A 70,468-nucleotide genomic window follows, 5' to 3' on the forward strand; every position below is an offset into this window, starting at 1 on the left:
CTCAAAATTACGCTCTGGAATAGCTGTGAATGATCCGAAACTACCCGTAAAACTGGAATTTTTTTGGTCCCGGAAGTCGGCCTTGAGCGCTCTCGATAGAAGCTTGGCTTCTGAAGTTTTAGAATTCCGGTGTTTGGCGCTGAATTGGCGCTTCGGCTTGAAGCTGGGCGCTCTAGGTCCGATAGATGAGGGCTGGTGGCGCTCGATGATGATGCGGTCGGCGCTCTGAATAAATTTTCAAAAATGTGAAGAAGGCGCAGCGCTCGATGATGGCTGGCGCCTTCTGGCGGCTGAAACCGGAGTTTAGATGAAAAAGAAAGTAAAACTTGGAGTGGATGGTGCGGGATGATGGTGGAATGTATTGTGGTTTGTTAGTGTAGAAAGAATGGAGTTTTTATAGGTTTTAATTGTTAAAAGCGAATCGGTAAGTTGCCAAAAGTTTTAAGGCAATTTTAGGAAACAATAAAATTTCCAAACCGAAAATGGAAACAACTCATATTCTTGATTCTAAAACAACCCTAGTATCTTTTATCTTTGGATTTAGACTAGTAACTTCTAAACTCTCTTATATTTCATCCTACCACCACATCTAATTATAGGTATGCCAATTCGACAATATTCTCAACCTTCACTCCAAAACAAACTCTAAAATGGAGGATCTTCTACAAATCATGATAGAATAAATAATACCACCCCCAAACAATTGGGAAGGTGGGATTAACAATAAAATCTATGCACAATTTGAAAAGAACCACATTATATTAAAATTGAAATTCAAACAACATTTAACTACCAAATTCAAAGTTAACTCACGAGATTTAACAGCGTAACATCCTATCTACTAAAAATAATAAAAAACAACATCAAAGCGACAAACAATAAGAAATCTAACTACTCTTCAAGGAGTGAGGTGGGGGTAAGAATAGGAATTTGAGTGATCAAGAATGGAAAAAACCAAACACCCACCCCCAAACAAATTTTTGAAAACAGGTTTGTAAAATTTGTTTTAAAAATAGGTCTTTTAAAGTCGGATTCCCTAGACTTAAAGTGATATATATGTATTTACATGCGGTTTCCCATATATCAATAATCTAAAAAGTTGTGGGTCTTTCCACAAATAATTAACATGGAATGCACCATCAAACGAATTAAGCACCAAGATTTCCTATGATGTAGCTTAGTGGAATGAGAGTAAAGCCTTATAGATCTAAAACCTAATCGAGAGCATGGTTTCTTCTTTGTCCTCCTACTGAAGGGAATGCCAAGTAAATGAACATGAGAAAATTGATGGTTGTGGAAGATCGTAGGATGTGGATAATTTTGAGAAGGGAAAAATGGAAAAAATGAAAAAGTGTCAGGTGGCTTGTCCTTGGGTGTTACTTCTTCACTAGTTGGTTTTAGATAGTTATGAAGCATAGGAGAAACACCAAGGTCAAGTACAAACTCAATGGTTCTTTGAAAAGGTAGAGAGATGCAGGAACATTCGTGATGGAAGGTGAATGAGTGACATGAGGATGTGAGGTGGGTGAATGGTGTTCAACTAGTGTTCTTAGGTCTATATCATGAGGAGGCCTTGAGATATGCAAGACATTCCTCAATAGGTGGGTAAGAAGAATCAACTTTGGGATAAAGGGCAAAAATTCTTCTTCCGTCATGGCGTCAAAGAGATGAATGGATGTCAATAGGAGAGAACTTCGCTTGGCGGCAAAGAAGGGTTGCAAAAGAGTCGAAGGAAATCCTCCTTGATGTTATCTACGTCTAGGGAGTAGAAATTGTGATCCTTGTCTTCTTCCATAAGAGGGGTATCTACTAGTGTGGGGACTAAAGTGTGGCCCACACTAATGTGAGGTACAAAACTCTCAATGGACTTCACTTCTCCTTCTATAGGCAAACCTAGTTGTCCCCTTTTTGTCTAAACATGTTAACTTCTACGAGAAAGATTTCCAAAAGAAAGAGTCATTGAGCCATCCCGACAATTGATTTGGGCATTGGCGGTTGCCAAGAAAAGGGCATACTAAGATGATGGGAATGAAATCATGAGCAACTTCCGTGTCAAGAATAACAAAGTCAATTTGGATAGTAAAATCCTGAACTTTAACGAGAATATTTTCAACTACACCCTTGGGATACTTAATAGAGCGATCGATAATTTAGCTGCAAAGTCATTTTGGTTGGTTGAAGTTTTGTTAGACCTAATTGTTTATATAAATAAAAAGGGAGTAAGTTAACACTTCGCCCCGAGGTCTAATAAAGCGGTTGTTATGAAGGTATCACCTAAGGTGCATTATCTGATAGGGACGACGGGGTCCTTGTACTTAACAATTCCGTTATGTTAGGATAAAAGGGATATTGTTATTGGATTAAGAATGCTTGCGTGGGGTATGTTGGTTTTCCTCTTCTTGGTGCACAACTCTTTTAGAAACTTAAGCGTGTCTAGGTAGACTTTTTATAGCTTCTAGAAAAGGTAGGTTTATAGTCAAATTTTTAAACACTTCCCTAATCTCATCAAAATTCTCGTCATTTTTAAACCAACTAGTCTTTGGGGATATGGTGCTTTATCGCTATTTTTTATGAAGGGATAAAAGTATTATTAGGCTTTGCTTTATCTCTATCCGTTTTCCATCTAGGTATCCATATTGGAACCTCTAAGGTGTAGGGTCTTCACTTTCTATTATTGGATCTTGTAATGTTTTCCCTTTTGGTTGTGGTTTAAGCTGGTACTTCTACGGTTGTAGGGTCTTGAGTTTCTATTATAGTATTTGGTATGACATCATTTTTAGTTTTGGGTAATCTTTAGGCATAGTCACTTGGTTATCAACTACTGCATACGAGCGAAGGGTAGTAACTGCCTGTAGGTCCCCTTGGTTTATATTACCATTACATTGAATACTTTTTATTTCAAAGCGGTGTTTGTTGACTTAGGATTAGGCATTGCTTGACTTGGAAACACACCGGTTTTGGTTATTATTTTGGTTAGAAGACATGTCAATAACCTTTTGGCACAAAAGACGCATCATTTGCATCGTTTGTTTCATCATATTAGAGTTTTGATCATCGATCTTTCATCAAGTTGGAGTTTTGTTGCATAATTTGATTTTGTTTCTCCAACAAGGTCACTACTACTTTGTGCGTAGATGGTTGTATTGGAATTAAAGCTTGTTGGCGTTCATGTCTTGATGTTGATAGTTACGGGTTATGGGTACTAAACCTCTATTACGGTCACCTAAGTTCCCTTGTCCTTGATGTTGAGTTAAGCGGGTTGAAGTGTGGTGGTTGTGGTGGTGTTTGTGCATAGACAAGAGGACAATAGAAGTCGGAATGCTCAAGACTACAAATGAGACATTACAACGAAAGTAGAGTTAATGTTCATGGCTGGAGTGGGTTGTTGTTGAGCAGAGATGGCATCTACCTTTTTAGTGAGGGCATCGATAAGAGTTTTAAGCTTCGGGATCATGTTTAACCTCAAGAGAAGGAGAGGGCCGGGAGGAATCGTTACCTCCCGATTGTTGTTCCTCTTAGATTGATCTTCTAAGAATGTATAAGCCTCCAAGGCTCCTTTACTAAGAAAACTACCCCGGACATGATATCTAGAACCTCCTTATGATAATGTGAAAGCCCCTTGAATAAAGAGCGAACAAAGCGTGTCTTTTCGCGAAGATTATGATCGCGGGCATTCAATGAGAAGATCGATTGAAACGATTCGAGTGCCTCTGAAAAGGATTCATGAGGATTTAAATTTGAAGAAATGAATCTTGTGAAGCATTTCATCTGTCTTTAGTGGTGGGTAAAATTGTTCCATGAACAATTGAACAAGTTGAGCCCATGAGTCCACGAGTTTGGCGTTTGGGCAGTTAACCAAGACGCTAGCCTTGTAAATTTAGGGTGAAAGGAAACACCCTAAGTTTAACTTGATCCGGACTTACGCTAGGATGATGGAATGTAGTGAGAACTTGGTCTATCCTACGATCTTTGGTAAGGCTTCTCGTGGTCTAAACCATGAAAAACCGGTAACAAGTTAAATATATTAGGGGGATTTGAAAATCCCCCACTGGGTCTACAAGAACGATGCGACTTAGGGCCATCGTTTAGGGCTTTATAAAAATCAGAGAGAGGAGTCTCTTGTTCTTTAGCCATTGATGCAGGTGTAGTGTGTGAAATTCTAGATAGGCGTGTTATATTTATTTCTACGAAAAACAAGCCTGATTATACTAGAATTAAAACTCCTCTGACAGAAGAGGCGAGGGAGTGGAAGAAGGAGTACTGAATGCCTCCTTTCTACAGCGTTTGAATAGCGTCTTGTATCTGCAGCGATTTCGGTGTATTTAACAAGTTAGAAACACTAAATAACTTTAAGGAATAAAAATTTGCATTTTTCTGTGAAAATTGGGCTGTTCACACTGAATTTTCCCTTGAGGGCGCGAGTGGGCGCGAGTTGGGCGCGAAGTGCCCCTGTTTTTGTCGAATGTCCGGTGTTTTGGGCGGGTCGCGCTCGGTTTGGGCGCGGGTCGCGCTCCAGGGTTTTCAAGTTTTAGGCCTTTTATCGTACTCCAAAAAATCTGAAATTTTTACAGTAATTTGCTAAGACGTCTATCAAGTAGCCTGTAAAATTTCAGATCAATCGGAGCTGTGAAAGTCCCTCTACAGCCCTTCAAAGTTTGCGAAACGGTTTTCGGACACAATACAAACAACCGAATGGTTAACCCATCAAAAAAAATCCAAAAATTGCCAAATTTTTACTGGAGACTCCTGACAGATCCTACTTGTTCCTGTAAAAAATTTAGAGCAATTGGAGTTCTACAACCTCTCCTTATTGGATGGTGTTTCAGATATTAAGTGTTTGCAACACTGCAGAAACACACTGGAAACACTCTACTATTTAGGAGGTCAAAACAAATCAAAACTCATCAAATTTTTTTACTACAAACTCCTTAGTTAGGATAGATACTCCTGTAAAAATTATAGAATTTTTTAGAACTCCTAAGTAACCTTACTCGTCTGTTTTTCAAGAACATACGGTGTGAAAACTGAAATGCAGCACTGTAAAGATCGTATTTTTTTCACAAGGTAAAACAACTTTGAAAAATCTGAAAATATTCCAGTAAATCAACAACACATTAAATAATATGTATGAAAATTTTCAGAATTTTCGAAAATTTAGAAATACCTTCACCGCAGTGTTTTTCTCTGTGAATCCGCAGCCCCTATGCGAAGCGATTGAGCGGTTCGAAAATTCAAGAAACAAGAATGAAAAATTAAAAGGGTGGGTGGGTAGAGAATGGGGGATTGCCCCTTGGATTCAAGCAATTGAATTCTTGTCTTGAGCGAGATTAAGATGGCAAGCCATTTGATAACCCGTAAAAACAGTCAAATCCTAAATATTAATGCTACAAGAACACTAATACGTAATCCTACCGTTCTTACGTTTAAATCAATTATTCTTACTCTCAAAACATAATCATGAAATATAATGAGTAAGGAATTCGTTCCACTCTTAATTCTCAAGACTTAAACAAATTCAATTGATCCAACCCAAAAAGAACAATGGTGAGAGTGATGTGTTTGGTGTTTAAACTAAAACTAATTATAAATTTAAGACAACTAAATCTAAAGATTCTAACTTTATGAAATTTAACAAACAATAATTAAAATCTAACATCAATAACTACGAAAATGACTAACAACCAAGAAATGAAATTAGATCTAAGCAATAGATAAATGACAAAATCGAATTTGATCAATAATAAACTACTTGATTTATCTAATGAAGCAATAACAATATTTTAATACTTTAAATTAAAACAAGGGAAATGAAAACTAATAAAATGGAGATTCAAAACTAGATCTAGATCTAAAACTAATCTAGATCTATCTTTTCTAACCCTAAACTCCATTAACATTAGCTTCCTAACCTAACCTGCCATTAACAAAGAGTCAAGCTTTTGTTTTATACTTCGGATCCAAAATCGTGCATGGGCTTGGAGCCATGTTTTTGGGCGGAAAATCGGGCCCAAAACCCAATTTCTTTAGTCCAAAATGGGCTCTTCATCTGCAGTTGGCTTCGACAGATGTTTCGTCTATTTCTGCTCCTCTGATTGGGCCAAGGCTTCGACCATTGGAAATCTCTTTTCGAGGCGGTCGTTTTGACATAAGGTAGGCCCAATTCGGAGTCCGAGTCCAAAAGATATGGCATTAGGAAGTTCTCACTGACTTTTGCTCATTTATCTCGCTAAAGTGGCACATTTCGCACATAATGGACTTTGAAGCCACGAAATGTATAAAAACACGTAATCGAAGATTAACTCTTACTTATTATTCACATAATTGGTCTAATAGTATGATTATTAAGGGGTTAAAACTACAATTTTGGGCTCTTATCAGCCCTCTCACGGCTGATTGAAGTATGTATCGATCAATTTCAGCTCAAGTTTGCAAGTCCGGATGTCATACAAGAGAACTTCCACGACGTGATGGTTCGTAGATAAAGCGGCAAATGCCTCCCTTGAGTTCTTTGAACCTAGCAGATTTGCACCCTTCAAAAGAATGTGTCGAACCACGATATTGAAGACGATTCCACAACCGCACCTCATGGGACCTAGAAGAGAGCAAATGGGCCGGACCACCGAAGATTTGAATGAACAAATGTGATTTGGTGACTCCCATTACTTTCCAACATATTACCACTATTCGAAAGTCGAAAATCTTGAGGTCGCCGAATGGTTGCCAATTGCAATTTGAGAGGAGTCCCCAGGAAAGTTAAGCATGTCAAAAGGGCATCATCCCAAGTATGCGAGGCACGAATCTGGTAGTAGACAATAAACCGACGATCTACGGCTTCCATGAATGCCACCATACCGGTTTCGAACTCACGTGTGCTCAGCCTAGCCGATAAATTTGCAGGTGCATCAAAGCTATGCCTTGATTCAGTACATGTGTGTGGGTGTAATAATGATAACGGAGGTAAAGTGGTAATAGGAGTTGGACATTGGTGATGCTGATGTTTCAGATACTGCACGAACAACATATTATGCGTCATTTATATGACAATTATGATGGAATTTCTAGTGAGTTGTGACGGTAGAAATAACTTTTACAAAGGCAAAGACAACATATCCGTGGATTGGAACTAAAACTTGGAATTTCAACTTGACCATGTTTAAATCAAAGGCGTATTAATAAAACTCCGCAATTGGGAGAATAGAGTTGCAAATAAGGAGTTTGATATTCACACTCACAAAATAAGATATTGGTGCAAACACCACCCTCCAAAGAGTCCTAACAACCCACCAAAGAAAGGGATGCACATTCCAACAAATCTTTGTGGAAAAGCTGTAATATATATCATCATGAAGATAGCTTAGTACCAATCCAATGCCATATACTAAATTTTAGTTTAGGCCGGTTCAATGAGTCAAAATTCATATGTACTTGCTGTGTGGTGTGGATGACGGATGACCACTAACCTTGGCGACTTCTCTTAATTCTCGAGGGGTCTCTCTTGGACTACAACTGGCCGAGAGCTCCCACCGGAGGTATGGGCCCGTCGAGATTTGTAGTCGTTGAGGATAAGAATCATGTTCGTTGGTGCTCGGATTCAACTTGGGAGACTGGTGCTTTGAAATGCTATCTTGGTGGTTCTTGCTCCCCGACCGTAGTTGGTGCATCAATGAATCTAACTGGCAAAAACTTAGAAATAGCAACTTTTTGGGCCGGGAAGAATAGGGCATAGATGTTTTGTTTGAAGATATGAGGAAATAAGATCCAGTAGATCCGTGTGTTAGAGCGTAAGGAAGCATACTTTTTTTGGATTGGTTTATTTTGCCATGTCACAACTTAGAAAAGACAATAACAACCATTGGATGGAGTCCATACGGCCCCACACCATTGCTTTTTATTAGATAGATATATAGCGGCACGGGAGGCAGATGCAACTTTTCAGTTAGAATTCTACTACCAAAAGAGTTAACTCAATTTGTTTTTACCGGAGTTTATTGAAATCCGGTCTTTTTTAGGGGTAGACTGGAGATTTCATCTTCCCGGTCTTTCTAGTTAATCTGGTTCCCTTTAATATATTTTTTTGTTATTTCATATTTTTCCTACTTTATTATGGCGTGCCGCTTTAATTTACCTTTACAAATTGTCCCGAAAAATCCGGCTATAATATCTCGACAAGAAAAATACAACCCTCCTCCTCGTACATTATTATTCCACACCAAAAAAAAAATGTCTCAGCCGCAGCTATCTACCACTTCTAACGGTAACAGGTGCAGCAGTAGTTTTACCGTTAAAGCAGCCCAAACTACTAGTGCCACTGAAAAGAAAACAGCAGATGAGGACAGAATGCTTGTGGGTCCCACTTTCTGTTATTAATTCCATTTTCTTTATCTTTTTTATTTGGTTAAATAATTAATTTGTTTATATATATATATAAAGGTTTATGTGCCGCCGCATCCGTTGATAAAGCATTGGGTTTCTGTTTTGAGAAATGAGCAAACTCCTTGTCCCATTTTCAGTAAGTTTTTTTTACGTAATAGTAAAATGTTGGTATTGTTATTATTTTAATTGTTTTATGTTATTATTTGTTGAATTAGAGAATGCTATGGCGGAATTAGGGAGGCTACTTATATATGAAGCTTGCAGGGATTGGCTGGTGAGTTGATAAATTTTTGGTCATGGCGTGTTTTATATTGTTATTTGTTTGGACTTTGGACTTACATTTTTAATGTTTGATTGTTTCTAGCCTACTGTAACTGGGGAAATTCAGTCACCTATGGGGGTGGCTTCAGTTGAGTTTATTGATCCAAGAGAGCCTGTGACGGTTAGTGCCTAGAAATTTTTATACTTTGTACTATATAGTTTTGGTGTTGACTTCTCAAGCCTTGATTTGGTTCTTGGCATTATTGCTTTGCAGATTGTTCCAATCTTGAGAGCTGGTCTTGCTCTTGTTGAGCATGCATCATCAATCTTGCCGGCAACAAAAACATATCATTTGGGTATGGAGTAATATGCGTATGGTTGAATTGTTGGATTTTAGGGTATGCAACTTGTATTGTATGGGCACAATAAAATGGAAGGCGTACCTGTGTTGGTCTCAGAGTTCTGTGTACAGTGTACTTAAGTTTTGCTTATCTAGTGTAGTGTAACTTGCTAACTTTGAGTCAGATGCTAGGTACCCAGGTCATTGTGGAGTTGTCTTTTGGGATATATATATGAAAAGAATGGGGTTTACAAATATCTGGAGTGGTATCAGTGCCCAGCATTTATTATTTTTACAACTTAAAAGGTCTTTAACTTTTGAACTCAAATTTCAGAATTTTCTTAATGTTCCATGGGCCATGTTACCCCTCTCCATCCCCACCCCAGCCCCACCTTTCTCCTTTTAATGGATTCTCAGATTCCTTTTGCATTCACTCATTTATTAATTTCTTTCTCTTTTATGGTTTCGTTATAGTTTATAATGGCAATTCCTTTTTCTTTTTCTTATATAAAGGTATAAGTAGGAACGAGGAGACTCTGCAACCATTTATATATCTCAACAAGTAAGTATTCTAGCTTCAATTGCCTTACGTTATTTTCCTATCACATTTGCTATTTTCTGTTTATCCTTGTGCTCCCAGAGCATATAGATAATGATGCTCTCCACAATTTGTGTGTGTGTTTTTTTAAAAATAATTTAGAATTTGTTAGAACGCTGATCAGAAAGAAAAAGGTGTCGCAGTACACATTTTATTTGACTAACTAACCTAAAATCTTACTCAAGCCTTTCTCATTCATGATGAGTCATCTCAATTCTTAGATCTATTATGGATATTCTTTACATTTGAAAGGAAGTGACACTTACTCGGCCTTTTGGCTAAGATCAAGTGTAAGGAAGTGCGCTTCAATCTAACAAAGAAAGTACCCTTGAACCCCTGAATCTCACAAAGAAAGTATGTATGAAACTCCAGCAGAGAAAAGTTTGAAGAGCGTTGGAAGATTGCCCAAAAAATTTAGGATGTTTTGTTCTCACTCAACTTGTTTCAATGCCAACAAAGAGGTGATAAACTCCATTTTTCAGGGGTGGTGGGTGAAGACTGAAAAGTGATAAACACCAAAAAGTACCGCGTTGCAGATACTTGATGTCTCATTTTAGATAGCATGATTTAAATAGCCAAAAACATGTGTTCAGGACACTTGCTGTGTTGCACGGGCACGGCTGAGACACAACATTTTCAGTTAAAATACGGAGTGTCCGAGAAGGGTACGGCTTCCATTTTGAAGTACCTGCGCAACGCAGGGCACACATGTTAGACAAAGAGTAGATAGGGTGATAAACGCCAAAAAGTATCATGTTGCACTTCTATGCCGTGTCCAGTGTCTGTGGACACATGACTCAGATATGACACCGACACTTCTAGATGAAGAGGTGCAGGATGGTGTACCTTAAATAAGATAGGACCCAAAGAAACATAAAACATTAGATTTGAAATCCTATATCTACCAAATGTTACTTATCTTTTCTATAATCTTCTTGTCAATTAGTTTTTGTAATAAAAGAAATTAAATTGAAGTTAAATATTAACTGTGTCCGCAAATCTGATTTCTTAGACCATGCCACGTCTGGATCTCCAGACCGGTGTCTAAATGGATACCCGTACTCCTACCCGTACCCATGCATCAACGTCTTTTTTCCTTGTTAAAATGGACCATACGTTGTTTGAAAACATTAGTGCCTCATATTCCTATTTCCTAATTTCTTCCTTAGTTTCCCCTAAGAAATGTCTTAATGCGTTCTCCTTGTGTGTGTTACAACCTGACGTCTTTACCATTGATAATCTATGGAAGCTGTTTTTTTTTTGTTTTTTTTTGGGGGGGGATCGTTGTTTGCTTTTCTTTATATCTCTAGCAAGTTAGTAATCCATACTGCTATTTTTGTCAATATAGATTATGGTACATTGTGGGGTTGGCTGGCTTCGCTTGGGTCGCCTCAGATTAATTGTCGTTTCCTCTAACAGCTATGCCTGCTTTAGGGCCTCCTTTTTATTTCCCGCAGAAGTTGTGCTGAGCTTCATTCTTTAGTCTTTGCACCATTGTTGGGGAATATGGCTTGAGCATATAAGCTTCAGCTTTTTATATAAGCAGTGGAGTGAGTTTATTAAAGGGTGTTGCATTTAAGATATTAGCATATAGTTAATCGTCATTTTGGTACCAGACTTTCTTGTAAATCCTTTTCCTTTTTGATATATGCCCCCTTGTGTTACTTTATTCGTACTTTTTCATGTTTTCTATCAATAAAAATTGCTAGTTTTTCATAAGAAACTAGATTGTACTGGTATTTTGATGAGCAACCTTTCTGTTCAACTTGTTTATCCGTAATCTGCAGAATCTGTTGTCATATCTGAGTATTAATCTTGATTTAAATTAACTATGGTAGATATGTACGAGACTACGAGTTGACAGCTATCTGAATATAAGGAGGATATTGGCACCACCACATGTTTATGTTTTCCTCTAGACCAAACATAGTTAGCAATTTAATGGGCCTCATTTGTCACTGAGAAACTGGACTTCAAAAGTGCAAAAAATAAAATAAAATAATAAAAAGATGGAAAATAAAAAACACTCGGATTTCATCTACCTATCTTTAGTAACAGAGGGCACTTGCAGTTTCGGCTTTGTCCGAATATTGTTGTCAGCTTGTCAATCTCCTTGCAAAGTTGCCCATGACTTCTGAAAACCTTGTTCTTCCACTAAATGTTTGTAAATAGTTTTGGTAAGGTTATAGTAGAACTCTTAATATATTGAAAATAACAAAAGTATTTCTTATATAGGGTCTTAGTCTCTTAATATAAGGAGAGTAGACATACTACTAGTGCAGTAGTGCTACCTACTCGATGTGGGACTAAAATCCATATTCTAATATGCTACTTCTCCAACAGTTACATTTGTCATGTCATAATTATGCCCTTCATCCATAGAGCTATGTTTTAAAGGCAGCACCAAGGTGGCCCAAGGCGGCAATCTTTAATGTAAAAATGTATGGTTGTTGTCAAAGTCGTTGCTAAGGCGACCCAAGGCATTAGTTGGGTAACCTAGCAAGCTGCCAAGCCGCACATCATAGCTATAAAGCTAGCAACTGAGTGGACAGAGCTAGCTTGCTGGAATATCCCATATGTTTTTACACTTGCTGTCAGTTTCTAGATCAACACGGTAACACAACACCCCCAAACACGCACACACTTTAAAGGTTGATGTTTAAAATGCTTCTGCTTCTGAAGCATTCCCAATGCAAGGTGGCCATGTTAGGGGAGTGAGTGAAACTCATCCAGTTGGTGCTGATGTGGCGCTGAAGTATAGGCAAATATAGTTACCTTGCATTGGTAATTCCCTGAAGCATTGATGTGAGGGGTTGCTTAGGTGGATCCATATTAAAAGAAGTTTGATTGATCCTTAAATTGTTCATTGGAAAAAGTATCATTTCGATAGGAGTCGATGAATCATAGTTTTTAATAGAAAAAAATAGATTCTGAATCACATAATTTTATTTATTGTCATACACCCTCGTAGAGTTAAATATCAATCAACATTTCTTTTGTGTAACCATCTAATCGAGGAGCACGTACCTTGGGGTTTCATGATCCGAAAATCTTACAAAATTGATTTGAAAAGAAGTCCTCAATTTATACGTGGAATGTGCATACATGCCGCTACTCCAAATTAGTCTTAGGTGGGAGAGAGCTGAAGCTCCAAAGTCCAAACAACAAATGGTCAGCTAGGCTTTTTGAGTCAATTTCAAAAGCTAAGTTTACTGTCTGGCAGCCACCGCCCAGTAGTCAGTCCTGTGGGAAAAGCTTAACGGAGTTATTCTCCTTCGATCTCCTCTTGTGGTGTTTTTACTCCATTTTCTGTTCATTGCTTACTAAAGAGTTCATCTATCGTATTAGTATATGAGGGCGTCCGAGCGTGTGTTTTCTTTTACTTCAGTTGATCATGTGAAGTTTTCAATTAGTTTATCTACATTTGCAGATTACCAGAAAAGCTTCCTGAAGGATCTCGTGTACTTGTTGTAGATCCAATGCTGGCAACAGGTATTTTAGTTTATTTAAGTGTCATCGAAGCTTGCAGCAAGTCTATCTTGTACAGTTGTTCAGTATACTTGATGTTTGCTTTATAGATGAAAATCCCAAAACAGATCATAGCAACAAAAAGAAAAACTCGATTTCGGAATTTAATAGTATTCATGATTGTCCTCTGAAATTATTTCCAGGTGGCACAATAGTCGCAGCACTTGACCTGTTGGGTGCTTGTGGAGTTGCCCACAAGCAGATAAAAGTGGTAAGTCATTGTTTTTACCAATGATGTGTTAGCTTCTTTCATTATGAAGTGGTAAAACTTTTTAACGTCTGGAACGACTAGTGTAGTAGTTCACCTTATTATTCCTGCCGATTATGCCTCTTGAATTGAAGAAGAATGTTACTATGTCAAAATAGCGAGTGGCTAGACACGTGAGAGTCAAGGTGAGGACTTAAGTAAAACTTAGGCCTTCAATTACCAAGTAACTGCTCACTTTATTAGTTTATTTAAAAAGTGTTACTTCAGATCCCAGAATCGACAATAAATTAATGTCTCCCTGATGAGTTGAACTTGGAGACTTGATGCATTTGTTATATGCAGATATCTGCTGTAGCTGCTCCACCGGCTCTTCAGAAGCTCAGTGAGAAATTCCCTGGGTAAGTTATTGCCAGTTTAGTTCAGATGTCATAACCAATGCGATTTCATGTTTTGCAAATTAGCATTTGATGGATACTTTCTGAATTACAGGCTTCAAGTATACACAGGAACAATTGATCCCACTGTTAATGAGAAAGGGTAATATTTTTTTGTACTGATTTGCATGCTATGGGTTGCTGGAATCGCCTGTCACTGAATAAAATAGGGCAATACTTGAGTTTATTCCAACTGAGACCTAAAGTTTAATATATTTTTCAGGTTTATCATACCTGGACTGGGGGACGCAGGAGACCGCAGTTTTGCCACCTGAAGCACTGCAAGCATGCTTTGAGCTGATGATTCTTCTCCACTCCGGAAAATCACATTTTTGAGATTTTGAGCTTTTGTAATGGTAGTTGACTTTTCACTGGCGAGCCCGCTTAACAGGCGTTATCCCCTTTAGGAAAATAAAAAGTATTATTTGAAAAAATATGTTGTTTTGATCATATTTGCTTAGTGGATTTCTTGAGGCAAGCACTGAAATCTACCCGAGACGATTTATATTCAACTTATCAGTGTGAATTCACGAAGAAAGAAAAAAGAACTAGCTGTGTGATAAACAGAGTGAGATGAATTTATAAAACAGAGTTTCCTAACATCTTTAGCTGTTGTTGTTAGTTGTTGTTGTTTATTCTTACTTTCTCGCTATTCTCGCATCAAGCTATAGGTATATTCAAACATTTTGGTTCTCTGTGACCATTAAAAAATTATTCATCAAATTTAACATAACGACAGCTGAATTGGCAAGCCAACTTTAGTGCAATCTCCAAAGCAAAACCTACGATTTCCACACTGCAAATTTTCTGTAGCTGCTCCACCGTTCTCCGTTGTTTTTGTGTGCATTTGCAGCTCCACAACCAAATGCACCACAATCTAAGTTAATCATCACACGTTATTGTTTAGAAAACACTTTCCATCAACCAAATGCTTTTTTTTTTTTTTTCGATAAACAATCCATCAACCAAATGCACCACAAGTATTAGAAAACAATGTAGTTGAATCACTGTATTTTATGAGGATCCCACTTATCATTTGATTCCAAATTTCCAACACTCTAGTTATATATTAGGGGCAATGTGCAAAATCAGATCATCTCGTGCTAACCAACTAGTGTATAGGATTAAACATCTCATACTTGAAAATAATGGTTGTAAAGGTGTGATTTGATATTCCCTTACAAACAGTCTCTGGGGGACTGGTATGGATGGATGGGTGAGACCGAGTTCGGCTTTGAGAGCGAACTGCCTACGTATCTCACTCTGGGTTCTTGGGGTCAAAGTGGAATCAGGTCTGGCGTAGTTCATAGGAGAGGTATTTATAGAGATTGAAAGTGTATCCTAACCCTCCATGTGTAAAGGATGTCACCAACGTGGGGTGTGGATCATGGGAGCTCGTGAGAAATATCTACATAGGTCTGCTGTGATGATGAGGAGTGGCAGTCTGGGCAAGTAGCTTTGCGTCGCGGACCCGATGGATCGATCGGGATGAGATGATGAAAGCAAGTACACCTTCACCATGATTGCTTATGGATAGGGGGTCCGTGGTCATCGCCGGGCGAAGTTCGCATGATGTTGCGACCGTCCCGGCGGGGCGATGTTGGCTCTCATGGATGCGAGACGAGACCATAGGTCGGTGTATTAGTTCCACCATGTTAAGCGTCTTTGGATAGAGAATATCACTCCCCTATTACCCCCTCGGTAGGGTTGTGATAACGACCGACCGAGAGAGAGAACGGTGGCACGCGCGTACTATGTGATAGGTGGGAATCTGCCACGATCAGTGTAGAACAGCTAGTGTTAACCGCGTGAGCTAGTTGGTGCGATCGTGACGCGCAAAGACGCGATGATCCGAAAGCGATTGCGAGAAGAAAACGCGGGCGACCGCTTTTTTGGGATGTGAAAAGACAAGACAGTTGTTTGGAAGTCAGGTAGGCTAGGGCTAGGTGTAATCATAATGCCTTGGAAACTGGAGGGGCGGTTGTTCAAAAATTTTACTTGCTTGACTGAGACTTCATTTGGCTGCTTCGTCTGGTAGAGAGAACTTCATTAGCGCATCAATCTTCAGGTTAGTTCTCTGCCATTTTTGAACCCGTTTCCCTTGTTTGGTGCTAAGCTTCTGTGCTAGAGTTGTTAGGGTACTCTGTTAGATACTAGTAGCTAGATTTGTTAAGCTTAGAGGAGAAAGATGTCGGATTCCGATGACACTCGTTCGAACGAGGTTCGTGAAGTTTCCCTCGGTTGGGAAGATGAGGAGGAGACAGACGAATCAGTTGGTATGCTGGGTGAGGGTGATGGGGATGAGGCTGTGAGTGAGGAAGGCGATGCTCGATCTGCTCCTGTGGTTGCTGACGTTAGCACTTCAGGACGCGGTGAGAGGTCGTATTCGAGCGAGCTGCCGCCTAGGGCTGTGGATAAACATGCTTTGAGGGCGTTTCCATATCTAAGGAAGAGATATGGTATAAACGTGGACGGTCTGGAGATCCACGAGCCTGAGCGAGGCGATTTGGTCTTTGGCGAGAGGTACGTCCCACCGCACCACGGGGTGATCGTCTGTGAGGGGCAGCTGAGGGCGCATATGACGATACCATTTTCGAAGTTGGTTTGCGAATTTTTGAACCGTTGTGGGCAAAAAGCGCAATGCGGTTCGTGGGTAACACATGGCGGTTGTTGAAGGTGTTCGACGACGTTGAACGCCACCGTGAATACCGGATCGGGTCGCCGATATTATTGAGCACTTCACTTTGAAGCGATCTAGGGCATATAACTTTAGCTTGCAAACCCGAAGCTACTCGCCCGCCTCGCTCGATGGAGTGAGTAACGAAGTCTTGGGATAAAAGACCGTTCCTGTTAGTCGGTAACTACTGTGCGAGCGGGTTTAGTGTGGACAGGAAAACGTGTGATTTTACTGGTGGGTACCAGTACGTTTTCTTAGGTTTCACGCTGATATCGACTGATCCTGTATTGATCTAACATTTGTTATTTTGTCTTTTGTACGCGGATACCCGCCCCCGCGCAGAGACGAACCGAAAGCGTTGATCGAGAGCTTCGCTTAGTCGACTTCGGGTGAAAAAAAGTTGTTGCCGAGGTCGCCGGATTCTTTAAGGAGCGTGGAGGGCCTGCCGTTCGGAAGAGAAGGGAAGCTCAGAAAACAAGGGCTCGTGGTAAGGGAGCGTCCAAGGAACGTGTTATGGAGAAGCGTGGGAGTGATCTGGTGACCAGAGAGGATAGAAACCGGGGCCGTACTGGGGTGAAGCGACCCCTCGGGGGTGCTGGGGCCTCCGGGTCTGGATCGGGGAAGGGTCGGGAGGATGCTCCTTTTGATGTGGAGGACGCTCCCTCCGACATTCCGGAGTACCGACCTGCTAAGACTGCGAGGGTGGCCCAGACCGCACAGGGTGGTGAGGTGCGAACGGGTGGGAGGGCAGCTCGCAACCCGAGGTCGAGGCCGATGCCCGACTTCAGCGTCCTAGTTGAGGACGGCCCGGAGGTTGCCCCGGAGGTTGCCCCGGAGGTCGCTCGACCCCGGGTTGTTGGAGATGCCTCAGGCAAGATGAAGGGGAAGGTTGGCTCAAGAGATGCTGGTAAGGGGCAGTCCAGTACTGGCAAGGACGATCTGGAGCGCAACCTGATGTACATTGATGAGGTAACTGGGAAGAAGCGCTATGTGAAGAGGTCGGACTGCAGCTACAAGTCCGCACCCATAGCTGCTTGCTTGTTGGAGGGGATGACGCTTGATGGTGATAGGAAGGACCTTGATGCCAAGGAGCTGGAGTCGAATCTGAGAGGGGTGGATAAGGCGATTTGTCTGGTAAGTGGTCACGTTGTTACTGTTTGTGCTATTACTTATTGTACACTGTTGCTTATCGTTTGTTTGTGGTACTATGTGCGAGCTGCTGCAGCTGGTTGCTGGGTATCAGAAATTGAAGACAGCTGCACTGTTCGCTGAAATGGAGAAGTCGGAGGTCGAGTCCTTGAGGCTCGAGGTCTCTGATCTCCGAGCGATAGCTCAAACGGAGAAGGTGGAGCTGGATACTCTGAAGGCGCAACTGGTCACGCTATCTCTGGAGAGGACGTCAGCTGTGAACGAGGCGATTGGGCTGAGGCATGAGGTCGCTGATCTGAAGAAAAAGGCTGTTGCTGCTAATGCGTTCGCTGAACGTTGTAAAGCTACTGCGATGGAGGCGAGAGAGGCCTATCTTGCTATCCGTGCTGAAATAGAAGAACTGGAGGCGAGATACGGCGACCTGCCCGAGGAGCCAGCTCATGGACCTACAATAGACCGACAGGTCGATTCACTCGAGGTCGGTAGTCGGGTCCCCCGTCGTCGCTCTCCCCTGAAGGTGAGGTGGTTGCTGATCAGCCTCCTGTTGTTGGTGGTCTGGGTGGGACGCTAACTGAAGGAGTGGTGGCGTCTCCTGGTGATCCGAGCTGTTCCCAAGTGCTGACCGTCCCTCTTGTTGAAGGCTTCGATGATGTTATTTGAGCGGTCAATGTCTGGTTTTTGTGTTTGTACGCGGCCTCTGGCCTAAAACAATAGAGCTGTTTTCCTGGGGTTGCCCGGGCAGCTCGTCTTTTCCTTTACTTGTTTTATGATACTGATGTTTAGCTGGGCTGGATTTCCTGGGTAGACCCAGCAGCTACCGGGCTATCCGCTTAACCGAGGCTTAACCGTGGTCTTCAATTTTTGCCAATCGCTTTATATTAAGGACGTACTATTGGCTTTTGTCTCTCTTCCCTGCGTATCGTATGCCTGTTTGGTTTGTGTGCCTTTGGGCTTGCTATTGTGGTAGGTTATTAGAGCGTTCTAGGTTGGTGGACCTGTGCCACTCTTGAACTGTTATGCGTGCAGTTGGTCACAGCGTTCTCTAGTTACCCGGTATTGGTACGGCCGAACGCCCTGCGGAGCGATGGTCACCTCCATTCTGATGCGGCTTTGGCACGTGCAGCGGATATGACCGGTCTGTGAAATATGAAATGATGGTTGCCAGTTGGATTGGCGTTTGGCGTCTCGATGCCATAATGAGTTGCCTCGGGAAGAGACGTTTCACTTGCATAAATATAAACTGTTCGGGGAGAGCGACGACATTTGGACTTCCTGTTGCTGCTGTCTTTTCTCCTCTGAACTTGCTTGCTTTCTTTGGTCATCTTCTCAGGTATATTTTTCTTTCATTTTTATTTTTTTTTTTTTTTTTTTAATCGTGATGTTGGATGCTATCTCTCCCTCATTGGCTTTGTTTTGTTCCTTGTGCTTTAGTTTTTCCTATGGCTCGGTGTGACCCTTTTGTTAGGGGAGAAGGCAGTCTACGAGAGAGTTCTCCTCTACTGATGGAGGAAATGGAGTTTCATCCTCATGTGCACGGAGGACCGTGGGCAAGAGGAAGGCAAGAGCGCGTGGGCCCAAAAGCTAAACGCCCCCGAGGTCGTGGGTTTTAATCGAGGTATTTGATGGATCGTCGCCCCACCGGGAGGACGGGCCCTCGGGCTGCCGAAAGGGTAGATGACCTGGAGCAGGGGGGCCACGTCGCTAGTGGGAGCTCGAGCTCTCACGTTGGGGACGTGGGAAGTGAGTTCTTCTACGTCGGGAAGACGGGGAAGAGGCGTCTTTCAGAAAAGCGCCCGATCGCAGGCTTCCACTCGCGCTATAGCGACTAGTCCCCGAGGGGTATCGTGCTGGACGGGACAAAGCTGAGGTCGAGGACGAAGATATGGATACGCTCCTGGGGACCATGGACATGGCGAGCTGTTTGGTGAGTACGTTGTTTGTTAACTTTTTAGTCGTCCGCTTTGATTGATTTTCATTGTCTTTCCGTTCTTGTAGTTTCTTGCTGGTTATGATAAGTTGAAGAGTGTCAGGCAACGCCCGACATCGATGTTGATGCCCGAAGTCGAAATGGGATGTCCGCGAGCCGCTTTCGGGTGGTCGACAAGAAAAGGTTGGAGACTATGTCGGAGAGATGTCGGCCGTTGTCGATGAAAAATGCGAAACTTGTCGCGTCTCGTGGGCGATCGCAAGTGGAGATCGCGGAAGTCACCGAAAGTACGCCGGGCAATGCCGCAGGGTTGCCCGTGAAGGCTCGTAACGCGTATACCACCGCTCGTAGTGAGTACGCCTGCTGACGAAAGAATCGTCGCCTAAAAAGAAGGCAGATGGGGCTCAAGAGGCCGGTATGCGTGTTGTTGCTCATGAGCCGCCGTGCATGTTCCCTCAACAACCGCTCCCCGAGGATAAACATGTGGTCGCTGCTCCGTGATGCCGATTCTGTCGCTTCTGGTGAGAATTTGTTTTTGTGTTTGATAAGAACGTGTGTCTTCTTTGCCCCTACGAGGGTTAAACACTAGAGCTGCGCGCGGGCTTGCCCGAAAGATTCGCTTTTTGAATTTGAGAACCGGGTTTCCCAAAAGTGGCGGTTCGTTAACTTTGGTTTTTGTAATTTGGTAGCCGACCTGGATTTTCTGGGTAGACCCAGCAGGTCGGTGCTTTAGAGCTGATTTCACTGGATCCGAAATGTGTGTTCCTTTTGGTGAGTACTTGATTAATGCTATATACTTTTTGGTCTGATTGTTCATGGCTTTGATTCTGTCTATGGATTTTGCTTCTGAGATGTATTCTCGTTATATGTTAAGCTGGTATGATAATGCGCGGGAACGCGACATGTAAGTGTTTGATCTTTTTGGACGAAAGGGGACCGTGCCCCTGCGAGTTCGTGGGTTATGTTGCTCACTGGGAGCGTTCTTCTTTGGTTAACCCTAGGAGTGTCGGTCCTCGTCTAGTGAGGATCAAAGAGGCTATGAGCCTGTAAGCTCCTGAGAACGTCCTGCTCGTATGAGAGTTCGTTTTAGCCGCTGAGGGCGTAATGCTCCTGAGAGCGTTCTCGCTTAGTTGATCCTAGAAGTATAGGTGCCCAACTTAGCGAGACTCGGAGAGGCGATAAGCCTGTAAGCTCCTGAGAGCGTCCTGCTCGCATGAGAGCGTGTTTAGCCCCTGAGGGCGTTTCGCCTGAGAGCGCTCGCCGCCAGATGAGAGCGGCGGTCTAGCCCCCGAGGGCGTTTTGCTCGAGAGCCGCGTTCGCTGAGTTGATCCTAGAAGTATAGGTCCTCAACTTAGCGACTCCGGAGAGGCGATAAGCTGTAAGCTCTCGAGTCCGCCCCGCCGCTGAAGGCCCCGCCGCATGAGAGCGTGTTTAGCCTCTGAGGGCGTGGTGCTCCTGAGAGCGTTCTCGCTGAGCTGATCCTAGAAGTATAGGTCCTCAACTTAGCGAGACTCGAGAGGCGATAAGCCCGTAAGCTCCCCGAGAGCCCCGCCGCATGAGCGTGTTTAGCCTTTGAGGCGTGGTGCTCTCGAGCGTTTCGGCCGAGCTGATCCTAGAAGTATAGGTCCTCAACTTAGCGAGACTTCGGAGAGGCGATAAGCCCAGTAAGCTCCCCGAGAGGCGCCCCCGCCGCGATGAGAGCGTGTTTAGCCCTCCGGAGGGCGTGGTGCTCTCGGAGGCGCTCTCGCCGAGCTGATCCTAGAAGTATAGGTCCTCAACTTAGCGAGACTCGAGAGGCGATAAGCCTGTAAGCTCCTCAGAGCGTCCTGCCGCATGAGAGCGTGTTTAGCCTCTGAGGGCGTGGTGCTCCTGAGAGCGTTCTCGCTGAGCTGATCCTAGAAGTATAGGTCCTCAACTTAGCGAGACTCGGAGAGGCGATAAGCCTGTAAGCTCCTGAGAGCGTCCTGCTCGCATGAGAGCGTGTTTAGCCTCTGAGGGCGTGGTGCTCATCTGAGGCGTTCTCGCTGAGCTGATCCTAGAAGTATAGGTCCTCAACTTAGCGAGACTCGGAGAGGCGATAAGCCTGTAAGCTCCTGAGAGCGTCCTGCTCGCATGAGAGCGTGTTTAGCCTCTCGGTGGCGTGGAGTGCTCTCGAGCGTTCTCGCCGAGTGATCCTAGAAGTATAGGTCCTCAACTTAGCGAGACTTCGAGAGGCGATAAGCCCCTGTAAGCTCCCGAGCGCCCCCGCCGCATGAGAGCGTGTTTAGCCCCTGAGGGCGTGGTGCTCCTGAGAGCGTTCTCGCTGAGCTGATCCTAGAAGTATAGGTCCTCAACTTAGCGAGACTCGGAGAGGCGATAAGCCTGTAAGCTCCTGAGAGCGTCCTGCTCGCATGAGAGCGTGTTTAGCCCCTGAGGGCGTGGTGCTCCTGAGAGCGTTCTCGCTGAGCTGATCCTAGAAGTATAGGTCCTCAACTTAGCGAGACTCGGAGAGGCGATAAGCCTGTAAGCTCCTGAGAGCGTCCTGCTCGTATGAGAGCGTGTTTAGCCTCGAGGCGCTCGCTCCCGAGGCGCCCCGCCTTCGTATGAGAGCGTGTCTCGGTATGGAGCTTGCTGTGTGAGAGGTATGGTTTGGAGATGTGAGTAGATCCGCCATTTATGATAATAATCTTGAGTTTCTTTCATATGAACTTTGTAGTGCCTGGGAACAGGAATTACAATGCGTAATACAACTATTGGTAAAATTGCTTTAGCAAGTATGTGTTCCATGGTCGTGGCAGCAACTTTCCTTCTTGGGTTTTAATCCAATACGCGCCGTTACCAACGACGCGTTCCACTATGTAAGGGCCTTCCCACGTTGGTGCTAGCTTAGCGTCATCTTGAGTTTTCTTCAAAACGAGATCCCCCGGTTGAAAAGACCGTGGATGTACTCGTTTGTTGTAAGATCTCTTGAGGACCTGTTGGTAGGATGCCACCCTGATGGCTGCTAGGTCGCGCCGTTCCTCGAGGAGGTCGATCTCTCGAGCTAGAACTGAGTCATTAAGGCCTGATTCGACAAGTTCAGATCGGGTTGTCGTGATTGTCAGCTCGGTGGGGATGACGGCTTCTGTGTCATAGCACAGGGAAAATGGTGACTCGCCGGTGCTTGAGCGAGCTGTAGTGCGATGAGCCCATAGTATGTTCTCCAGCTGATTTGGCCACTGGCTCTTGTTCTTTTCAATTTTCTTCTTCAAATTCTCCGAACGGCTTTGTTGCCGGCCTCGCTTGTCCATTGCTTTGAGCGCATCTTGTGGTGTAGAGAATGCATGAACGATCTTCCATTTGGCCGTAAACTCTTTGATCGTTTTTCCCTTGAACGGGAGCCATTGTCCATCACCGTGTATGTGGTAAGCCAAACCGGGTGATGATATGAGTCCAAATGAAATTTCGACGCGGTGATTCTTTGACGTGTGCTAATGGAATTGCTTCAACCCACTTAGTGAAGTAGTGTGGCAACAAGGGACTAAGCGGAAGCCGGCTTCTTTCTTCGAGGGGATGAATGGTCCCATAATGTCCATGCCCCACATGTGGAACGCCAAGGGCTCGCGATGTTAATCAATTCGCGAGCCCCACATGTGGGAAGTCGGTCAGATGATGTTGTGACCAAATGTTTGGCATTTGACACACTGAGGAGGACATACGCTTTAGCATCAATCTGCATAACGAGGCCGAAGTACCCTTGGGAGATCGCTTTGTGGGCTAATGATCGACCTCCAAAGATGGTTGCCGCGACTCTCCTTCGCGGAATTTCAAAAAAAAATTAGCCGGCCTTGCTCGATCGATACATCTCAAATGAGGTCCCCCCCGCTGGATTTATGGAATAATCTGCCGCGTTCACCAAACAATAGCTACATGCTTGGTGTGGAACCTTCTTGGCTTTGGTGCGCGCTCATCCGGGTGTGCCGCATCGATGTACTTGATAATAGGTCGTGATCCAGGTTTGGCTCGTCTGATCTTCAGAGAGTGGGAACAGGTCGCTAATTGTCAAGACTTGGTCCGCTTGGTAAGCTGGTCGATCGACTACTTCGATAATCAGTTGTCTAGGGACACAGTTTGGTGTCTGAGTGGCTAGATATGCTAAGCTATCTGCATGGCGGTTTTCTTCGCGCAAAAAATGGTGTATCGTAGCTCTGCTAAAAGACGGAAGTAAGTTATTAACAACTTGAAGGTACTTAGAAAGGTTACCTTCGCTGGTAGTGTACTCTTTTGTAACCTGGCGAACGACCAGTTGCGAGTCACTAAAGATTTAGATCTCCTTTACTCCGAAATGGATCGCCGCTACAAGATTCCCATTATTAGTGCTTCAGATTCTCCGCTTCGTTGTTGGACGCTATGGAAGTCTATAACTAACCGCCTTCTCTACCATAGCTCCCTCGGGGAGACTAAAACGATTCCCATACCATCGCCTCCGTGGTTCTTTGGAACCATCGACGAGAGACCGTGACCGTTTTGCATGCTCGCTTTCTTGGTGCGCGACTGCTTCAAGCCTCCCAATTAGGGTCGCCGACCGAAATCTGCTAGGAAGTCCGCAGAACGACCGACCCTTCTGCGATATGCGCGGGACGAAGTCCATGTGGTGCTCGCCCAGCTCTTCGGCCCATATTGCCATCCTAGTAGTCTTGTTTTCTTTGTGAAGAATCCTCTTCAAAGGGAGATCGCTGAGTACTGTGATTGGATGAGCCTGGAAATACGGTCGGAATTTTCTTGCCGAGTATAACAAAGCAAGGACCGCTCTTTCTATGTAGGAGTAGTTCTTCTCGGCTGGAGTGAGTGTCTTGCTTGTGAAGTAGATCGACTTTTATGAATTGTGCTCGTCCTTGAATAGGACCGAACTGATGGCTTAAATCGGATACCGCCGGATAGAGCCCCGTGAGTTTCTCCGTCTGTTGGTTTAGCTAGGACGGGAGGTGTTGTGAGGTACTCCTTAAGGGTGGCGAATGCTTGGTGGCATTGATCGTTCCATGAGAATTGCTCGCCTTTCTTTAGTATCTGTAGGAACGGTCGGCACTTATCGGATGCTCTTGATATGAACCGGTTGAGTGCCGCGACCATGCCTGACAACTTCTGTATCTGTTTCTTTGTTTGCGGGTCGGGCATGTCTAAGAACGCCCGAATCTGATCTGGATTTGCTTCGATACCTCTTTGCGAGACCTGATATCCGAGAAATTTTCCGGAGGACGCTCCGAAAAGACACTTCTCTGGGTTCAGCTTCATTCCGGTTCGTCGTAGTCTGGAGAACGCTTGCTCGAGGTGAGTAAGGTGGTCGCCTGCTTTCTTGCTTTTGACAACCATATCGTCGATGTAGACCTCCATGGTGTCCCCTAACATGTCCTGGAACATGTTAGTTACTAGCCGCTGATAGGTCGCTCCTGCGTTCTTTAGTCCGAACGGGAGAACGTTGTAACAATAAATTCCTTGCTCAGTGATGAACGATGTCTTCTCCTGATCTTCTTCAGCTAGTGGTATCTGATTGTACCCACTATACGCGTCCATGAATGATAACAGCTCGTGTCCGCAGGTCTGGTCAACAAGTTGGTCGATTCTGGGCAGTGGGAAGCTGTCCTTTGGAGTTTCTTGGTTGACGTTGGTGAAGTCGACGCACAGGCGGACTGTACCATTCTTTTTTGGAACGGCCACTATGTTTGCGACCCACTCTGGGTAGTCAACCTTGCGGATGAACCCTACTTGTTTGAGCTTATCAACCTCATCGTTGACTGCTTTTTGAAAGCGTAAAGACAATCTTCTAGGTCGCTATCGAACTGGTTTGGCACCAGGGTTGACGTTTAACCGGTGGCATGCAACAGTAGGGTCTATACCAGGCACATCGATATACGACCAAGCGAACACATCTTTATTCATGGACAGGAAATTTACAAGATGAGCCTTAAGCGTGGGGTCGAGGTTAGCCCCGACGTAGACGAGTTTGGGGTCGTCTTCTGTTCCCAGGTTCACTTGCTATTTTTCTGGAGCCGGTGCTTGGTCTTGTGCGTTTTGAGCGTTCTCTGGAGGATTACTCTTTGCGACTTCGGTGTTGGTTCATTTGGCCTATTTGGAGTAGCCGGAGGAACTGAACGCCCACCGTGGTCACGACAACGTGGTCGGCAATCGCTGTTGTTGTGACAACAAGAACTGGGGTAGTTCCCTGCCATTCTTTTGGTTGGAGGGGAGGTGGTGGTGGTATCACGAGACTTTGCTTGTTCGTGATGCTTTCCAATGGGGCGACCTCCAGGATTTGTACTGTTGGTACGCCTGCTGCTTTGGTAGTGGTCGAGATCGGGGCTGGTGAGTGGAAATTCTTGTTGGAGCCCCCAGCGTTCTGTTTTGTTGCGCTAGCTCTCACCTCAGCCACTAAGTCTTTGGCCATTGTATAGCTGGTAGGCTCGTTGCTGACGGAGATGGGAGGTTCCGTGGTCTTGTTTGCTGCGATGATATGGTTACAATGATGGACCTCGAGCTGGTTGCTTCGAAGTTCCATCATTCCCTTTGGGCTAGGAAAACGGATGACTTGGTGCAACGTGGACGGTACGGCCTGCATCTGATGTATCCACCGTCGTCCTAGAATGGCGTTGTAGGACGACTTGGTATCTAGGACGCTGAAGCGCGTGTTAAAGCTGACTTTGTCTTCCCGGGATCCCACTGAGACTAGGAGGATGATGTCTCCTATTGGATCGCCCCGAGCCGCGTTGAATCGAAGAGGGTGCAATGGGGTCTATGAAGACCGACTTTGGTAAGTTCATCTCTTGGATCGTGTGGTAGAACAAAATATCACAAGAGCTGCCGGGGTCGATCAAAACTCGCTTGACGGTCCAGTCACTGATCTTGACGTGGACCACGAGTGCATCGTTATGCGGGAGGCAGACCTTGTTGAGGTCGGCCTCTGAGAAGGTGATGTCTCCCCGTTCTACACGAACTGCACGGGCTGCAGCGGCTTGTGAAGAGAAATTGTATACTTCATGGAGGGCACCGACGCGCCTTCTTTTTTCCCGTGAACTTGAGACGGAATCATCTTGGAGAGTGATCATGTGGATGGTTCTGTCGTGCTCGCGACCTCTTGACGGCTGACGGCGATCTTGACGGACGCGTTCTCTGGAACGTCCTCGGCTGTGAGGGCGGCTTTGAGGCCTCGTAACGCTCCCGGGTGGGGACTCCGCCGCGATTCGGGCGGCCATCGGTTTGTGGCGCAGGTCGCCGTCCGGTATATTGGTGTACTGCTTGATGTGCCCAGCATCGACCAGATCCTGCAAATAATGTTTGAGCCCCCAGCATACGTCGGTCTCGTGGCAATTGGCGCGGTGAAAAGCCTTGATAGGGCTGGGTCCGGGCGATCTGTTGGTCGCTTTTTATCTCGGTCGATAGAATGCATTTCGCTTGATCTTTTCTAGTATGTAACTAGGAGATCTGGTGAGCACGGCTAATTCCGATCATTTCTTGGTTTGGGTCTGGAGGGTTGCCCTTGTTGTCGGGGTCGTTTCCTAGAGGATGATGCTACCTCGTAAACCTCTCCCTCTTCTGTTTCTTCTTCTTCTTCTCGTTTCTGCTTTAGCAAAGCCTCTTGCAGCTTGATGTATTTATCCACTCGAGCGTACAGCTCGGCCAACATTTTGGGTTGGTCTTTTAAGAGCGACCTGGTTAGGTCGGTGTGTTCTTGGTGCGGCAGCGGTTGTGGAAAGCCATCGCGGCAAATGATTCCTTGAGGCCGTTTTCCATGTCCAAGAGTTCTGTTTTGAACCGGCTTAAGAAGGAGCTGTAGGTTTCCTCCTTGCCCAGAGCGAGCTGGAAGAGTGAATTGAGATCACCCTTCTGGCCTCATTGTAATAATCATCGCTCGCGAACGTGTCGGTAAGTCGTTCAAAGCTTCTTATGGAGTCTCGCTCGAGGGAGAAGAACCAATCGAGTGGGCCGTCCTTTAAGCTTGCTGGAAAGAGCCTGCATCGGAGATGGTCGAACTCTGGCGCGCTGTAGAGTGCAAGGCTTTGAGCATATCGTGCTATATGCTGGCCTGGGCATGTGCGACCGTCATACAGTGGGAACCGTGGTTGGACAAAGTCTGGAGGGGAGACCTTGTGAAGTACTTCAGCAGCAAATGGAGATGCGCGATAGGTTTTCAGCATTTTCTGCACTATCTGGGTGGAATCTTTCTTGACCGCATTCTTGTCGAGCCTTTGGTTTAGCTCGGTGATCTGTTGACTGACGTTGATGACGTCGTCTTCTGCGGTGCCAGCTAGTGGGCTCTGTGTATCAACTTGTGCACGTAATGTGACGTTTTCTTGCCTGAGTTGGGCAATTTGTTCATTCATTGTTCCTAGCTGGCTTGCCAAAGTGTGGAATTGAGCTTCGAGGCTTGCCATGCTTCGTGGGCTTGAGAATCTTTTGTTTTGATTTTTGGCTACTGATTGTAAAGTGGTTTGGTTTCTCAAGTAATCGAGACCACAGACGGCGCCAATGTAAAGGTGTGATGTGATATTCCCTTACAAACGATCCGGGACCGGTATGGATGGATGGGTGAGACCGAAGTTCGGCTTTGAGAGCTTAACCGCCACGATCTCACTCTGGGTTCTTGGGGTCAAAGTGGAATCAGGTCTGACGTAGTTCATAGGAGAGGTATTTATAGAGATTGAAAGTGTATCCTAACCCTCCACGTGTAAAGGATGTCACCAACGTGGGGTGTGGATCATGGGAGCTCGCGGAGAAATATCTACATAGGTCTCTTTTTGATGATGATGAGGAGTGGCAGTCGGGCAAGTAGCTTTATGGCGCGGGGGCTGATCGGGATGATGAGTGCAAGTATACCTTCACCATGATTGCTTATGGATAGGGGTGCGTGTCATCGCCTCGGGCGAAGTTCGCATGATGTTGCGATCTGTCCTGTGGCGCGATGTTAGCTCATGGATGCGACCTGAGACCATAGGTCGGTGTATTAGTTCCACCATGTTAAGCGCGTGCTGGATAGAGAATGTCACTCCCCTATAATGGTAATGTGTGAAAGGTTTAGTTGAGCCATCCCAGTATAATAGGACACAAAAAATGAGGTTAGTGACATTTCTTCTAGAGAATTACAAAAAACACAATGATCTACATGAACGTTTTTTAATTGGTGATTGTATTACACTGATCTTTAAGGCATTTCCAAGTGGACTCGAGATCTCTACAACCGGGTACAGAGATCATCTCTGTAACCGTGTTATCTCGCCGTTGATCCGAGTCCGAGATGTGTGTGTGTGCCTCGATACCTGTGTGTGTGCTCTGAGATGTGTGTGTGTGCGCCGAGATACGAGATGTGTGTGTGTGGTACAGAGATCAATCTCTGTACCCGGTTATAGAGGAACCGGTCTCTTTCCAAGTAAAGTTTGTAAAATCAGGTGGGGTCGGGTGGGGTCAGTTTTGATTTCTGATATACCTACCAACCATTTAGATAGTTTTTGTGTAGATTTTAAGGTTTCAACTCTTATACCATATTGAAGATGAGCATCCAACTTAAAACCCAATTGGTGATAAGTTAAAACCCAAGTGGAGTGGTCCTATGATTTATATATTTGATTGCAAGGCTTTAGACACACGATTGTGGGATTATATCTCAACACGCCCCCTTATGTGTGACGAAATTTTGAACTTAACACGTGAACGATTTTTAAACGGGTGATATGGAGTAACATGGGCTAGGGGTGTGCATAAAACCGAACTGACAAAACTAATCAAACCGAACTAAACCGGTCGGTTTCGGGTCGATTATGCTTATTAGTCGGTTCAGTTCGGTTAAGTATAAGTGAAAACGGATAGAGTCGGTTTAGTCCCAAACCTGACCCGAACCGACTCGCCATATATAGAATATACATGTTTTATTGATTTAATTTAAAAATATGTGAAAACTAGTCGGTTCGGGTATCGGTTATGCTGAAAATTAGTTCAGTTTGGTTCGATTCAATTAGTATAACACAACCGATTTGATTCGGTTTCAGGGAAGTATAAATTGATAGGGTTGATTTAGTCCCAAACCTGACCTGAACCGACCCGTGCACACCCCTAACTAGCATGGGCCTTTGGCTAGAGAAATAGCCCACTCTAATACCATCAAAGACCATAAATACTGAGTAGTTGAGAATGCTCCCAGGCACCCACGTCAGCCCCCCCTTTTTTCTCTGAGACTGACACATCAGATTTTACAATAATTCGGCATAAAAAAAATAAATCTACGCCCTTTTTTTTTTCCAGATTTCAATTGTTCTTAACCCAAAATAGATAAAAACCAAAACCCCTATTTCCATACTCTCTTTTCAATTGTACAAAACACCAACTCTTCAAACCCTCCATTAATCAAGTAAATCAAACTATTGCAATAACCTTACCAACATTATTGAAGTTTCAAGTCTCTCACACACAAAAAATCATGAAACACGTGCTATGGTTAATTTCATTCACTGCCGAGTCGAAATCTCCATAAACAAAACACCTAAAAGCAGCTTTTGGATGGGCAGCAAGAGATAACACTGGTGTTCTCTATCCCTTCCACTTCTCCAGAAGGTATATTTTTATTTATTTATCTCTTTGCTTTTTGAATTTATGTTCTCTTTTTTGTTTGTTATTGATAACTTCATCTTCACTAGAAAAAAAATTACAAAGGAAAACAAAATTTTAGTGAAGGAAACTTTTGAAGATTTTTTTTTTGGTAATCTGTTCGTTTGTGATATTTGCGGATAGATGACGATATTTTGTACTATGATTCTAACAACTAACACCGAATGACTGAATACGTAGTCAGCATATCATAGCCTTCAGGATTGTGTTTTAACATTTCTGCTATCATTAAATTGTGGTTAATTTAGAGCGGCAGTAATTGACCATGTTGCTCATTTAGGCACAATCCCGGCAATGGCTTTTATGCTATAGGGCTGGATCCAACAGTCATGTTATGTGATAAAGTGACTATCTTTTTTATTAATCAAAATGAAGTTAAATTATAGCCACTGTTCATTTGATGGTCGAATTGTTTGTTATATAGGAATACTGGAAAAGATGATGTAGCCTTCAAAGTGTTGTTCTGTGGGATCTGTCATTCCGATCTTCACAGCATTAAGAACGAATGGGGCATGTCTCGGTACCCTATGGTCCCTGGGTAAGTTATTTTCCTTTCTTTCATGCTTTTGTCATTCTCAGCTCTCACTCTTATTAAGAACATATATGGCACAATATATTTTAACGTTGTGTCTGTTAAACAAACATTATATGATATGACATCAACTAAATATGATTTTTACTGGTCAAAGTAATTAAGTATTGAAAATAGTAAGATGGTGTTTGAATCCTTTATGGTCTATTGTGCAGGCATGAGATTGTAGGCATTGTGACAGAGGTGGGGAACAAGGTAACCAAATTCAAAGTTGGGGACAAGGTTGGTGTAGGATGCTTGGGTGGGGCTTGCCATTCCTGTGATAATTGCAATAAAAGTCTTGAAAATTATTGTCCCAAGATGATTTTCACCTATGGTGGGTTATACTATGATGGAACCATGACATATGGTGGATATTCTGATTCCATGGATGCCAATGAGCACTATGTGGTGTTGATTCCAAACAACCTGCCACTTGATGCAAGTGCTCCTCTATTATGTGCTGGAATTATAGTATACAGCCAACTGAAATATTACGGACTTAGTGAACCTGGGATGCATGTGGGTGTTGTCGGACTAGGTGGTCTCTGGCATGTTGCTGTGAAGTTTGCAAAGGCTTTTGGTGCTAAGGTTACTGTAATCAGCACCTCCCTTGCTAAGAAGAAGGAAGAAACTGAGCATCTTGGTGCAAACTCATTTTTGGTCAGTCGAGATCAGGAGCAAATGCAGGTAATGAAGTATGATCACATAGAGTAGTTATTTGTTGACATGTTGCATGTACTCCTCACTCGAAACAATATGAATTAAAGCATATAGTTCAGGAGTGGTCCTAAATTTTCAAACAATAGATGCCAAGCAAGCAACAACTCCATGTTCAACATATAAAGAAGCACCATTTTCAAGTCTGGATAGCTAAGGAGGGTGGTGGATTCTGATCATTCCTATTTTCATGTGCAACAGACGCAGGTGATATGGGGTGGCTTTTTGTTAAAGCTTTCAAGTCTAATGATCCTGAATCCTTCATCAATGGCTTTGTCAAGAGGTTAGTCTGTTTTTCTCTCCTTCTATTTATGTCTAGAATTCATGAAAACACAGGTTAATGATTTCAAATGTTGTTGGCATTTGATTGAAGATAAATGGCAACTAAAAGTGATGCTGGTATGCACTCACAGCTTTGCTTTAGCATTGCCCTGTACAAATAATAGAAATAGTTTATATAATTATTCAAAGCTGAATTTTTATCCTATTGAACATTGTTGTTAGTAGAAAAAAGGTGAGTCATTGCCAACCTTTTCATTAGTCTAATAATAGGAAGCTACATGAAGGTTCTTTTGATTTCCAGTCATAAAAGAGTAGATTAGTTCTGTTTAGGAAATATGAAAACAGAGTAAGACTTGGTTTGGCACTCATTTGCAAATTTGAGCAGCTAGAATCTCATTTGAGATTGTCTTTTCCTGCAGAGAGTAATATGTTTAGCCTGATTACTTCTCAAATTTCTGCCACAAAAACGGGAGTGGAAGGCATCATTATTGCTGACATTGACCCTGTGATTGAAGATTTTTGTGAAACTCAAGCAGGTGGACCGTTTGAAAGATTTGAAGTACGGAGAAACAGGTACATCCGAAATAACGCATATGCATATTTTACATATTTTTCATTTTTGGTTTGTATCCCAGAAGTATTACTTATTTAAGTTTTGAAATTTAGAGTACACAAATGCTTATAGGTTTTTTTTACACACATGATAAACATTCTAACAAAATAATATATTGAATAGTCTAAACTTATGCGTCATAGAAGAATTATGATGTCTGCAAGTACAAAAAACAACCACAGAGAAGAAGTGCTAAAAGAGTATTCCCAGTGGTATGTTTCAGCTTTTTGCAACGTAACGTAGATGGTTGGGTCGGTTGCAGCGGTTGCAGTTGAAGGTTAACTTTTGCATATTGTGTTCTACCCCTATTCCCATAACTGTTACCTACCACAGGTTGCTTACAAACAGGACATGGTCGTTGCTAGGGCAGTTGCGATCTTCCTTTAAAGGCCTTATATTTCATGTCAAAGAGTGACCGTTTCGCTCGATTTGTAAACACCCTATGTGCTTCTCCAATTAACTTAAAAGCAGCACGCACCATGCAAGTTTGTTTTTTTTTTTTTTTTTTTTTTTTTTTTTTGGATGGAGCGGGGAGGGCAAGCTTCTGATCGCTTCTTAATGGATGCCTCATTTGACGTCACTTCAACTTGAAGGATACCATACCAATCCATATCATTACCCACAACCTTTTGTTCAGCAGAACAGTGTACATCACAGACTGTCATTATTTGGGAGATGCCATCTAGATACACCCATACCCTTTGCTTAGTATAAGCGCGTTAAGTAATCCCTCAAGATTTATTATGACTTCAGGTACCCCATGTTGTTTCTCAAGTCCTAATATGTAACCTTTTCCCGGTCCTTTTCCTATATAATGTTTCCATATAGCCATGAGTGTTGATATTCCCCTTTTGATGTTCCATTGTTTGACTTATACCCACCCACTGAACGTGTGTTGCTATAGGTTGCGCCAAGTAATGTTCATGTGACGTGATACGAAATGTGGGCTGCTACTATCTGAATACAATTATGGTAAGTTACAAGTTCTTTGCATGTTATCCAATAGTTATTGGGAAATTGTACTTCGTGTGTGTGTGTGTGTATATATATATATATATATATATATATATATATATATATATATATATATATATATAATCTCAGAGTGTAGTTGCCTCAACCTGTTTTCATTCATGCCCACATTTATGTTGCTTGCTCAACACCTCACTAGGACTTCCCATAAATAATTACTAAAGTTATGGTCAAACAAATAGGAAAAATAATGACTCCGTCGGGTTTAGTTGTTTTATTGGAGCATCACCAGGTTTGCTTATTCACAATCATGCACTAAGATCAAACGCTGCTTAACTTTGCAAAGAAAATTTTAGTTTAAGAATATTAGCTGTTTTTTAACTTAGATAATTTAAGATAGCTTTTCAATAGTATTTATGTGTGACTAGCTCAAGCTTATATCTAGATAGCTATTCGCAATTGGTAATCGTGGGTGACAGCAAAAGCACTAACCTTTACACCTAAAGCCATATAATAATTAGATCAAATAAAATCCATATTGTTCTAGATTATGAGAAACAAAGCTACAAGTGTTGCCCCTTTACTTGGATGCAAAAGAACATCTTCTCTTCCTCCATTAATTTTGTATGATTAAGGATATGGTTAGCTGTACTTAAATATTTTTAATCCTATTGATTCACAATGATCACCCTTTGATGTTAGACTCTAGAAAATAGTTTCGGGATCTCATTGAATGTGATCTCTCGAGGCAAAAACATAATTTTCAATTATTATTAGCTATACCCCGCCATTTTTTATTGCACTATCATACTGTTATTAGAGTACTACAAATTTTGGATTTATGTGAATCACATTTATTTTTGCTTAGATGTATAGAGTGATCATTCTTAGCTTTGTTTGGCAGTTTTGGACTGATAATTTGGTACAGTGGTCCCGTCGTGGGACATACTTGGCCACAGTTCTCAGGCAGGGTGCTGTTGTTTGGGGTGGTGCAACTACCTTTAAATGTCTCATGCGTTATCCCCATCCTCAGGTTAGAAAAAATTGCTATCCCCCCAACACCGCCACACACACACACACCTTCTTTAATTCTTTGGTTTTCTTTTGCTCACATCAATTCTGATGGGAATAATACAGGTTAAGCTCATTGATTTCTCTCCTAGAGAGAAATTCTTGGTCACATATAGCAGTCACGAACCAAGCAATTCTTGCGATTCACATGTGAGCATATGCCACTTTCATTTCGTCCTATATTGATTGGCATATCGAGTTATTTCACATTTGATATCTTTCTTGATGTAAAAGGCTGAAGAATGGAAACTACTATGATGAGATCCAATATTGGATTGAAGTTCAAATGCTCAGCATAGCTTCCGATTGATCTTCTCAAGCTCATTTGGTGTAGCATATATGCTAAATATCAAAAGGCTTTTGGTTCAGCCCTACGTGTCCAATAATAGCATTGCTTCCCGTATTAAAGGTAAAGAGGCATTAGAAATTATGACTCTATTGTATGTAATATTGTTAAGTTTTTCTTATAGGATCCATTAATGTTATTCCTCTTACAGGAAAGCTAGACTTTGTAACCTTCAGCAAGTACTTCATCATTGGTTAGAGTCTTCTTCTTTTTATTTTATTTTTTATTTTATTTTTTATTACCACTTCTCTTTTCATGTGTTCTAAGTATCATTGACACCAAATTTATCTCCTTCATTCTACAAAAATTATAAGTGGCCAGTGGATTGTGAAATATCTTAGTGGGTTGTTTCTCAATAGTCATATCAGTATAGATGTTATAATTATTTTAGAGGTGTGTTAGCCACGGCAAATCAGGTAGAAGAAAGGTTCTACAATACAACGACACAGCCGATGAGCTTGATTCCACAAACTTTATTTATGCTTGAGTTGATTATTGAACCCAGCTATTTCCTGCTTTGGATATAGGATCAAGCTGAAGGGACAAACTTAAGAACCATTGTCACAAGTAGTTCGCGGATGGGTTCGGATATTGAAGCCCAATTTGTAACTGTAACTCAGTTAAAGGAGATGAATACGACATAAGGTGAAAATGCACCTAAGGTATTACATTTTCCATGTCCTAGCTATTCAAGTACGACATAAACAGTCATTCAATAAACATTCTAGATATTTGTTAAATAATGTTTCATTCTATGTTTTCTGTTTGAGTAGGCAAGGAAAACATACACAATATCTAAACAGCGAGAAAGATGGACAGAGGAAGAGCATAAGAAGTTTCTCGAAGCTCTGAAACTATATGGTCGAGCTTGGCGTCGAATAGAAGGTAGCATTTGATATGAGCTGATAATCTCTGGAAGCTTTGTTCCGCGTCCATACCATATCTCTAAATTTGTTTTTCTTGACTTTGCAGAGCACGTGGGTACCAAAACTGTTATTTAGATTCAAAGTCATGCCAAAAAAATTATCTCTAAGATTTATTGCCCCTTCTTACTGTACATGTTTCTACCATAGATATTTTAAGTAAGTTGATATGATGTTTATGACCTGTGAACATTTTTATATTAGGCAGATATTTATGGGTGGTATATATGAGTTCTCATTACTTAGTTTGATGCTATTGATCTAGGTGGTCAGAGAATATGACGTCACACAGTGAAGGATATCCATCTATTTCAGGTTAGCTGTCCAAGGTAAGATGTTTAAGATCAACGATCTTTATGCAGAGGTCACAAAGTTTCATTCCCCCTAAAGGCTATGGATCTTCTTAATTTACTTCTGTAGTCGTTTGACCAAAGAAGATCCCTGATTTATTTTTGTTGAACACTAAAATACCAATGTGTAACAAGAAACTGGCGACCAAATATGACGTCAAACATGACACTTTAACAACTACTAATATATTTTTTTTTTTTTGCTTATAACAAAATATCCAATCGCTAATGGAACTATGTTATGAATAACTTATATACTTTTCTGCAGGTTACTACAAAGTCACCGATGCCTTTGGATTAACAAAGTTGCAAATCTGTATCAGAATAGGGAGTGGCAATTGTGCATTGAATAAATGTTGCTGCCAAGGGAAGAGAAGAACTATGGAAGTGTCGAGCAAGGCATGCTTTGGTTTCTTAGTGGCTTACTTTTGGTCCCTCTTCAAAAACTGATAAAAACTAAAATATCTTTTTTTTTTAATTTTTTTTTTGTAGCTGGATTGAATTTTGTAAGTATATTTGTTGATTGATTCAAATGATGAGTTTTCCTACGAAACTGATGCCATTGTTGCACTAAAAGTTTGGTTTAGCATTGTTGATGTATAATTAGGATTTCCGTAAGCAGTCAAAAACGAAAAATAAAACTAATTGTACCTAAATGCACCTTCCTAGGTGTTGCAAGCTGCTAATGTTTACTGTCGTTTTTTGTTACTATTAAGATCTGAGGCCAAGGTCAATAGATCCTATGTTATTATTTGATTAATGCTTTTAGTGAACTTAGTTTGTCTACACATTGGGCTATTGTGCATTTCTCTTTCTATGTAAATCTTGAGTGGAGATTATTAATGATTTCATTAAAATGTATAATTGGTACAAGTTTAATTTATAGTATCAATCTCTTCCATGCTAAATTCAAGGTATTCCAAGTCTTTTTGATGCGTCTATCTCACCAGCTCTACGTCCTTATATGCGCAACACATGCATCTGACTTTTTAACTGAATATATACCATGACTTGACATGCAATGATTTTTTAGGTTGTCCGCATCACTCGCTATGTATAGTTATTTTTTTCATTTTTTATATATTTAGAGATTTTTATTATGTTAAGTCGATCCATATTACTAAATAAATTAGTTTGTTGTTTGGATTTAATTAGTGTTAGTGAGATTTACTTTGTTCTTTGGATTTGATTGGTGTTAGTAGGATGATGGGCGCGTTAAAGGAACCGGTGTATTATGGTGATATTACAATCACTTTCATTACGGGAATTGTACTTGATTAATTTTTGTGTCTTATAGGATTTGAATGAAGCAATTGTGAAAGGGGTGGTTAAAACTTGGTCTTTTTTACATAACATGAGAAAATTCTTACTGGAATGATGAAGCAATTACATGTATAATTTAAAGTTGTCGATGCTATGGTTTTCACAGTTCACACATGAAAGAGAAAACACAGATCATTAATTTATAGGTACGAACATAACATGTCTCAATAACTCACTAAGTTTTCTTTTGACATAATCTACTACATCAAGTTCATTGGCTTTTATTTCATGATGATGGGATGTGTATGCTTGCCAACTTTTTTGAATGAAGGTTTTATATATCGACATCCTTCGGTATATACAAATAGGGGGAAAAAACCGGTATAGCCAAATAATTCTAATGAATTAAAGAGGACAAAGAGAATACCTTGAAGCTAGACTTGCTTACATTTTTGTGTGAATAAATATGTTAACGTTGATGGTGAAATACCTTGAAGCAATTGTAGGACTGAACAATGTGCTTGAAGACTCTCATTTGTCCAAGTTGCACTACTTGGATGCTGTATTGAAGGAGACTTTTAGGTTGCATCCTGCAGTGCCTCTTTTGGTTCCTCAGAGCCCAAGTAAACAGTGTGCAGTTGGCGGTTATACTGTCCCTAAGGGTGCAAGAGTATTTTTCAACGTATGGGCGATGCACAGAGACCCCCAAGCTTGGGAGAACCCCTTAGTGTTTGATCCTGAGAGATTCCTAGATGTTAGTAAAGGATGTAACTACAAGGGAAATGATTTTCATTATCTCCCATTTGGTTCTCGGAGAAGATTTGGTTCTCGGAGAAGGATATGTGCAGGGATTCCCTTAGCTGAAAGAATGTTAATATATGTATTGGCTTCACTCTTGCACTTATTTAATTGGAAGTTGCCAGAAGGGACTAAGCTGGATTTATCAGAGAAGTTTGGGATTGTTTTAAAGAAAAGAATACCATTGGTTGCCATTCCTAGCACAAGATTGTTAAATCATAAGCTTTACAAGTAACTGTTAGCTGGTCAAGTGCGTTTGCAAGTGCGTGGTGCTGCTCTATTTTTATTTTTTTTATGGTTGGGATCTTGGTTTAAGGTCCCTCTCTATGGGGCATTATTTGTATTTTCTAAGATGAAAAAAACTAAAAATACAAGGTAACACCATAATTGAAAATTACCTGATTTAATGGTTTAATTGAACATTACAATATTAAACCTCTAATGGGTAAATTGAACGTAACCGTACTTGACTGTTGGACACAACATTTAAGTTCTTACTGATCTTAGAGAAATGCATTTAGGGCTACAAATGCTCAATTTCTTTTGAATATTGGCTTTTGACTAAGTAGCGAAGAATGTACATATATTAGATATTCAAATAGACTTTCGGCTATTGAATTGTTAGCTATCAATGTAGCAGGCGTGACCAACAAAATCCTAATCTCCAATTTACGTCTAATTTGGAATCAATATTTACTTCAGTATTCTTCACTTTCTTCACTTTCTTTGGTATCAACTATATAGTAGCATATCGAGTTGGGGTTAGAATATCATTATATTGTATCTTTTTAATATATTTTTTTTCAATAATTAATTGAATATTTGAATTTAATATCAATTGCACCTATGACTCTTGAAGTATTCTGATTGGTATACATTGATCAAACAACCACATTGGTAGATTTATATGTTCAAGCTATCTAACATATTTTTCATTTTAGTAATTTCGTAAATATCAACTTCTAATCATTACGTGTTATGGAATCATTGTGCGCAATGAATATAATTCGGTTATCGCTTAAACATATGATATGTTTTGAGTACGTGTTCTATTCTTTGATTGTTGTGTTATATTTTGATATAGTTTATATAGGTGAGAGGATGATAAGCATTGTTATATATCTAGGACAATAATAACCCAAAAATAGAAATTAACATAAACCCTTCAAACAAAGTACGCAATAAATCATTAGCTATCAATATACATATATTATTTATTCAAGTGGACTTTAGGTTTTTGAGTCATTGACTATCTATGTAGCAAGTCCGGCCATTGGTCGGGCCAAATAGCTAGTATCTATCTATATTTTAATATTAAAGCTCCCACAAAGACATTTTTCGAGCTCTATTAAAATTCCACGTCATCTTCTATTAAAATGGAAATTTTTCTCCTATTTGAAAAACGGGAATTTCTCACATATTATATATAACGGGAATTCCTCTCCTAAAAACAAATTCTAACACTTCTAATTAAAGCGGGAATCATTCTCCTATTAAAATGGGAATTCCTCCTCTATTGAAAAGGGAAAATCTATCATATCTAATTAAAACGAGAATTATTCTCCTATTAAAACATGATCTTTCTCCCAATTAAAAAAAAAAAAAACTGGTTTTTAAAACTTAATTAAAACTTCATTTAAAACAATTTGTTAAGAAATTAAAATTGGTTAACGATTAAAACGGTAGTCCCAATTTTCTAAAAAAAATCTAAATGTATATGCACGGGCCTACAAACTAGTAAAAACTATAAAGAAATATTTATTTAAGCAAGGTAAACCATTACATAAGGTCACACACCTAAATGAGAAGAGAACATGACGGGCCTCTTAGCTATTCAATGTGGGACTAAATATACCAACTACATAATACTACTAGCCAATATGCCGGCCTGTGGCCGGCTTACTATATTAATAGTTGATTTACTCTGGACTATTATAATTGTATATTGTGTTATTATTTTGATGATGAACTAATTAACTACTCAATGTTTTAAAAGAAAAAATTCAAACTTATTATTCTAGTGTATTGGGCTTTAAATTAGTTGGGAATGTTGGTCTTTATAATTGTTTGGAGAAAGAATAAGACGTCTGAGACATAATTATTTTTGGGCAAACACAAATGCTTTTAGAAAGAAGACATGTATTGCCAAATTACACCACTTGTCGAATGTGTTGTTGCACTTCTTGTTTTAGGGTTACTTTTGGAATCCTTAATATAGCATAAACTCATTTTTAGTTAACCCAAAAAGGACAAATCAAGATTAAAGACTCTCCCCTTCGACCCACATTAAAATGGTTACTGTTTTAAAGCTAATATCAGAAGATAACATATTGGCAATAGGGTAGTGAAATTAAGAAACCGAATAGAGAATGGTTTGAGCCTAGTAACCATTTATGTTTTGTAGTTAAGAGAGGCGAGATGGGGGAGGATGAATGAATTGACAAAAAAGGTTACAAATAAGCCTTATTGGCAATAAAATCTAAATTTCCTAGACTTCATTTCAAATTTTGTACAAATCAACTTGATATACATGACCGTTTTTATATAATTTTTTTTTTCATTTTATTATTATGTATAAAAAATCTTAAAACTATGATTTTAAGAAGAATAATCTTTGGATAGCGAAAAAAAAAAGGAAGAATAATCTTAAAAAGCCGATTTATGGAACACCTCTGCTATGGTGTCTTAATAAGTACCTTTGAAGCTTTATTTTGTTGCTACTTATTATGAAGGGCATGTATAACGATTAATTGCAAAAATATTTTCGTGGAGAGTGTCACAAATGTGAGAAGTAGAGCATAGTTCGCAGAGTTTTACTAAAATATAACCTATAAGTTTCTATTTCACGATGGTTTGAGGAGAAGCATTTTAAATATAAAATAGGAAAAGTTTTGTTTGGAAACATTTTTTAGGTATATTGCAAAGTAAAAGAAGAAGAATTAAAACTCTGATTGATCCCAATTATTTTTGAAGTAACTTCTTGTCAGATCATGAGTATAACCAGTAAACAGTAATTATGTGAGTCAGATCGTGAGTATTGATTCGAAACCATATACACTTCATTGATTTTCCTATAAGTGGTGTGAGCACCACTGCACCAGAGCTCATTTTTTCAGGACTTGAATATTGGTTTATAAGGTCATATTGTAGACAGTAGACTCTAACCTAAAGTACAAATCAGTTACGATATGGAGACTTTAAACTCACATGCTCATTCCCTTAATGGCAAGAAATCTTTAGTTTTGGCCTATAACTGCCTGATTATATGCCGTTGCAGGAAGGAAATGCACAGGAAGCAGTCCTCTTGAAGGATATGGAGGCGAAAGGCGTTCTCCACTTCTCCCTAGTCTTCTTACATACATCACACTGGTTGAGGGACACCTCAAGTCTAAAGATTTTTCTGGAACCTCTGTTTGGTGCAGAGAAATGGTTGAGAAGGGCTTTATTCCCCGGTTTAACATTATTTTGCAATGAACTTATAACCGACCTCCGAGATAAGGGTAAGTTGCAGCAGGTGGAGCTTCTCAGCAATGATTTGTAGTAAAACAGAGTGGCTGAGCATACTGTCAATGACATGATCTATCTTTGCAAAAATGTAGCAAATGGACGATTCTTTTGTGGATGAATCCTTTAAGCCTCTGCATAAACTCCCTTAGTCGATTATCATCAATAAGGGAAATAGGTAATCGTTTATTCTAATCTGATTCATGCATTTGAAAATCAAGCTTTTATAAGGTTCTATGTTGTAAAATGGTCAGAATAAATGTATAATATTTCTATCTTGGCCTAGCTGTTGTAAAGTGTTGACTATCATGTTCTCATTGTAAATTTTGAAAAGGATTAAGGGAGAATGGACATTAATGTTTGTTAATGTACGGTCGATTTTTTCATTCCCCTGAGAACACTTTTGTGATTCTTTGTGGTGTTTCGAACTTAATTTTCTTGTTGCTACTTTTGAAAGTTAGTCCTTTGTTGGATTGTCTTTTTTTTCACGCATTATCTTGTTCATTATATTATACTAAGTAGATCATACAAAGCTTTTAGACTTCTCCTAACCGACTTGCCCCATCATGGGCACCACGACCATCGAGAATCAATCGACAATTTATTTAATTTACCTCCTTCCTTACTTTACGACATGAGCAGAAGACACTCACTCCCTTGGAACATAACATTACTTAAAAAAAATAAGATAGTTTTTCACGGAAAACATCATCTCCCAAAAAGTGACCAGCTTCCCAAGCAAAATAACAGTCGGATATCAAAAAGCTTGGATTATGTACAATTTATTCCTTCTCCTATATGGTTTGCATTTAGAGCAGTCAAAATGTGGGTTATTTATGTGCACCTCCTTATGTTAGATGCATGTATATAACACCTCTAATTACAATAAACGTCTTCAAGTTGAGAAACGCACCTCTGCCTTATAGAAAATGATACATTTAAAATCTACTGGTTGATGACAGTAAGAGAGAATACACACCTTTGCCTTCTTTCTTTGAATCACGCCCCACACGTACTGAGCATCCACGGTTGGCCACTCCCTGCAGATTACAAACACAAACATTTCAGGAGTTTTAAAGGGGAAAGGATCGTTTGAACTACTAAAAGTTGTTTGCATTTTGAAGCATACCGAAGAGAAGGTGTTAATGTCAGCTGTTTCATGCTTCCCGGCTTGTCATCCTTCGCTTGTTCCCTTCTCTGTAGGCACTGATATGGTTCTGGTGGCGAAGCGACATATTCAGAATTGCCTTCTTTATCACATCAAAACCTCCCGCCTCCTTTTTCACAACTGAAGCTCTGGAGAAGCCTCCCAACACATAAAGACAGCCATCAACAGCACTGATGGCACAACCACAATACGGTAACCTATCCAAAGGATCTCTCCGTCCAAGCCAGTTCCTTATAACATTTGCAAGCCCAGCTAATACCTTCCTAGGCTCCTCTCCCTTAGCTACAGGGGGCATTGGTGGCAACCGTTGCCACTTTTTGGACAAAGGATCAAAAGTATGCCAGAGAAGTTTATCCTCTTCAACCTTAGTCAGTATATAAAGCCATTCTTCCGTAATCCCAAGCTCTTTTCTCAAATCAAAGAGCTGAGCTCAGTACCTGTAACAACATTTTTCCAACTCCTCGACACCAGCTTCACATTCAAATAGTAAATCCTAGGTAATCTAGCAAGAATCTGAATTGAAATGTCATCAGGGAGATTGGGAATCAGTCTCGGGTTATCCTCATCAGGGATGCACAACATCCTCTGCTTCTTACAGGAAGCACTTTGTAGAATCTCGTTATACTCCCCTGTCCCAGTTTTGCTCAAAATTCCCCCCATGAGAAGCACCCAAACTCTATGCTAGCTAACTCCTTAAATATACTTCCTCACAAACATATGAGCATTGTATTCCAACTTATCAATACAAATGCTGAGATCCAAACATAAAATGTACACCACGTGAAAAGAAAAGAACTAATCAGTATCACCATACACAAAATAAAAAAAAATAAAAAAAATAAAAAATAAAAAATTCAAACCAAATTACCTCAATTAATACCTCTCTATAACTATCAACAACAATAGATTCAGGCAGATGACAAACACGTGACTGGTAATAATTCAAACCAAATTTCTAATTAAGATTGAAAAGCATAAGATTAGACAAAGACAAACAGAATTTAAGGAAAGGAAGTACCTTTTAGGAGATCTGAGTATTTTGATAAAAGCACAAAGAGAGACATTGTTAAGGATTAAAAAGAAGATGGGGCCATACCTTAAATCTCGATGGAATTGTTCCGGAATTTTTTTTCAGTACTGTGTTTCTCTTGTTTTGTTTTCTTTTTTCATCAAATTGAAATTTGAAGAGATTGAGTTTCTGTACGTTGACATGGAGATAACATGAATAGAGAGGTTGGTAGGGCGCCTTTTTGGACTTTATGTTTTTGGGTTTATTTTTCCATTGCAGACGTACGAACAATTGAAAAAGGCGTCGATTTGTTTTTTTTTTAATGAAAAATTTGATGTGTCAGTCTAAGAGAAAAAAGAGGGGCTGACGTTAGACACTGAGAGCATTTTCCACTACTCAGTATTAATGGTCTTTGATTATTATACTACTTACTAAGACTGACTTTAAGCCGTTTAAGGTAGTGATATTGTACATTAGAGATGTTGGAGAGTGGTCCTAATTCCTTTACACTAATTTTCTCGTTTCTAAAATTATTGTCATATACACGAGATTTTTTTTTTTCATTAACTTTCAAAATATGGGGGGTTACAAGTTACAACTCAAAAAAAACTTGCAACTCAAAAAACTTGGTGGAGGCTCAATTCCAGTAAAACTAGATGCCCATTTGGCTAGTAAAAGTGAGGCTCCCCATATACACAAGATTACAAGCCACTCTTTAACTCTTTGTCGACTGAACTTACCCTTGGTCTCATAAACACTCACGTGTATCAGATAGAAACAACCACAAACTGCAACTAGCGGTTCCACACGTGGTTACTTAATATCTACAAAATCACTTCAGTTTAAAACTACACTCCTGGGACCACTCAATTATTCCTTTTAGTACGCGTGTAACATGTAGCAGCCACCAAGGGTTTATTCTGTGGAACACGACTCACAAACTTAAATTCCTACTGCTTTCTGCGCCGCAGGGTTACCAAAAAAACTCTCGATCATAAAAATCAACGCTTCTCGGATTGGGTTGAGGGTACATGGGGTGCACAATAATACCATAACTTATTATGCTACATTTGTTATTTGTTGGGAATAATATGTGCAGGTTGATGGTTGATTTGACAAAAGTGGTGTGGTGGGGTGGGACCCTAGGTCAGGCTTCAGCGCACGTCGAGTTTCCACATATCTGGGCCAGGTGCTATAAAATTTATAGTGTCATTATATAAACAGAAGTCTGTTAGCAGAGAAACTGCATAACCCAAAAAACCTCCCATTGTCACGGACGCACCTCATTAGTCATCGTCATCTCATGATTGAATCTTCTTCTCCATCCTCTTTTCTTCTTCAAAACAATAATTAACAAACAAAAATATATCTTGTGCACTTATACTGATTAGTCGACATGGATTCAACTCGAGCTTTTATCAAGGATGTCAAGCGTGTTATCATCAAGGTTACATATTTATCATCATCATTGCTTATTCATTTTGTTTTTTTTGTTTTTTTATTTATAGTACGTATTATGGTTTATACCATACATTGTGACCACATACAACTTTCCATGTGTTAATGGACTGATGAAGTGATCGAACAACTTCTCAGATTTAAACTTTCCAATGTTGTACGTTGTTCCATTCCATTCTTGATTCAAGTGACAATACTAATAATACAAAAATATACCATATTTATATCCAATCTATTTTAATCATGTTTTTAGAAATCTATAGATTTGTTTGTAACTTTGTATGAAACCACAAACAGTATATCATGGTTCAACTTCAAGTAATGAATAGGAATGAGTCAAATACCTTTTTTTACATCGCGACAAAAAAATTAGGGCACAGGGCCCAGTATTTGGATATTGTTTGCTATTGGGCCTATGGACCTTGAACGGGCTTTATTAAGGGCTTATTCTACTAACTGATCTTAAGCAGTGTTCTAAAAATCGGTCTAGGGACTCGCTGCCCAAATTGTTTAAAAAATCGGCGGACCGATTTAGGACTAATCGGACTAATCGGCCAATTAGACGGTTTTTTTTTTTTTTTTTAATGATTAAATGTCGAAAATTACCCGTGTAGGCTTAAGATTTGAATGAATTGAAAATACTAAAGTCCAATATAAATTATATGCCACTATAAGAAAAAGTATGTTTTTATATGAAGTCGATTTTCTTCAACTATTATGCATTTTTGTAATAAGTATTTTTGTTTGTGTTTATTTTTAGAGTTATAGTAAATGATTTTCTTCATTTCTTATAATATAGATGTGTACTATATGTATTATAAGACATATTAGGAAAAAAAACCGCCTAGCGCCTGCCCGTCTAGGTGCTGCCTATAAGGCCTAGGTGTTCTCCCACCGCCCGACCACCACACAGCGTTTTTTTTTTAGAATATTGCTATATATACTGATGGGTTACCCATTTTATATTTGGAAGGTCGGGACAGCTGTTGTTACAAGATCCGATGGAAGATTGGCACTGGGCAGACTTGGTGCACTTTGTGAGCAAGTATGCCATCATTTTTTTTTTCCTTTTATCATATAGTATGTACATTTTTTTCCCGCTGTTATTGAAATGAATGGGTTTGGTTGCAGCTTAAAGAGTTAACTTGTAGAGGGTATGAAGTCATTTTGGTGGCTTCTGGTGCTGTTGGCGTTGGTCGGCAAAGGCTTCGATATAGGAGATTACTTAATAGCAGGTACCAACTCATTTTAAATAGGTTGGCTAAAAGTAGTTGTGCTGTCCCGGCTCATTTTAAAACCAGTTCGGAAATACCATAGTGATGCACGTGTCTTTTTTAGCAATGGTAATTCTGGAATTAGGGCAGATTTATCACTTTAGTCTAACAAGTTTGCCTTATCTTTATGGCCTAGGCTACATCATAAACGTTTTTTTGTTTGTTTTTTTTCCAATGGATAAATGTATAGTATAAACATATATTAATAAAGTAAACCGCAAGCTGTAGGGTAAGATATGAAAAAACTAACAAATGAAGAACAAAATCTGAAACACTAGTGCAGGTAACTGCGATATTTCAGCAACTGATCTATAGTAGAAGCATTGGCCTTAGGCATTGGGCCTATACTCCAAGTAAGAAGAGCAGGAAGTAATGCTTGTTTGGGTTTTGCAGTTTTGATGATCTCCAGAAACCGCAAAATGAGCTTGATGGAAAAGCATGTGCAGCCGTTGGACAGAGTGGCCTTATGGCTCTTTATGATGCCTTGTTTAGTCAGGTGACAATAACAACTCCTTGTTTTTTCTGTTTAAAATTTTGAAGCATCTATTGCCTATAGTTTCTGCATAGTCACTCTTTCACACCCTTCTTTTGTGCATGTCCATACCCCTTTGTATATCACTGATTCTCTTTCAGTGAATTTCTTCTTAAATTTTGCATTTTGCCTATGCAGTTGGACGTGACATCATCTCAGCTTCTTGTGACTGATAATGATTTCAGAGATCCATTGTTCAGAATGCAGCTGTCTGAAACAGTAAACTCATTATTATGTCTGAAGGTTGTTCCAATTTTTAATGAAAATGATGCAATCAGTACCAGGAAAGCTCCATATGAGGTATAGCACACTTTAGAACTACACTTGTATTGTACTTAGAGCAACTATATGCTGATTAGGAAGCTTCTATTTTAAAAAATATATTGATATTTGTCCTATTTGTTTTTCTAATTCCTATGTTATTTTCTTCTTTCTTTATATGTTGTATAACCTCTCACTCTCTCTTGGTTTTGGGATGCATAGTTTTATTGATAGCACCACAAAGAGAGGGAGGGCCTCACCATTACAAACAAGAAAAGACTGTAAATAGGTCAAGACTGGGAGGCTGGGACTGCACCTCTCTGTCTAAACAAGTTAACTCAAAATAACAATTCCTTTGGTGCCATATTCCAAAGAAGAGCTTTAACACTTAAGTTTGCATCCTTCTTCAAAGGTTCTTGCTCCCAAAAGTTCTGTGATTTCCACCTGGCGGTAACCTTTGGTACCTTCCTCGTACTAATCAATCCTCAAATAGCTGGATCTGATCTTGATTTTTTCTTTCTTACATTGTTCAAAGACTGATCTCGCATCTACTTTTTCCCCATAGTCTTCCCTCTCTTATCTCCTTACAACTTGCTATTCTGAATGTCCTATTAGTTTTAGAGGACACTAGCACTGTCGGTCCTCTCTAACTATCGATCGTGTTACCGTCCACTGTGAATCGTTCATCCAACTTTGATCATTGCTACTAATCAGTGTGGATTTTTGGTTGCTCTTAATTTGTTATTGTCCAACGAGTAGTCACTGGAATATTGTTATACACTTATTCTGAAAAAAGTCGAATATTTTTATTCTTGAAGACATTGTTGGTGCTGAATCCATCTCTCTGCATTTGTTGGTGTTATTGATTTTTTTGGATCTTCCCAACATGTTTTGTTTATCCCACAAGGACAATGTTCCTTAATTTTATTTCTTAATTATCAATAGTTTGTTTCCTTCTAGTGGTTGAACTTCATGCTTCTTCCCCCTCAATCGAAGTTCTTATGTTCAAACTTTTGTTCCAAGCTTTACATTGGTATACTCCATGCTTACTTGAGTTCCTTAATTTGTTCATATCAACGAAGGATCTCGCTTTGAACTCCCCATGTCTTAAGCTCCTTTAGATGGTATCAACATCGTAATGCATATTAGTCATAAAGAACAATTAAAATGAAATTTAATTTTCATAAGATTTAACTCCAAATTGTGTTTAGGTTATAGATAATTGAGGCATACTGCTAAACAGGATAAAAGTACTAAATCTTTATGAGTTCAAGCACAAACGTGAGTTTCGTCATAACAAGAGACAATGGTGTGTTTACTCTAGCAAACCTTTGAGTTAGAGGTTCTGCAACTTTACTACATTGAAAGCGGACTGTTAATTCTTGTATGTTTTTTTTGTTCAGATTTTTTTTTCAGCTGTCTTTTGTTTGATTCACTAATTTTTATCTGATTGTGAGCAGTGTATGCAGGATTTTTCTGGTATATTTTGGGATAATGACAGTTTAGCAGCTCTCTTGGCCTTGGAGCTTAAAGCCGATCTTCTTGTTTTGTTGAGCGACGTAGAGGGCCTGTATACTGGTCCTCCTAGTGATCCCCATTCGGAGCTAATTCATTCATATCTGAAAGATAAGCATGAAGGACAGATCACATTTGGAGATAAATCAAGGATGGGGAGAGGTGGAATGACTGCTAAAGTTAAAGCTTCTGTCTATGCAGCTAATGCAGGAACTCCTGTTATTATAACCAGGTATTCTTCTTATATTTGAACCTGAAGTTGACAATACTTAGAACACTCCATCCTGATTATTCTTTTACCTATGTATTCTTTAAATAAAAACTGGAAGGAATGACATGTTAATTGCTCTTTGTTATAAACACATCAGTCCTCAATTGCATTTTTTCCAACTTCCTCCCCTGTTAGTTTTTTTCATATCGCTCCTCTTACAAGACGTTTTCTTATAGTTTTCATTTAAAATATATGAGATTTTATACTTGTTGCTCATGCAACCTGATATTTAGTAGCTTTAATTGAATGTTGGAGTTTAGACACATGGCAGTTTACTTAATTACATTCCTATTTTATTTCCATGTCATTGAAGTGGCTATGCTACCGATAACATCATGAAAGTACTTCAAGGAGAAAACATTGGCACTCTCTTCCATAAGGATGCACATTTGTGGGCGATGCCTAAAGAAGTTAGTGCACGTGATATGGCGGTTGCAGCCAGGGAATGTTCCAGACGTCTACAGGTAACTTCATCAGGATTTATGTACAGAATGCTTAGAACGAGTTTGTTGCACGCTACCGAAGATTATATTAACCTGCCTAGAACCACCTTTGATTGGGTTTTGAAATGTTAGCCTTACGTTTACAAAATCAGTTCAGTAGTGGATTTTAGGGGGAGAAAACATGCGTACTCCTTAGGAGTGTGAACCAAACTATATCTTAGGAATGAACCTGTGATGCTCCTATACCCTGACATATATACGGGATTCACTATGGAGTTTTGAAGAGGATAGCTTTAAGCCTAAGAAACCAGCTTTGGCTTAGCATTATGTTTAGTCTTCGTGAGTATTACGCTTGGTAATCACAATCTCAATACATGCATTATACATTCAAGTTTTGCACACTTTTCTAAAATAATTTTTCTGAGAACAAAAGGATAAAGGTGGAGGTGTCCAAGCATCTTGCGGAGACGGATACGCTGGGCTGCCTGGGCATGTCAAGCATCTCTGGGTGCCATAGTCCGCCCCACTCATCCCATCAATGAAAAATCTTTAAAAGTAGATCTTTGCATATTTGAATGTTGTGTGAACCTAGTAAGCCTAGTAAGCCCTTATTGGGTTATCAACTATCAACAGATGTAGTAAATGTGTTTAATATGTAATTATTTTATTTATTTATTTATTTTTATACCTATATATATTTCTTTCCTTATTTGTCATTATTTTATGGGATTCTCGGGATTGATGTAAACTTTAAACTACTTTTCATTATTTTTTGTGGGGTTTATGTAATTCAGTTGAACAAGTAATGTATTTATTACATTCTTACACATTATAGTTCTATTTATTAAATGTTCATTCATTGTACGTTAATAGGGAGTTATAAAAGATAATCAAAATGGGCCATCCACCCTGTCCCGTGAGACTGGCCCTAAGCGAGGCTCAACAGTCTTTAGGGAAGGGGAAGGGCTTGAGAAATTATGTATTAGACTGTCCCTACTCCCAACTCAGCCATGCAATGGTCGGGCACCCTTAAGACACACTGAGAGACATACATAAGTACCTGCTAGCTCACACACGCTCATATGTTCATTACTTGCTGCATTCCAGTATTTAATTGATATCCGTTTTTAGTGACCATTTTCTTATGAATTTTCATTGCAGGGATTGTCCTCAGAAGATAGAAAGAAAATATTGCTGGACATCGCTGATGCTTTGGAGGAAAATGAGAACTTGATAATTCTTGAGAATGAAGATGATGTTGCAGCTGCCCAAATGGATGGGTATGAAAAGTCACTGATATCTCGTTTGGCTCTGAGACCTGGGAAGGCAAGTATAACTTTCATACTGAAGTTAGATTTTTTCTGAAAGAAATTAGGATCCTCCTTTGTTCTGGCATTTTAACTATTTACGTCATTTTTTTGAAGTTGATAAGTCTGTCGTTTGTACTAAACAGATATCAAGTCTGGCAAAGTCGATCCGTATAATGGCAGACATGGAAGAACCGATTGGACATCTTTTAAAGAAAACAGAGGTAGGGTTTGGGATTTGAGTATCCTTACTTCTGCAAACTCAGTTAGGCATGTCTGTTAAGAGTCAAGACTTCGTACTTGATATGAAATAAAAATAACAACCAAAATAGTTGTAAATAAACAAGAAAATGTTTCAAGTACTTGGTAATATGACAGAAAATGTTTTGCCTTTTTCCCTGCTGATTGATATAGTGTGAGTTGATCAATGTAACACAGATAAGCACCTTAAACCAGTTAGTTGTATGATGTGGCACACTTAAACTGTTCAGTTTATACATTTTCTCTAGGCAATGAACATATATGAAGTAAGTATATAAAACTTGAAATTTCTGATGATTTCTCGTATCTCCAGGTATCAGATGGGCTCATCTTGGAGAAGACAACATGTCCCTTGGGTGTTCTCTTGGTTGTTTTTGAGTCTCGCCCTGATGCACTAGTCCAGGTAACACAGTCTAGACAGACAAATTTAAACCTGAAAAGATATTCAAATAAACAGAAACTTTTGATTGCTAGATCTTACTGTGCTCTTTAAAAGGATTTAATTCAACACTGTAGAAACAGAACGACCAAAATTCTTTTAGAAAAAGGGAACTTTTCTAATGGACAAACATATGACTTTGCTCTTATTTTATTTTATTTTTTGGTTTTCTAATTGTTATCATGCTCTCTTATTCATCGAAAGGATTGACCAATACATAAGTATGATTAAACCAAACATTCACTGCCATATGTAAAGTTCTAGGCTTCTAGGTCTCAACATGGTGATAACTGATAAGTCTATTGTTCAGTGTAAGAAATTTCAGTTTCTTCAAGAACTAATTTCCTACTCTGTCAATCTCATATTCGGTATCGTTATGGAGTTACGAGCAAAGCAGAGTTGTCAAATATGGAAAAAAAACCCTATACTTTCGTAAAAGAAAATCACACAGGAGTAAATTACCACGAACAAGGTTATTGAATTTCACTGAAACTATTTCCACTATACAATTGAAAAGAGTTCAACTAAAAGACAATGAATAAATTTAAAGTCACAAGGGAGATGAATTAATAGGAAGATTGAGGCCACGAAGAATGAAGTGCACTGGAGAAGCACCAGGGAGATGAATTAATAGGAAGATTGAGGCCACGAAGAATGAAGTGCACTGGAGAAGCACCAGGGTTTTCAAGGTGCTGAAGCCAAAGGATGTCTCGAAAGTATATTGATTGAAGAGTTTTTCTTCCGCAGGTGAAACCCTTCTTTAAGTACAAACACTATCTCTTTCCAACAGCAAACTCTCCATAATTGTAGACTTACTATATAATTTCCCATAATCAATGCCAAGGAGGAAGAGAGGGTGGGGGAACCACAGGAAACCCTACTTTTGCTGCTATTTACTCCTGCTTTATCTGTTCATCCATCTTCAGCTGGTGAGATTCAGAGTGGTTAAAAGAGATTTCACCACTGTTGGACGCTGTACGACAAGAAGATAGCGTGAGTGCAAGTCAGAGGAGGGCATGAGGTTGGATGGTTAATGCCACGAAAAAGTCCCATGTTTTTAAATCCCTTCCACCTTTACCAAGAACTCACTTTGTTGGTGGATAGAAAGAGTATCATTGCCTTAATAGAGCTGATTGGCCCATCTTTCAAGCTGATTGAGAGAGTTCAACATTTATTTTTGATTAGGTTAATGTTGGTTTTACCAGTCTGAGTGCAAATAACAGGAGAAGTAGTTAGTTACACAAAAAGGAGAGAAAAAAAATACCAACTTCTGCCTAACGCTACCAGATATGGATGCTGGTAGGGAAACAGGGATAGGACTCTTCATTTACAGTCTCTATGACACACTACTTTTCTTAGGTTTTCTATGTTAAGTGTTATGTTAGTTGTGATTGCCTCACATCTCACTTGATATAACCTTTTTGGATTGATCACTTTTCTATTGCAACTTTGTTGCAATTTAGTAGTGTAATCTTATTGTGTCTCTAAAAGGCAAAACACTTAAGGAAACTGTTGAGAATTTTCGGACTAAATTTGAGTAGGATAGGAGACGTGGTAGAAGTTTCAAAGATGTATCCATGCTATGCTGTCACCGACATTGGCTAGGCGCTAGATTTGAGCCTTGAGGCTATAACCTAACAAAAACCCCATTGCTGCTAATACTACATGTTCACCTCTTGTTTCCTATAAGCTGCAATCATGAAAAAAGAGAGTATATTCACACCTCAAAGACAATTAAGAAAGTGACTGTGTTTTGTTCATTTCACCATTAATTCATTGTCATCTATTTATCAAAAAATGTAACAATGAATTATGGATGTACAACAAAACAACAATACATTATAATGTTAAGTCGGCTTTCTAAATAGTTAGGGGGGTAATGTAACAGCAAAAAATAGTGAAATTAGAAAGAACCAGCAAAAAAGCTCTAGGTAGCTCTAAGTCTATTATGGCACGGAACTTGATATGATAGTTATAGATGTTAAATACTGATTTACTTTCATGTTGGTTGCTGAGAAGTTTTGTATAGTCCCTTATGGGACAGTGAAAGCCTTGCATAAAAAGGTTATCAAGAAAAATATGATAAACCTGTCTTCACAGTAGACACTGTTGAGAACTCAGAAGTATTGGTGTGTGAGTCTGAGTGTTAACGTGAGCATTAGTAGTAATGTAGTATATTATGTAGTGGAGTTTAGCCCTATATTGGAGAGAATTTAGTCCTATTATGTTACGTTTTCACCTTTTTTGGAGATTGAACCTATGTTTAGCTTTGCCGTTATCAATATATTGTGGGTTTTCAATGACGCCACATGTTAAAATTAATAAAAGGAGTTGGAATTAGCTAGTCTGGACTCCGGAGACAGAGTAATAAGCAGACGTTTCCAAGTGCTTTTAGGATGCAGTTTGCAGCATCTAACACTCCGTACCGTGTTGATGTCACTTAGGTTTTAACTTTTCGTTTTTTGTTGTTCCACCACGTTATATTTAGCCTACATTCTGATTTGCAGTTTTAGTTGAGGCCATCTGCAATCATCTCACCGTTAGCTTATTTTGTTATTTAACAGATCGCTTCTTTAGCAGTTCGAAGTGGGAATGGGCTTCTCTTGAAAGGAGGGAAAGAGGCCAAACGATCAAACATGATTTTGCACAAGGTTAGTTTGTTCTTTCTTCTTTTATTTCTGATTAGATTTTAAAGTAAGTGCTTTTATCGCCATTGTCTCTCCCGTAGTAAAATTTCAGATTGTGTCAGTTAATTTAGATGTTCTGTAGGTTATTACTGACGCCATCTCAGATACCGTTGGTAAAGGGCTCATAGGACTTGTGACATCAAGAGAGGAGATTCCTGATCTGCTAAAGGTGAGATCAGAATGACTGGGCCTACTGATTTCAATTTCCAAAATAGTGTGTAATTATATCAACATTACTCTTTCCAGCTCGATGATGTGATAGATCTTGTGATCCCTAGAGGCAGCAATAAACTTGTTAGTCAAATAAAGGACTCAACAAAAATTCCTGTTCTTGGTCATGCTGGTAAGTGATATCCTTTAGCATATTATGCCTATATTTCTACACATGAGGTTTTTTTTTCTTATGCGATCCATTTATTAATTTACTTAATAGTTTTTTTTAAAAAAAACTAATTGCATTGGTGTTGCATTTATGATTATCAGATGGAATTTGTCATGTCTATGTTGATAAATCAGCTAACATGGAAATGGCGAAGCAAATCGTATTGGACGCGAAGATAGATTACCCAGCAGCTTGCAATGCTATGGTACTTGCTTTCTCTATTCTTTATTACTCGAGAAATTTGTACGTTGAACTGAGCTGTCCTGATACTCTTCTGAATTAGACTTCGACTATCACTGACCTCGCTCGGTAGGGGTGGTCATCGAGCTACCCGAGTCAAGTATTGCCATGCTTAAGCTCGATTCGCATTTGGAGATGCTCGACTCAAACTCGACTTCGAGTTTAATATTGGGCTCAAGCTCGACTCATCCAATTCTACTAATAACTCGAACTTGACTCGGCTCGACTCGTTTTGCACTACAAGCTCAAGCTCAGTTATGTTTGTTTGAACTCGAACTCGAACTTGAGCTCAAACTCGAAAAAAAAAGTGTATAAAACATTAAAATGGGTATAAATTGTAAATTATAGTTGGGTATAAAGTATAAAACGAGTATAAATTATAAATTATATACTGGGTGGGTATGGGCTTATAAAACGAGTAGCTCGCGAGCTACTCGAGCTCGAACTTGAGTTACTCGTTATCTAGAAATCTAGAAGGAGTTTTAAATTAAGCTCAAGCTTGACTCATACTTTTGCGCGGACGAGTTTGAGTTATTAGCGAGTAGCTGAGCTTGATGACCAGCCCTATCGCTCGGTAGTTCTTTTTTGAGAATGTTTGGAAGTTTGTTGCCATTCCCCTTAAAACCCCTTTCCTTGGTGAAGGTGGGAACGTAACCTAAGAAATGGGCCTAGCCTCCCAAACCTTGACCAATGGGAATTGCTTTGTAGTTGTAACTAATGATGCCCATGTGTACAAAATACAATTTTTTTAGCGATGTTTCCTTGTTATCTTCAGGAAACACTTCTTGTACACAAAGATTTATTGGAAACTGCTTCGCTCAACGAGCTTATTGTCGATCTCCGTAGTGAAGGTATGCCTCTATACATGTCAAACTGTCAATTAACTAATTCCCCCTCTACTAAGAGTTGGTCAATCTTTCACTTGAACCTGCTTTATTTGATCATGTTGTTTAAATTTGTCTCTTTAGACTAGCTGGGGTTAGCAAAGAATACATTAATGCAAACAAAGAAACAAAAAAACAATTAGAATTGTCTTGGTGCCCTTAATAAGAAGTGACACCACAACAAGGTCCGTCTAAATCTGCAGTAAGATCTAGTCATCTCTTTATATTCAGCAGGGGGGCCTACCAAAATTATTCTCCTCTGCACCCCCATCAGATGATGGTTCGGCATCAAGTCTGCTGCAAAATTCACCTCAGGAGATGACACGTTGCTCCAATCTAGAAAGATAAATTCAACCCAATGAGAGAGAAAAGACTGGTATAAAGGCAAAACCTTGTCTGATTACATCCCACGAGGCAATACAGAGAATTAGAGATAGATCCATTCAGATGAACAATCAAAGAAAAAAAAAAGAACCGAGACTTGACAAATTACAACATCCAGAAACCATTGCAATTGGTTTGAAAACGAACAAAGGATTCAAATGAGATACTGGAATTGTTGAATCTAACCCTATACAGATTTGATCATTTAAGAAGCCGCCAATACGTATCTCTTTTAGATTTAAATCAACACATACTAGAGACTAGAGAGTACTCCAACAGTCCAACTCACTACAGAATATGGGCCCACAATCAAAATACCTATTGACCTATAAGGCGTAGGAAGCCTTCTATGTTGACTTCCATAACCACAAAAGAAAAGTAAAAGAAAAAAAGACTCATTCCAGCAGATTATACATCTCTTTCTCCATTCCATAACAAGCAAAGAAAATCAACCATGTAACATGTGGTAGGAGGCTCTAATCAAACACCATCATTATATGTTGATCATTCCCGGGCATAGAAGTTTGTTGCACTCATGAAGCGTATGAACTCTCAAGGCAATGGTTATTAACCTCTGAGCTCCACTTCTTTCAGTATGGCCATGTGAAGAAATAGTGTTGGTGTTGTGCTTCTTTATATGTCATAAAAGCTACTCCATACTTGTGTTTGTATTGTTAGATAGAGTTTTTCTGTAACATTTCAGTTGTTAAAGAATTGCTGTCTTTGTCGGTGTAAGTTATGGTTGTTAAGATTATCCATCGAAAGCATACAAGTGAGAAAGAAATGATAGCTTACCATTTTAATTATTTATTTATTTATTGCAGGTGTTACTCTATATGGAGGACCCAGAATCAGTGCCTTCTTAAATGTAGCAGAAGCACATTCATTCCATCATGAATACAGTTCCATGGCTTGTACAATTGAAGTTGTAGACGATGTTCATGCAGCAATTAACCATATACATCGTCATGGAAGGCATGTCTCTCTCGTTCTATATGTATAGACATTAGATATTCTTTTTACACTATAATTGTTATTGTTAGCGGTATTTATCAATTATCATTATTATTACTTTATTGTTATTGTTAGTGGTATTTATCAATTATCATTATTATTACTTTATTGTTATTGATAATATCAGTATGTTTTTTCAGTATTATTGTTATTGTTATATTTATTATTAGCCTTTTTTTTCTTAAAAAAAAAGAAATAAAGAAAAATCTAAAATAGCATTTGACTGACAGACCCTGACTTCTTTACAGTGCGCATACTGATTGCATTGTTGCGGAAGACCGTGATGTTGCAGAAATCTTCCTGAATCAGGTTGACAGGCAAGTGTGTTAAAAAATACTATCTACAATCTGAAATTGAGAAATCTTGGTTCATTTTCAGTATAATGTTTAAAAATAGCACTTTCTAATATAGATAGTATATATGTACCATGTGCTTTGTCAGTGCTGCGGTCATTCACAATGCAAGCACTCGATTTTGTGATGGAGCTCGATTTGGACTTGGTGCTGAGGTACGTGCCATCTAAAATTACTTGTTCATTTCTTGAAGTGTTTGATTTCGGTTTTTAGTTTATTTCTTTAATGTTTCTTTTGCTGATGTGATTTGTTGATTTTGTATGAGAACAGGTTGGTATAAGTACCGGTAAAATTCATTCTCGTGGTCCAGTTGGAGTTGAAGGACTCTTAACAACACGCTGGTAAGTAGATGTTGAGATATCTTCCCTGATATATTTTTCGTAGAATGGGTTATTTTCTTTGAATGTTTGTTCTAATGAAGTAACAGAACTGACAATATTGTTCTGATTTTGAAACTAATAGGCAATAAAAGCCTAACCAACTGAGTAGTAACTAGTTGAGTATCCATGTGTCAGAAAAAGCAACCTCACCTTACTGAATTTTGGAAAGGCAGTATTGCTTAGTTAGAGAACATCTTATTTTGTCTATATCATTAGCAGTAAATAAGTAATCCCCCATAGCTTCAGAAAAACTGTAGAACATCAGTCCATTATTTAAATAAGATGAGTTTTGTCGTTGTAGGAACTACAAAACATAGCAACATATCATATTTGTAGGTACGCTATAGGCCTAGAGCTATGATAATCATTTGAGTACATGAGAAGTCAAAGTTCAATGCTCTTTTTTTTTTGGGTGGGTGTGTGTTTGGGGGGACACACATGCAAGAAAATGGAAATTCCCTTTCCCTCTTCTTTATTATGAAAATAGCGGCCTGAGATTTGGTGAGGTATCAGACATGCAGTTTTATAGCAGTTCATGTCAATGGTCGTTTATCAGATGGATATTTGTTGGGAATAACACATGTACAAGAAGTGTGTGCAAGTCTATTTGGATCAGGGTGACTAGCTACTTGGAATGACTATCTGGGATGATTAAGTATCCTGGATACCTAGCCATCCCAAATAGAAATCCTGATCCAAAGTTGGACTACAACTTACACAAGGAATGCAGAGTATTTTTTTGTAGACATGTTCTCCCCACCATGGAGATCAAATCCACATAAGGTCAGCTCATTTGATTATGTGTAACCGTGTCAGCACTCAATATGATTTCAAAGGCTTTCTTTTGCTCCTTTTGCCAAAAACTCGATTCACGGATGTTCTGTATTAAAACACCTGGAAGAGCTTTAAGTGAATGCTCCTCTACTCTGTTCCGTCAAAACCCCGTAGCCCTACCTATCTCGCCTTGCAGTACTCACCAAAGTGCAGATTGACTACTATGGCGTAGTAGTCTCTTTTTGAGTTCTAGTGAAGTTCTTCTACACAGCCACTTTTCTAACTACTTGTACCCGTATGTAGTATTGTCTGCCTTCTTAACATAAATTATAGAACAGTGAATTGACTAATCCTCACTCACATTCCACTGCACACTCAATGATAGATCTCAGTCAAACAGAAACATCGGTAAAGCCATGTTAATGAAACATGATGTGAATTGTGTGCACTTTTGATTGTGTACATCTGAATGCTTACTGCAAATGTTTGGCCAAATTCATATATGATTGTGATGAGAAATTACATATTAGACAAATGTTTATTTAGAGAAATAGAACCTTACATTTTCTGATGCGATATGTTATTATTATTGTTACGATTAAATTGGTTCTTTACTGCACAATCTTTCAATCAATATCAAATATTGATTGGTGGATAAAGTGTTTGTTTAACTAAAATGTTATATTATTTTCTTTTACCTTGTGCATTTCTCATTCGCTGTTCTAAATGTAGGATTCTGAGAGGGAGCGGACAGGTTGTAGATGCTGATAAAGGTGTCACTTACACGCACAAGAATCTTCCACTGGAGTCCTGATTATTGTATTGGGTCGGATAAAAGGCCCCATATTTTAGATTGATATTAACAAATAAACTTTCATGTGCCAGTTCTTTTTCTTCTCATCTTTCAGTCATTTTTTAATGATGTCCAATTTCAGTTTTTATTTATTGGACATTCAGTTTTGTTATCATTTTAGTAATTCATTGTTTGGTGTACTACATCAATAGAGATAAGAATCTGGGCGGAACTTTTCACTTTTGTCGCTTGTATGGTGATGTTATGTTGCTTATGTTTTTTCTTGCAAAAATAGTTACAATCATTAAAGTCGTTTTTAGGTGAAATACAATGACAGAAGTCTGCAAATTCTTTGTTCAGCTAGATTAGTTTTGACCTAAAAATCGTACAAGTAATTTCTTCTTAGCAAATTTCGAAGATAAAGTTGCTTAAGGAGTCGAGGGTGACCAACGTCGTGAGACTAGCTTAGGTACTCATTCCAATATTTATGCAGGCACACTTCGTAGTAGTAGATTCCATTAGACTGGCAAATCTAGGACAACCTTATTGTGGAGAGTTACATAGGGGAAGAATTCTTCGTAGGAGTTCTTCAAGATGGTGAAAAGTTCGTTATTGAGCACACATGGATGAACCTTTTTATGGGTGCAGTAGTACGTTGCTTCAGTAATTCAGTGTTTAGCGAGGACGATTTGGGCTAACGATATTCAGATCCTTCTCAAAGAAGCAATCTATCGTGATTAGTAAGACCTCAAAAATGAAAACAAAGGTCCTAAGTGATGATGCATCACGCAATTTGAGTGAAACATTTCTCCAATTTAAGCATTGATGCCGACATATTAGTAGGACGGGTTATGCAAACTTCAAGGCAGAAGAATGTACTGAAACATCATATATCTCACCTCAGGCTCGAGCTAGTTTTGTAATTGCAGCAAAGTTTTCTGGAAACTAGATCACCTTCGATAGAGAACTGTGCTACCACCTACTCAGACAACCAAAGTCCTCAAGACGTCCTCCTTTCACCAGCTAACTTTACCAGAAATTTTTTCTCAATGTGCCAGTAAACCAAGCCCGCTAAAAACTGCACACATTTATCATTCTAACGTTCTGGAAATATATAAAAGGTTGGACCATTTCCGCAAAGATAGTGACTTCTGTTGAAATACAGCTAGGTTATTTTACTGCATTAGAAACTAATCACCTTTTTGATGGAGATCTCCTTGGATTCAATAAGAAGGAAGAATATAGGATAATTCATGAGGGGGGAAAGAAAAAAATGAGATTTCGATTTGTAAAATTGAGCATGCCATGAGTATGTGCAGAATCAAACTCTCAACATGACGCTTGAGATTGGGCTGAGGGTTATCTAATGAACTGACCTGGTCACCTGGTTGAATGAGAAATTAACAAGGTCTGAACTCGCAACTACTTGCTGTTGAAGTCATCTGTGACGACTAGCGTTTCATCCACAGAGAAATAGAGAAACCAGATGCTAAGGAAAATAGATTAAAAGCTGACGAGTATGAAATTCGTACAGTTTCATGCATATAATTAAATTCAAGAAGCAATATGTATAATCAAATTAAAGAAATAAATAGAAAACAAATTGACTATCGATCATAAGTTCTATAAAGAAGGCATACAGCAATCTGATGGTGGGCAAAGTTCGGGGTGGGTCTTCTTTACTAACAGGACACGATTCTCTTATAATTCTCCATCCCACGCATCTTGGAGACTGCTACAGTCATCTTCCACAAAAGATATTTCAACCAAGGCATTGTTCCCCTTAGTTGTAGTTCAACCATAACATTTAATTCATGACATCCCACCATATCCACAAACCGGTAGAAGATGCAAGTATTGTCCATTGAAATCAAGTTAACACTATCCTTCTTCACCCTCCACCTAAGCTGCGCAGGAGTAGATTAATAGCTGTGTCTCATTCATTCAGGAACAAGAATAGGAGTGAGTTGTTTTCTAAGTAGCAGGTCTTGCAGATTGGTATGATGTCATTCCCTTGAGAAAATAAACTAGCGAACAGACCTCACATTGATATAATAACTCTTGTAAGTTTCAAAGGTGTATTCTAGATTGCTACATGTGCTCAACCCACACTACTGAAATAAACTATAAGATAAACGTCAGAAAACATGTAAGCTAACAGTCACCACGAAATCTGTGTCTACTTTTCAGATTCTTCAACCACAACCACGACAAGAGGAATGGTGGATTGGGTCTGACTATGTTCTACTAGAAATTTTTTTCTTTTCTGTAGCAAAAATTTGAAGTCATCACGTGCGATACACGTGTGTTTTCGTTGGGACCGACAAAAGTGCTCGTCTTTTTTTTTTTTTTTTTTATCTTTATTTGTCGGGCCCACGTGACGTGATGGAGTTTATAATAATAATAATATTTTGTAGTGAGATTTTGATTGAGTTTGTCTTGAGAAAAGATACGTTAAAATGGTAAGAGATAATTTGTTTTACTAGATATATATAAGAAAACATGAAGAAGATAGTTGGAAGTCCAGGGACTAAGAGTGGACTAGTTTTAAGGATGGGGCAGTTTTTGTTTGCTGCTGCTTCTATAGCTACTATGGCCTCTGCTTCTCGTTTCGCTAACTATACTGCTTTCTGGTATATTCTTTTTTCTTTCTTGCTCTACTTATATATTCTTCTACTCTTGGTGTCAACTAAACGGGGCCATAACCAAAATGTGCATACGAGCTGTCTGTCCTTCACACAAACAAGTTGAGAAACCATTAAGCTTAATTACTTAATTGAACACATTATTCATACTTGTAAATACCAGCTAGTAGTTACTTATTATTCATTTATTCAGGGTATTAAGTGTTTTTTTTCTTCTTTTTTTATGCATATAGAGGCTATTTTGTTGATTCTCTCGTTTTTACATATTGAGTTCAACTATCCTATAAACTTATTCCTACTCATTTATCGTACCTATCTATCCTTTGGGTTATCTAAAATCCTCTCTATTGCTGCAAATTTTCTGGATGACTCTAATTCGACTTGTTCTAGAATTGTAAGGTGTAAACAACCTACAAGATCAAGTGCCCCACCTATGCCTTGGGTACTACACGCTGTTTAACCAAGCCAACACCAATGTTGCCTCATCTGACAGGTTCTCCTTGTTAGAAATTTTGGTCATTCGTGACTTTCTTCACTTAAAGAAACCCATTTAAGCGGTATTATTGCGAGGACCAAGTTGGATAGATTGACTTTAGTCTTTGAACTGATAAATTAGATAGATTCACATTGTTCTAAGGAAAGATGATCGTCAGAAAAAGGTATTCCACATTCCAGGTATCGTATGCGACACTGATTTGATGAGAAAGTATATAATCATGTATCATAGGATTTTCTTGACTCCATGCTTGAGAAAGTGGGATTCGGGTTGAAATGGATGACATGGATTCATGCGGGAATTATAATTGGATTAGGTTCTTTCCATGTTCCTTTAAGTAGCATGTTTTGGTCTTTTTGGTTGTTATATTTTTTCCCACCGAGACTGCCTGGTTGACCCAACCAATTTTCTGTCCAATTAGAGGCCTAGGTAAATCAGTCAGGCTGCGTAGCACCTGGGGACCTTCTGGGTGGGTGCCTAGGCCGGTTCTTAGAACTTTGTATGTGCATTTCCACAGTGCATTCTCCTTTTACTCAATAAAATGAAACAGGGTGAACCACTCTCACCGGTTTTGTTTATTCACTTTATTGTGGTTATGGAAGCCTTGAGCAAAATTGGCCGTCAAGCTTGTGAATACCAATTTGCTAGGTGGATCCAAGATTGTATCAAGAGTTAGCACTATATGCATTTGTCATCTAAAACTTGCAGACTCCACTTTGGAGAGTGCAAGTTATTTGAAAGTCCTTTGGATAGAGTTGGTCTCCATATACCAAATCATCCTTGCTATATCAAGTATTTATGGGATTAGAGATTCTACTTGCTTCCCTTTATAGCTAAGTACTTGGTGTGTATACACTAAGGGTACTTTTTGTCTTATTTATCTTTCTTAGGAGCAAACTTCTCTTAGTTTCGGGTCGCTTGACATTGGGTAAGAGCACACTTCAAATTTTTCCAATCTACTACATTCCCATTTGCACATAATTAAAGAGGTTTTTCTTTCAAAATAGCTATGGAAGTATTGAGAAGAAGATGATAAGCTTCGTCGTCCAATAATTCTAGTCAAGTATTCATAACCTTATGATAGGTGGAACGCATGAATTTCTTCTTTCCCCTATGCGATGTGAAGAATTAATGAAGGAGCATATGCAATCAATTCACCATGTTTATAAAAGGGATTTCTTATAAGCGGACCCGATAGAAAATTATAAAGTTTAGGGTAGTCATCTGGCTTGATGCCATTCAACTTCCGATCTTCCGTAAGAGATTTATGATATACACCATAGTAAAGAAGCTTGCATTGCTGATTATTTGGTAAAACATGATCGCTTCGTTACTTGGGATGTTACCTTGTTCTGGAATCACAAAGATGAAAAAGTCGTGGTCCTTGAAAATCTTATTGAAGCCATTAAGCTAGTTGGTGATTTATTTAGGGAGGAAACAAGATCCTCGAACATTTATAAGCTTAAGCATAATGGTTAGCTTAAGCTTATTCCCATTGCAAGTTAAGAGATAACCTGGATCAATTGTCGATTGACTACAGGGAGTTGCGGGCCACTTCAATGCTTTACTCTATAACTTCTTTTTTCGTTGAACAGACGCATCACTGAAAATCCTTACAGTGGACAAGCTTTGAATGAGAGGTATGGTCGTTCCATATAGGTGTATACTATGTGCAAAAAGGAGGAGGTAAATAGTACATTTCTTTTCTCTTGCTAGCTGGCTAAGGAGATACTGGGATATTTTCAGGCTCATTTTAAGCCATATTGGCCAACTTCTTGTTGGAATTCATAGATATATTTATTCTGGAATTTTTGTGGTTCAGCACTTCAGCTAGGATACATACATAATACGAGATTCAGTTAAAATCTTTAGTATTATCAATTGGTCAGTCCAAAAGTCTCTATGGGGTGCATTCACAGATAAAGCATAAAGGGGCATCCTTATTATTCATTTATTCCTAGTATTCACTTCTAGTGATCCTTGATCTCATAACGAAATTAAATGTAAAGTTACAACTTAGCTCATCTATATATCTAAGATGATAGTCATTCCATTTTTGTGATGCGTGGATGAATTATCATGTAGAACTACGCAGAAAGTGCTTCACTTTTAGGCTCTGCTTGGTGTGCCCCTAAGTTACTGCAAATTGCTGTAAAACATTACTGTTTTTTTCTGAGAAAGCTCAATGGAAGTTTTAGTGTTTTGTTGCTTCTCTCTGGCTAGTCCTTTCCTTTCCACCCCTTAAGAAAGTGCCCACATTTGTTTGCTGTTTTTTTGTCATACAGCTGATAACGTATCTATGCCAGTTTTCATGTTTTTTTTGGATATTCACAGTTTTGGCAAGCAGGATTTAAATTAGTCTTCGAATCAATGCTGCTTTTCTTGAACACTTTCTGACGGTAACATTTATCTTTTTGAATTTAGTTATTTGATTGCTTCAATGGGGCTTCAAGTACTGTGGAGCTTGGGACTCATGTGCCTTGATATCTATGCTTTGAGGATAGAAAGAGACATTCAGAATCCTGTCCTTGTGAGCTTATTTGTTGTTGGCGACTGGGTATTTTCCTCTCTTAAACTCATTTTCAAAATTCTGCATGCTTTTTTGAACCACGTACATAATGAATTTTCCTTATTATTTACTTGTAGTTTTGTGGAAGACATTATTTGACATTAGTTATTGGTGATCGTTGTAAAGGTGATGATTTTGCTGCAAATATGGATACTAAGAAATGAAAAGAGAAAATGTGAGAGTAGCCTTCAATGGTTATAAAATATTATGTTGCTCGATCATTATCCAAAAGAATTAGTACATTGCATCTTCGGTTAGGAATGTCTCTTGAACAAAGCATTTCTGGATGTCCAGGTTCCAGTGTCTAATATAGTTAGAGGATAAGAAGGATGTAAATTAAGGTTAGAAATGACATGGATACACTAATACATGTATGACATGGCCGTAGATAGAATTAGAAGAACATTATTCCATACTGACATCTGTGGTGGCTCTTCGTATGTTGAGCACTATTTTGCTCTCATCTCACTGGAAAGGTGGTATTTGTTCCTGCTGTAACTGCAGGAGTGCAGGTGCTCTTTTGCATGTTAGGAAGATGCATGTGCATTTGAAGAATGAGTCCCCATTTGACACAGTAAATCTCAGGGAAATTCGTACCATGAAATCACCTTGAGTTCTGCATTTTCCACTTTTGATAGATATTCCAGCGAAATTTGATTGTTACTGAAGCCTGTAGGTTTATGTATCTTTTTTCTGTTTCTAATGATTATAATAATAGTGGTAGTAGTAGGAACACAAATCACTAATTGTTGTGCTGATGTTATAATAGTGGTAGTAGTAGGAACACAAATCACTAATTGTTGTGCTAATGTTATAAAAGTGCAGGTGACTGCAACTCTATCACTGGCAGGAGCATGCTCTTCAGCAGGAGTGACGGTTTTGTTTACAAGAGATTTGGACTACTGCAGATTACTACCCCACCACCCATGCAACAAGTTCCAAATTTCGATAGGTTTATCCTTCGTTTCCTGGTTTCTCATGGCCATATCTTCCTATGTTATGTTTTGGCTCCTTGCCTCAGTTTAAATGGCTCTCTCTCTCCACCCTGAACAGAAAGACAGAAAAAAGAGTTCTACACTGTAACAGATTGCTTAATTTATGTTGTGCATTTTGTATGAGGGCTGAGATGCCTTCTTTTCTAATAGAAATGTATTTTCCAGTACATGCTACAAATGCATTTGTAAAGGGTGTATTTTGACATGACCCATGCATTTTGAGCTGAATCAGTACCCTATCTCCGATGTTTCTTTTTGTAGGATCAACCCCGTGTTCATTAATCCGACCTTGGGTAAGTGGTGACTAACGAAATATAAATGAGGTGACTTAATTGTAAATAAGTGGCCATTGATATCAATTTAGCTTAGTTTTGTTGGATTTAAGCATGGGCACATGGCCGCCTGCAATCGAGGTTTGATTACGGTACCGACAGATTATAACTAACAGGATCAGGCCATTATTTACCATACATTTATTTTGTTTTGGATAAACACTACTCCGTCACTGTTAACTAGGGGGAAATGTTAAAGATTTTCTTCTCCTACAGTTACAGGTTCATTTCCATTCTCTCCCTCCCATTTATGTATACTTTAATAGTTGTCACTTGTCAGAGCTCCAAGATACACTGACTTGGAGTTTAGAATCACGTGGGATTAGCATGCTCAGAATGATACTAAATATTGGGCAAGAAATGTGTTGTGAAAGAGTCTAGCTAACCAAATTATTTGTCAACCAAATATTTGCCATTATAGGAATATAGTTGTTTGTCTCAGATCCAATTGATTGTGTTACTCAGATTCTCTTCTGGGTTTGTTAACTCTAATTCTCACAGGTTCAAAATAGCGGATCCCAATCCCAACCCTTAAGAGGGACAATTTGCCCGGAACAACATGAAAATGAAGCATTAATAGTGCAACGTCTGCCAACTTAAATGGCATACAAACACATCAGAAATTGAGGTGAAGGAATCTATTTCTTTTTCACGAAACAAACATACCCTCAAAATTAGCTGCATCACACATGGACTGCCACTGCTGCAACCACGAGGTCAGCAACTTATAGAGATTGCACTTCGTAGTTCGAACCTTATTTACTCCATGTCTCCAAGTCCCTCTCGAGTCTCCAGCGTTAGTTCTGCAGATTGTCCAGCTGGTCCTCTACCATGTACTCCATCCAAGGCTAACTTCAGGAGTTCAGGTGGTGGTTTCCAAACTTGGACAGACATAGGTACTGAACTATTACAACCCAACTGAATATTAAACTATACTAATTCCGCCATGATATGAGAATGGTGAATTAGACTCCTAGGACAATAACCCAACTTAAAGAAACAAAAGGACTGCTTGGGGACTTCGATCTCCTCCAAAGACTCGTCAGACTCCAAGACACTTCAGTGCATCCTCCACTGAACATGCAAACCACACTCCGCAATCAGAACACACTACAATCTTTTCAATTCCAAGCTGGCTGCAATACTTTGTCCAATCCGGATTTTAGCTCTTGCAGGTCTGATTCTTCTAAAGACCTTGCACTGAGTGGCTTGCTTCCTGCAAATATTATCTTGTCATTCCACTTCTTTAGGGTAAAACCAATCCCTGCCTTGTTTGTGACATACTCCAAACCTCCATCGGTTGCAAGCATGAAGATTAATGGGTGGTGCTATAGAAAGGATGGAATTATCCGCTTGGGCTAGGATGTCTGAGATGTTTGGGGGTTTGTAACTTCGGTCAAAGGTTTGATTATTTCCATCCAACCAAATAAAGTAAGCAACATTAGCTAGAACAGTTAAATACTAATATTATGACCACCAGTAAGTAACCAACAAGGAATACAATAACTAGAAGTTCTTAATTTAATGTAACATTCTTCTACCATTTGGAAGCAGCCCTCCTAGCCTTTGCATGCAAAAAATAACTATTAGGAAAATACTTGCATTTTAAAAGCTTAACCCAGAACAAGTTTCTTTCAGAGATGAGCTTTCAACAAAATTTTGAAATCAAGGTCATACTTTGAGCATAAGTATGCTTGAAACCACATCCTCCATTACTCTTCTTATCACAGCACCTAATCCAATTTTAAAGATAAATTTTATTATGGTCATTATGGATAGTACCCCACCAGAAATTAGAGCTAAGAATATCAAGATCATGACAGAAGGTTTTTGTAAAAAGATCAGTTTGCATATTCTAAGTAGGTATAGCACAAACAACACTCTTAATAAGAGTTCCTCTTCCTGCCTTAAAAAGAAGTTTGTTCTTCCAAGAGTTAATCTTATAAGTAACACTCTTAAGGATCTTGTTCGGTTTCATTGGATTGAAAGTTACACCCTATAGAATTACTAAAGGGTATCCTAAGAATTCTATAATCAATTTTCTATGTCTAGCATGCAAGTTATGACTAAAAATTAAAGAAGATTTATGAAAGTTAATTTTCTGAGCTGACATATTAAAATAGTTATTTAAACACTGTAAAATATTATGAGCTTCTATAAGATTAGCTCTTAAGAAAATGAAGCAATCATCAGCAAGCATAAGGTGAGTTATTGGGGTAGCATTCCTGGAGATACAAACACCATGTACCTGTATGGTACTATGAAGATGAGCAATGTTTCTTGACAAAAACTTAGTGCAAATGATTAAAAGAAAGGATGGGGGTAAAGGCCACCTTGGCTTATCCCCCTAGAAGCACTAAACTTACCAAAAGGAGAGCCATTCAAATTAAAAATTAATAGACAAGGATGTAGTAGTTAAGCAAACATCAATCCAATCTTGACAGAAACTAACTGCTTCAAATTTTTAAACAGAAAGGACCATTTAATATGATCAAAGGCTCTAGGCATATCTAACTGTTGGGTTTATGGAACCGTCGAGCTTTGTTCCGGTGCCCGACTATGCTGCCTTCTTGTTTTTCAGTTTGGAAAAGAGGGCGCACATCGCGCTCACCTAAGTCTTGTTCAAGGTGCGCCCTGCGCTAAGTCGCCTGGAGTTTGGAAGAAAAAAAGGCACGCTCCGCGCTCCACCTTTTTGGAATTTCGACAGCTTTACGAAATTTCAGCCCAAAGCCCATTTTCTCACCATTTTCTATGTGTACCTATATAAAGGAAATAGATTAGGGTTTTGAGACAACTTTGAGATATTCATTTCTTGGGTATTGTGGGAGCTCTATTGAGCTAGGGTTTGAGTGATGCCTCTTGTTCTTGATTCTTGTTACCTCTTGTAAACTCTCCAATCTTTACTATAAAGGAAACTCGGCTCTTGTGTGGATGTAGGTAACATTTACCGAACCATTTTAAATCTTTGTGTCTCTTTGCATTATTTACTTCCATATTTATTGTTGCTATGAATTGTGATGATAAACTAGTGGTTTTGCTTTGTTGAGTTTGTTGTGATAACTACCAAAGTCTTGGGTGGGTGATTTCCTTGGTGTGATCTCCAAGTTCAAATCATTTGGGATAGAAAGTAACTAGATTGAGGTATGAATTTCTAATGAAATCTCCCAACACTAACTTAATAGCCAAAAAACCATGAATACCTTTCATTTTCTTAAGCTTTTTGCAAAATCTCTTTAAGTATAATAGCATTATCAGTAATTTGTCTATTCTTAACAAAGGCAGACTGTAAAAGTGAAATGATTTTAACTAACGAAGGCTTAAGCCTATTTGCTAATATTGTAGATATAATTCTCCAACTAATGCTATTACAATTGTAAATGCAATTGTAAAGGCTTGTCAAGAACAAAGACAGAGGCCAATCTTTTATAATGCAGAAGATGCCAAAGTTTCCTAAATACTAAAATATCCTATGTTACAAATATGGAAAGAATAACCAATGAAATCAAAGAGAATATCTCATAAATTCTCTAACATGCCCCCTCAAGCTTGAGCGAAGATATCCATCAAGCCCAGCTTGACAATGGAACGCTTGAGCAATGAGAGTCCAATTGGCTTGGTGAACATATCATTTATGCGGTCTACCGATCGAACAAAACCTTTGGAACAATAACACTAGCTTTGACCTTCTCTCGTATAAAATGTATATCTACTTCAATATGCTTCGTTCGCTCATGAAGCACATAATCAGAAGCAAGCATTATGGCTGAGTTGTTATCACAGAGCAGCTTGGAAGAAGGTCATACTGGAAAACCTAACCAAATAAGCTCACAAGTCCACTGATCCATCACACGATATTCGGCCTCTATAGAAGATCTGGAAGTAACATTATGTTTCTTACTCTTCCAAGATATCAAGTGCGACCCAAAGAAAGTACATAAACCAGATGTCGATCGTATATCTGTCTTGGAACCAGCATAGTCTGCATCAGTATAACAAGATAACCCCAACTGTCTACCTGATGCATAAAACAGACCAAGTCCTGGACATGACTTGAGGTATCTCAAGATATGATAAACAACATCCAAG

At 39.5% G+C, this 70,468-nt stretch overlaps 5 protein-coding genes, 1 long non-coding RNA gene and 1 pseudogene across 8 annotated transcripts; 6 read left to right on the forward strand and 1 right to left on the reverse strand.

The window, feature by feature from the left end:
- Positions 1 to 7,913: 7,913 nt before the first annotated feature.
- Positions 7,914 to 14,344, forward strand: UPP (uracil phosphoribosyltransferase). The gene is made up of 11 exons (XM_086576830.1): positions 7,914 to 8,343; positions 8,431 to 8,509; positions 8,589 to 8,647; positions 8,738 to 8,815; positions 8,909 to 8,990; positions 9,488 to 9,536; positions 13,003 to 13,064; positions 13,244 to 13,311; positions 13,651 to 13,706; positions 13,798 to 13,845; positions 13,966 to 14,344. Exons 1-11 carry the CDS (start codon positions 8,104 to 8,106, stop codon positions 14,015 to 14,017), a joined length of 873 nt encoding a protein of 290 aa, XP_086432956.1. The 5' UTR covers positions 7,914 to 8,103; the 3' UTR covers positions 14,018 to 14,344.
- On the reverse strand, positions 10,212 to 11,749 carry LOC147481397 (uncharacterized). The gene is made up of 2 exons (XR_015204245.1): positions 11,615 to 11,749; positions 10,212 to 10,260 (listed from the first exon to the last, which is right to left on the reverse strand). It is a non-coding gene; the product is annotated as an uncharacterized LOC147481397 (long non-coding RNA).
- Positions 14,345 to 16,833: 2,489 nt separating the features above from the next.
- Positions 16,834 to 18,467, forward strand: LOC147481398 (uncharacterized). Its single transcript, XM_086578783.1, has 2 exons — positions 16,834 to 17,553; positions 17,645 to 18,467. Exons 1-2 carry the CDS (start codon positions 16,933 to 16,935, stop codon positions 18,137 to 18,139), a joined length of 1,116 nt encoding a protein of 371 aa, XP_086434909.1. The 5' UTR covers positions 16,834 to 16,932; the 3' UTR covers positions 18,140 to 18,467.
- Positions 18,468 to 28,021: 9,554 nt separating this feature from the next.
- Positions 28,022 to 31,391, forward strand: LOC147481399 (putative mannitol dehydrogenase). Its single transcript, XM_086578924.1, has 5 exons — positions 28,022 to 28,033; positions 28,453 to 28,486; positions 29,989 to 30,049; positions 30,528 to 30,641; positions 30,851 to 31,391. Exons 1-5 carry the CDS (start codon positions 28,022 to 28,024, stop codon positions 31,389 to 31,391), a joined length of 762 nt encoding a protein of 253 aa, XP_086435050.1.
- Positions 31,392 to 37,680: 6,289 nt separating this feature from the next.
- LOC147481400 (labd-13Z-ene-9,15,16-triol synthase, chloroplastic pseudogene) lies at positions 37,681 to 38,247 on the forward strand (annotated as a pseudogene).
- A 6,669-nt stretch (positions 38,248 to 44,916) lies between these two features.
- On the forward strand, positions 44,917 to 59,588 carry LOC147481401 (delta-1-pyrroline-5-carboxylate synthase-like). 3 transcript variants are annotated; one of them, XM_086575782.1, is made up of 20 exons: positions 44,917 to 45,140; positions 46,125 to 46,196; positions 46,283 to 46,386; positions 46,819 to 46,921; positions 47,096 to 47,257; positions 48,679 to 48,965; positions 49,318 to 49,468; positions 50,609 to 50,773; positions 50,901 to 50,978; positions 51,329 to 51,418; positions 54,019 to 54,105; positions 54,224 to 54,310; positions 54,388 to 54,484; positions 54,625 to 54,728; positions 55,539 to 55,614; positions 56,856 to 57,006; positions 57,294 to 57,362; positions 57,487 to 57,553; positions 57,669 to 57,739; positions 59,285 to 59,588. In XM_086575782.1, exons 1-20 carry the CDS (start codon positions 45,090 to 45,092, stop codon positions 59,364 to 59,366), a joined length of 2,154 nt encoding a protein of 717 aa, XP_086431908.1. In that variant the 5' UTR covers positions 44,917 to 45,089; the 3' UTR covers positions 59,367 to 59,588. The 3 variants fall into 3 exon arrangements, with proteins under 3 accessions (XP_086431908.1, XP_086431909.1, XP_086431910.1); XM_086575783.1 differs by having other exon boundaries at positions 44,944 to 45,140; positions 48,688 to 48,965; XM_086575784.1 differs by lacking the exon at positions 44,917 to 45,140 and having other exon boundaries at positions 45,916 to 46,196.
- A 2,177-nt stretch (positions 59,589 to 61,765) lies between these two features.
- Positions 61,766 to 66,317, forward strand: LOC147481402 (CASP-like protein 5B1). The gene is made up of 3 exons (XM_086580282.1): positions 61,766 to 61,978; positions 64,911 to 65,043; positions 65,881 to 66,317. The coding sequence occupies exons 1-3, from the start codon at positions 61,848 to 61,850 to the stop codon at positions 66,079 to 66,081; spliced, it is 465 nt and encodes a 154-aa protein (XP_086436408.1). The 5' UTR covers positions 61,766 to 61,847; the 3' UTR covers positions 66,082 to 66,317.
- The last annotated feature ends 4,151 nt before the right edge of the window (positions 66,318 to 70,468 follow it).

The sequence above is a fragment of the Coptis chinensis genome, chromosome 8 (genome assembly GCF_015680905.1).
Source record: "Coptis chinensis isolate HL-2020 chromosome 8, ASM1568090v1, whole genome shotgun sequence".
Taxonomy (NCBI): Eukaryota; Viridiplantae; Streptophyta; class Magnoliopsida; order Ranunculales; family Ranunculaceae; genus Coptis; species Coptis chinensis.

Excerpts from the sequence above, each read along its gene's own strand:
- LOC147481398 (XM_086578783.1), top strand. The coding sequence starts at position 16,933 with ATGGAGAAGCGTGGGAGTGATCTGGTGACCAGAGAGGATAGAAACCGG. Across the intron at positions 17,554-17,644 it reads TGGATAAGGCGATTTGTCTG|CTGGTTGCTGGGTATCAGAA; the intron begins GTAAGTGGTCAC and ends GAGCTGCTGCAG.
- UPP (XM_086576830.1), top strand. The coding sequence starts at position 8,104 with ATGGCGTGCCGCTTTAATTTACCTTTACAAATTGTCCCGAAAAATCCG. Across the intron at positions 8,510-8,588 it reads AACTCCTTGTCCCATTTTCA|AGAATGCTATGGCGGAATTA; the intron begins GTAAGTTTTTTT and ends TTGTTGAATTAG. Across the intron at positions 8,816-8,908 it reads ATCCAAGAGAGCCTGTGACG|ATTGTTCCAATCTTGAGAGC; the intron begins GTTAGTGCCTAG and ends ATTGCTTTGCAG.
- LOC147481401 (XM_086575782.1), top strand. The coding sequence starts at position 45,090 with ATGGATTCAACTCGAGCTTTTATCAAGGATGTCAAGCGTGTTATCATC. Across the intron at positions 49,469-50,608 it reads AATGTTCCAGACGTCTACAG|GGATTGTCCTCAGAAGATAG; the intron begins GTAACTTCATCA and ends TTTTCATTGCAG. Across the intron at positions 57,363-57,486 it reads TTCCTGAATCAGGTTGACAG|TGCTGCGGTCATTCACAATG; the intron begins GCAAGTGTGTTA and ends GTGCTTTGTCAG.
- LOC147481402 (XM_086580282.1), top strand. The coding sequence starts at position 61,848 with ATGAAGAAGATAGTTGGAAGTCCAGGGACTAAGAGTGGACTAGTTTTA. Across the intron at positions 61,979-64,910 it reads GCTAACTATACTGCTTTCTG|TTATTTGATTGCTTCAATGG; the intron begins GTATATTCTTTT and ends TTTTGAATTTAG. Across the intron at positions 65,044-65,880 it reads TATTTGTTGTTGGCGACTGG|GTGACTGCAACTCTATCACT; the intron begins GTATTTTCCTCT and ends ATAAAAGTGCAG.
- LOC147481399 (XM_086578924.1), top strand. Across the intron at positions 28,487-29,988 it reads GCGCGTGCTGGATAGAGAAT|CTTTTGGATGGGCAGCAAGA; the intron begins GTCACTCCCCTA and ends ACCTAAAAGCAG. Across the intron at positions 30,050-30,527 it reads CCCTTCCACTTCTCCAGAAG|GAATACTGGAAAAGATGATG; the intron begins GTATATTTTTAT and ends TTTGTTATATAG.